A 72,089-nucleotide genomic window follows, 5' to 3' on the forward strand; every position below is an offset into this window, starting at 1 on the left:
AGAGAGTCCCCACATCCACAGGAGCAGGTTTTGAGGGTGATTGTGAGGGACTACAGGGGAGAGGAGGGGAGGCAGATGGCAGCAATATTGATTCTGCAGGTACAGTGCAGAAACTGGATCCAAGACCAAATCTAGAGAAAGCATTAATAAATCTTTCAGACCCAAACTAGATATGGCATTATTCACACAATTAGTAAAGGGCAAATGGATTAAAGAAAAAGAAGAATTTCATAACAGCAAATGGGCCCAAATTCAGATTGGGGCCATGGTGTTTGTCCTTTGTCCCTCCATGATCCCGGTTCAGATCAAGCCCCTACACAGCTGTTATTTGATCAGGAGGAAAATTCCAATTGGAGCTTTCTTCCAATGTGAATAGTAATGGCCGAGGGGTGGGGGGTGAGAGGTGGGAGTGAGGAGAGCGGGATCCAGGTTAGGATTGCAACAGAAACAAAGGGTTAAATCCACTTCCTCCCTGCCTCATTCCCATTCCAGTTTCCCAATCCCTATGGCTGCTGTTTATTTATTGATTGACATTATCCACCTTGTTTTAAAGTATCATTGCCTAAGCAACATATTGTTTTTGTTCTTCATAATGATGAATAGATTTGTGCTTTTTAAAGTTTTATATTTCAGCACATAGAAAAGGCTGCAATCTTTACAAACTTACCTGGGAGTAAGCCCCAGTAAACACAATGGCTTGCTTCTGAGTAGACATGCATAGGGTTGCACTGTAAGAAAAAAGAATTATAATATTCAGGAATATTCATAGAATATGTTTTCCATGAATATTTAATAGCCTTTTCCCATGGTTCCAAGTAAATGTGGTAGATGTTCCCTGTTAGCTGCTAAGCAATTAAAAGATCATTAAGAGCTTCCTACTATGAAATGTTACCCACTGAACAATGTGGCAAAATTATTATTTATGCATTAGGGAGTGTTGGTGTAATCTTTCCTGGTCTAAGCCCTATAACCATGAAACCTGTTCATGCCTCCAACATAAAAGAACACTAGAGCATGTGTTCTTTGGTGAAAATTCCTTTTTTTGTGTCATGTAGCCCATAATATTAGCCCTGTTTGCCCATTCAACATCCTAGTTAATACTTCATGAGAGTGGGGAGTGAGATTGCATTTGAAAAACAAAAACAAAAAATTATAGTAAACAAAATAAAGAAAATATCCAAAGTCTTTAAGTAGTTTGAAATGAGTGGGTCTTAATGTGAAATGTGTGACTAGAATAAAGGTGGAGATGCTATCTGCTCTTTCTGTGTATGTTACCGATAAAAGGAATTATGCATTTGTATATGCTACACCTGTGGCTAGAATAATGTTTATTAGTACTATTAGCATTACATATATAGTGCCATCAGCGTATCTTATTTGTGTAGTTCAAACAAATTTCCATTACTTCTGGAAAACCCAGAGGCCTAGATTGATGTTCTTTATAAGTAACCTCAAGTCATTTTCAAAGACTATATTTATTTGTATTGTACCAACTCATTCAGCCAACAATATATGGCATGCTTTTTATATGGGCCACCTTGCAGCCAGCGTGTTGAGACTTGGACAGCTGTCTGTTTCAGCCACATTGCATGCTTCAGGTTTGAAAGGGATATTATTTTGAAACTCTAAAGCGCATTTTTGCTCCAACGAGCACAACAGATAAAACAACAAGTAAAATGTGTCATGCCGCAGTATTGCTAGCTTTAATAGAGTCCTAGTCGTTTTGCACTTAGGGTTTTGTACAGGATTTGTCTCTCTCTCAGATGCACCAAACAATGCCAGTATAGCTACATTATTTAGGTGCAGTAGAGCCTGAATGGTTAAATTGGCTCAGAACTATAATGGGAGATAATACACTGTCACCCTGACGCTAATCATTTGTGTCAGCATAGCTGCCTGAAGGGACAGTGCCATTTGCAATGCTTTTACATCCCAAGAGCTAGCGCTCTGTGGGCCCTCGGAGGAACACATGGTCTCCTTAGTGAGAGAAGAGGACTTCCCTATCACTGCAGTGTTTGAGCCACTCCTTGTGCACATATTCACACGCGGAGGTGTTCCTAACAGCATAGTGAATACGTTGCGTAAAGCTGCGTGACAAGACTATTTCGAATTCCTGCTTTTCACCTGAAAATACATTTCAAAAATGTGTTTAGGAAATGCTACGTTTCACATTTTCCTGCAGGCTATGGAACATCGGTCTCCATTTTGGGCCAGTGATGAGCGGAACGCTGCATCTGACTGGGTTATTGCACCCACAGTGCCTGCCGGGGATGAGATGGATGAGGGCAATAAGAACACAGAGTGGCTTTTGGGGTGGAAAATGTCATTGGGCAAATTACGGCCATAATGAGCACAAATTGCAGCCATAAAGTGCTTAAAGCTCCATCCGACGAGCGTTTTATTGCGCACTCATTACTGGGCACTCATGGAGTTTGCTCAGGTCCCTCACATGACGTCATCTGCCTCCCACACCACTTCCGCCCCTTCTGGCCTTCCTTGCGTGACAAAAAAAAACCCCTCATTAAGTAAGATTTTTAAAAAAACTCGGAGTCGCTGCTCTCTCCTGCTCTATGCAGGAGAAGCAGCACCATTAGAACAGCGGATTCAATGGGTCTCGTGCTCGTTGTGTACTTCCTCTTTTGAAACAGGAAGTAACTGAGGAATGAAAACATGGGCGGAGAAGCGAAGATAGGGAGCATCTTAACCTCTTGTGTGATGGAGCTTTTAGTTATGCATAAACTGCAGCTGCAATTTACACATAACTAAGCATTGTGCATATCCTGCAGTTTTTAGAGAGAGAGAAATAGCCAAAATCCATAAGCCAAGCTAGTGTTTCCAGTGAAATCAGTCAAGCTCCAAGAGGGCTGAATTTCCCCATGACAGCCATCCCTCGAACTGGATATAGGTTGATTTGTACATCCCTAAGTACAACACAAAACAGATTTATGACACAGTCATAAACCATTCTATACTTAGAATAGGGATTGGATCCAACATTGTCTGTCTGCTGATGCCATGGAAACAGCTGGTGGAATACATTTACCCACCATCCTGCAGTCCACAAGTCACGCCACCCCACCCCCAAGTCTGCTCTGGAAGGTTGGGGAAGCCCCTAGAGCAGATTTGGGGCACAGGGGAGGAAGGAGAGCAAGGCTAAGTCTGCTCATGTAGTGTTGGATGTAACACAGTATGCATTTAGTCCAACACCTTTCCCATTCCTTTGGAAACCGTCCAAAGGAATGGAAAAGGGTTTGCCCCTCTTGATACTTGTAGACAGATAAATTGATGAAATATAAATTACATTAAGATATTTTACACCAGAGCAAAAAAGGAGGAGGAGGAGGAAATTAAATGCAGCATGTGCAAGTAAATATGGCACAGGTTATTTGGCATATTTTATGTGAAGTTGCTTTAGATATTGATGTTTCATCATTTCAAGTATAAGCTGCTTGAACTTGCTGTTAGGGTGTCAACTTTGCCATGAAGAGAGGAACTTAATCCAAGATGACATATGCAGCCAAGCAAGTTTAAAAGTGATGCTATGTATAGTATATACATTTACAGTCACTTTAATTTTTAATGTTTCAGTAAAAATAGCTTGTCAACCTGATTTTTGTTTTGAAGGTTTTATGGACTTTGGCTCATCTCAAATTCTATTGAGAAAACGACTTTTATTTTCATGCAGGGCAATCCTATGGATGTTTACTCAGAAGTCAGTAGTACTGAGCTCAGTGGAGTTTACACGCCTGGATGTGTGTTTTATTATTGCGTCCATAACCACTTTACTTGTTTTTGAATCGATCTTATCTAATAGCAAACTCAGGTGGTGAGTACCGCCGGGAATGTAGTGGAAAAGAGGCCACTGAGAAACAATGGGGAGTTATCAACATGCTCTAGAAAGCCAGGAAGTTTATAGAAATAAACAAAAATAAAAAATAAAAAATCTTTAAACAAAACTCTTAGAGATACCAACACACACACACACACACACACACACACACACACACACACACACACACACCATATCCCAGAAAGGGTTCAGTATCCGCAGAATGTAGAATGACAGTTGGAAAACAGAAACACTGAGGGGATGGGGGTGGAATAGAATGCCCTGCTTGGAGGAAATTACTGCTTGGGACCCTGAACAGAAACTCCTCTTTTTGCAGGCAGGATATACTGCAGCTTTTGGTTACAGGTCCGCTTATAAGCTAATAATTTGAGAGAGTGCTTTCTCCCTTGCCATCTCGCCCAGTCACGGAGGTCATCCTAGTGGTTCTGGATGGACCTGCTGTCCACTTGGAAACCACTCAGAGTAGAGCCTTCAGTGTAACGGCTCCGTCTCTGCAGAACTCCCTGCCTCTTGATGTCAGGCAGGCACCAACTTTGTTTCAGTGCCTGCTGAAGACATTTTTATTTAAGTAAGCCTTCCCTGACTGCCAGCTGCAGTTTTATTGGCACAATCTGATTTTAATGGTTTTAGTTCTGATGTTGTTGCTGCTGCTGCTGTTGTTTCAGTTCTCCCCTTTTATTGTTCATATGCAGTCATATATAAATCAAATAAATAAATAAAAGCAACCATGATGCATACGTTTACTTCAAATTAAGAAACTGTACTTGATAGTTGTGGTACATTAAGAAATGAGCGGGCCGTTGTGGGCTCTGCTGCCTGATATATCAGGTTGGTTCAAAACTTACATGGATCTTCCTGGAAAACAAGATTTCCCCCCTCTCTGACAGCAACAAAAGACATCTCCATTGCACTACCCAAGCAATGCTCAAATGCAAACAGTTGTAGTATATAACCACAGGCTATTAATGGGGAGGAGGGTTCTGTTTGAAATTTTGAAATGCCTGCATGACAAAGTTTTCCTCTAAATTTTGGAGGTCTCAGGGCTGTCCATTGGCATTGGGTTGGTCTCTGGACATCCCTGCTGTCCTTTACATGGTTCAACCTGGAAAGGACAGAAAAAGCAAAAGATCATTCCCCTTTTACTGCAGTTTGGCAGGAAGGGAAGGAGAAGCCACAAGAGCAGCTATTCCCATTGCTGTATCACTGTGGTTGAATGATGGTGGGGTGGGGATAGGGTGTGAATGAAATCTACAACCCTGATTGGGTTTTGGCAGGAAAGGAAGCAGGCTCTGTGAGTAACTGTGAGAGCTCCATCACACCAGTGATTTATCGCACACTCGCCATGCCTTGTATGTGGATTTGCAGCACAGTACTCACATGACGTCATCCCTGTCCTGCACTCATTTCACCCATCACCCCTTGTTGCATTTTATTTTGGTGCAGGGAAAGTCTGGATTATTTTCCCTTCTTGCTTCTTCCGTTGTTGGGGGCATGTGCTAGTGGAGTCTTGCTGATGAAAGGGGAGGGCAGGGCAGTTCTCCTCCTCCAGCACGTCATTGTAGGGACTTGTTAGTCAGTTGAATGGGCTTTTTAGTGCTCCAACCCCGCTAGATAACAAAGCCAGAGTGAGGGGGGAGGAAGAGCCCACACCCATCAGAGTACCACAACCAATGAACTGGAGGAGGAAGGAGAAGGGTCAGGGTCGAGTTGAAGAGCAAACAAGTGAAAACCCACGTGAAAGGGACCATATGTGAGGGAGCCCTTGAGGCACTTATGAAACGAAGGTAAAAAACTCAGAGGTAAACCGGGGGGGGGGGGAATAGGTGTGATAGAGCCCTGAGTATCCTGCGAGTTCAGCCCATGACTGGGGCACTTGCAAATATTTACCCTTTTTGCACCTAATGTTGGAATGGTTGTGCATCCTGTGGGAGCGTTATATTATGTATGGAAGATAGTGCTTGGTGGCCAAGAAGGGCTCATATGCATATGTGATAGGTCTATACACTATGGACAGAGCATCTTGCTGCCTGATATGTCTGATCCCCCAGGAACTGCTGACCCTATTGATTCCACCTCCTGACTTTTCATGCACAATTCTTGATTTATATGGAATGGCAGTACAAAATGGGGATGGTATATACTCCTAGTTCTCTGTCAGCAAATGGATGGAAGCTTCCATTTTATCAAGGCCACATGACTGAAATCATATTCCTAAGATGGGTGAGGGGGGAATCCATGTAATAACACCAAGCAAACCTGTAAAAGTTTCAGGACAGAATTCAGGAATGTAGCCAAGAGAGGCATGTTTGCTTCATAAAATTAAAGCACGCCTTCCTCTCATGACAGATTCAAGACAAAAGTTTATATATGACAGGTCATCCAATCTACATATGGTAAAGGATTTCTTATCTCTAGCCTCAATTATGTGTGCATGCTTTGTGTTTGTTCAGTCTATTTGTAAATCAGTTTTGGCTAGTGTTTCTATGTCTTTCTGTTAATACTGAAATGTTCAGATCTGGTGTTCATTAATATTAAAAGGAATTTTATGGCTAAACCTTCCAACTGTAAAGGCATCTTGAAGGTCTCAAGTGTATGTTGTACTAAGCTAAGCTTTTATTATTGCATTACATCTTCATAATGTACACAGGTTAAACATCATTTCTCAGTGGTCTGTTTCCAGTCTCTCTTTTTTAAATAAAGAAAATTACCATAAAGCACACATGCCTTTTCAGTATGATAAAATTACAAAATACGTTCCGACATACTCTACCAAATTCGGAAATTATTTGACTTGCCTCACCATGGACATTTCACCATAGATAACAGAAGTGAAATAACATATTTTTTTCTATAAAAATGGAAATAAATAATTAAATCCTCCCCTCCACGCACAGGAACAGAAAATGAATTTAGGGGAATCAGAGGGTGATTCAAAGGGATAATTAAGGGGCAATTCAAAGGGATAATTAAGGGGCAATTCATCACTAATCCTTCAGTCACAATCAATGGGAAGCAATAAAAGGGGCAGAAGAGGCAAAGAGGAGACCTTTAATTAACATTGAAAGAGACCTTTACTGAATGATACTCACTTGTGAATAAACCTTATGAAAGGAACTTGGCCATCTGTGAAGGCATTACTAGATACTATAGTGCAAACCCATAACAGCCTTCCCCAGCCTGGTGCCTTCCGACTGTGTTGGATTACAACTTCCAGCATTCATGACCACTGGCCATGCTGGGCTGATGGGAATTGATGTCCAAAACATCTGGAGGGCAGCAGATTGGGGAAGCCTGTTCTATAATATTACTGGTGATTTAAACAAAAATCAGAAGAGAGGAGTAAGCAATTACATATAACTGAAGGGATTATTGTGCATTCAGATATTGTATTTGAGGCAAGAATCATTTAAAGAATGTTTGCTTTAGTTGACAAAAGCTAGAGCAAAAAGGAACTAGGATAAAACTGCAATATTTGTATAGTCTTTTTTTATATCCTCTGTCAAAGCTGACCAAATCCAAAGGGATTTTCTTGGCAGAAACTCTATTGCAAATGGCAGATTTATTGGCATAGGGTAAAGCAACCTAAAACTATCTGTGCCTGCACATTATTTCTAGTGTGCACTGAACACTAAGATTTGATTGTGTCTGATTACTTGAAATGATTTATGAAACTGCACTCTGGTTAAAGCTTTAGTGGAAGATAAGCATTTTTGCTCTATGTTCCCTTTTTAAACTGCAAGAACAGAAAAGAAGGCATTGTTGAATAACTGTATTGTCTTATGCTGCTGTCTGTAGTTATATAGTTATATGGTTGGAGGTTTTAATTTTTATGTAGAATGATGTGTTTCTATTGTGTGGCCTACCACCCCAGGCTCCCTTGGGAGGAAGAATGGTAAATAAATAGAATAAATAAAATGAAATAAACAATATCAGAAAGAATGTAGAGCCGATCTGAACGTTCTGTCAGCAAAAATGCTGGTGGTTTCAGTGGGTGTGTTGGAGGATGGAACCTTTCAAGATTGCTTTTTGCAGTGAAACATGGCACATATAATTAATAAATAAATCATTCTGAAGCATATGTAAGGTCTAGCATGAGAGTTGTTCTAGGCATTATGCAGACTGCACACTGGTGGAATCCTAGACTGCACCACTTCAGACTAAAGACATACATGGAGATCATTCAGCCTAATGTAAAAAAAAAGCAGTGGCTTTGTAGTAAACTAAGAGAGCAATCCTATGGCCTATAGACAGTGTCTGAGGTGGCCATAGGATTCTGGGGCATTTCCTCTCCAAGGCCGTAGACAGTTCCGGCTCAGAGGGGGAAATTTTTTGATTTCCATCCCTACCAACCTACCAACCTGCCACCCTTCCCAGGTGCTGTGGAAAGCTGTGGTGGTTCCCCCTCTCCCAAAGTCAGTGTCACAACCTCAGCAGTGGATAGGGAGGGAGGAAAGAAGCGGCCTGCAGGTGGATGGGGGAGGAGGGGGGAGGGGAGGCTGTGGATCCATCAGATCCACACACTACTTGGCCTCCACCCCGGCCCCTCAGCCAAGAGGACAGAGAAGCTGTAAAAGCATTCAGCACTCCTCCTGCTCTGCCTGGCTCTTCCCAGCAGGGCTTGGCGCAGATGCAGGGCTCCATACATTAATCCTGCTGGATTGTACAATAACACATCAAGGAGACCCTTTCTCTTGTTGTCCAGTGCCACCGCAAGCAAACCAACAGCAGCTAGGTAAATGGGATAGGAGGGAAGGCAGGGAGGTTTTAGAGGATCAGAGGATGGGAAGGAAAGTCAAGATTTGGCAGCTTTCTGAATAGTGGGGGAGCAGCAGCAGGGGAATTCTTTTCCAGGCTAAACTAAAATTTGAGAGTCTCACCATTTGTGTGTCAACCGAATTAAAAATATGTTCCTAGTAAGGATAATTTCCATATTGCTCTTTACCTTCTAGAGATGAGGCAAGCATTGACAGACAGAAGAAATGGAAAATGCATAAGCAATAATTCACCATGTCCCATACTGCGAGCACACGCCGACAAGACAGAAAGCAAGACGTAAAGATCAAAGAGTTTGTCCCGCGCATCTCTCTAATCCTGTCAGTTGTGTGGCAATGGAGGGAAATCTTTTCAAGTATAGAAGGCTTTAGTTAAACAAGTTAGTGCTTGTTCTCTAGCTTGATATCTTTGGCATCAGTAATGGCATACAGACAGAACCAAACAAAAATCCTTCATAATTTGAGTTCCAAACAGCGTTTCCTCTGACTGTCCCCTGTCTCGTAATACCATCTTGAGAGGAACACAATACACAGTTTGATAGACAACTGGGCTGGATTTTCTTGCCATCTGAAATGTTGATAAGCATTTGAAATTTGAATTTAAATATTCAAATTTGCAAATTCAAGCAGATCTTGTTCCCCATGTTCCATTCTTTAGCAAGAGACCTTAAAGTGTTATCAGCTCAAAGCACTCCGCCATCACACGTTCCACTAACATTCGATGGCAGGGATAAGCAACCTTTTGGGGTCGTGGGCACATTTAGCAATATCCTGGGTACCACCACAAAATGGCTGCCATGGGGGCTGTGGCAAAGGACAAGTAACCTGTCTCAAAGACTAAGGGCAAGGCAGAGGTGGGGTCTGAGCCCCAACAACCCCTTTGAATCCACAGATTTCAACACCAACAGAAACCTAATTCACAGCAACCTCAGCTGCAAGTAAGAAAAAAATATCATCATCATCATCATCATCATCATCATCATCAAGGGGGGATAGGACACCTTGGCAGGCACCAAGAAAAGTGAATGGGGGCACATTGTTGCCCATGGCTGCCACATTGCCTATGCCTGGACTAAGGAGACACTTGCCCCCTCACTTTGAGCTTGGAATGCAGACTGTTGTAGTTGGTGCTGGTACACGTGTGTATTACTGCTGTTTTCAGAAGTACACAGAATGTACTTCAAAACTTTTCAAAGCCCCAGTTTGGATCTGTCCTGTAGTGTTGCACTCTCAGAGGGTGATATCTGTGAAAAACCTGTAGAATTATCTTTGAGTGCCCTAAGGAGCTATTGTCTCAAATCCTGCTCTACAAATTCATGAGGTGACATTGGGTGAAAGCCACCTTTGATGGAGCTACGGGACATATTTGTAGGTACAGAACAGGAAATCTAAGATGAACAAAACTGCTCACATCTGCAGGGTCATTTCCCTAGGGATCTTGAACATGTGGGATTTTGTGTTGACCTTGCTTCCCACAAAATGCAAAGGAAGATGAGGTCCTTGTTTCTTGTAAATAGTGCTTGCTAATAAATTTTTGTAGGGAGTAATTCTTTCTTGTCATTCGTCATTATTTTTTCTAGTGCAGGAGTGAGATAATGAACTATAACATTTTCTGTGAGGTAGTAAGGAGGCAAACTAATTTAAGAGCCCCTTCATCTTCAGAGTGAACCTTTGATTATGTCAGGTGGGGAGTTGCAACAGGCTCTGTGCAGCTAGGAATGCATGGGAAATATCAGTCAATAACCTTTGCTTCACCCTTTTGAAGGAAGTTAAGAGAATAACTCTCCCTTCCTCTGCTCTGACAAGAGGTTATTAGATAGAAAGGAAGGAAATGAGTTCAGATTGTCACCTGCTCTGCAGAGTGCCAGAATTTCAGTTAAAGCCATGTTGACAGGGGGTGTGGGGGTGGCTGATGGATCCTGGAAATGAATCAAAAGAAGAAAATTGAACACTGGTATGCTCTATCACCTTGTGACTCTCCAGCAACACCTGGAAAGTCTTAGTTTACTCTGAACCTTATTCTGCAACTTCATCCACCACAGGAATACTAATACAAGCCTTCTCAGTATCTTGCAAAAAAATCCCAGTAAGTAAAAAGAATAGATAGAATGCTTGTGCCACACCTTTTTATTATTATTTATTTATTTAAAAACATTTATATCCCACCCTATATCATTAAGATCTCAGAGCGGTGTACAGATAAAAGCATACAGTATAAAACAATAAATATGCACAGTTAAAAACAAATTAAACCATGAACCAAGTTAAAACAATATATAATTTAAAAGCAGTAAAAGCAGTTAAAACAATGTGCCAGTGAGTTTAACCATCAGAGGCTTTGTTAAAAAGCCATGTTTTTACTTGGCGTCGAAATGAAATCTGTGTTGGTGCCAATCAGGCCTCCAAGGGGAGGGCATTCCACAGTCTGGGTGCCACAACAGAGAAAGCCCTGTCCCATCATAGCGTATATGTTGTGTTGGTGGGATTCATAGTCCAATATCCTGCTTGGTGTAGATTAGGCCCTACAAGTAAGTCCCAATGAATTCAGTGGGTATAGGATTGCTGCCTTACAGTGCATTCCTATGGGTATCTATTCAGAAATAAGCCCATTGAATTCAATGGAGTTTACTTCTTGGTAAGTGTATATAGGATTATAGCCCTAGTGTTATGTGTGAAAACACCCTATATGCTAGTAACTATGTCTGACTTTATTTTCTTCTCTTAAGGTTTGCATAAAAAATGAGGGCATTCCACAGTCAGGGTGCCACAGCAGAGAAAGCTGATAGGAGCCCTCCATTTGGAAACGCCCTTCAAGGGTATCATGCCAGGCAGGCAGGCCTTCAAAAACAACAACAACAACAACAACGGCAGCTGCACTAGTTTGCCCATAAACACTTCTTTGCATATTCACATTTTGCATACAGGGATGATGTCACTGCACCACAAAGGGCTTAACAGATGAGGCAAAATGGCTCCACCCCATAAGGGTGGTTGTGCAATACAGGCGGAACAATATTATGGGCTGTAAGAGAAGTCTGGAAGTTACAGGCTTTGTGCTTTTCAACACATTTGCTAGCACTGGCCTCAAATAGATTCCCAGAGAAGAGCTGGGAAGATGGTATACTGGGCAGCGGCCCTGAATTGCGACACAATCCTGCTGATTCTTAGCCACTGTGGGAGGGATGGCATGGACCACTGGTGCAACAAGGCGAGTACTTTGTCTTGCCAGATCCCCAGAGTGAGCTGGGAAGAGGGCATGTACACTGGGCAGCAGCCTAGACTTGTGTATGTACATGTTGGGCAACGGCCCAGACTTGCATTGTGACAATGCACTTATTCGGGCAGCGGCCCAAAAAATTGTGTGGCAATCATGCTCAATTTAAGAAGGGTATGCACACACTGGGTGGGTGCCATGCACAATTTTACCTGGCACAAATGCAGCAATCACAGGGTAATGGCGAGCCCATAAGGAAGTTAACTTTGAAATCTTCTGGGTGTTGATTTAACACAATGACTGTAGTAGTCAAGATCCTGTGATTAATCTAAGCTGGAGGGAGCTATATAGGCAAGATGGGATCAATTTATCGGATCCAGGCACTAATATACAGGACGGCGTCCATTTGAACGACCTCAAAAACTATTTGTTTTTGCGTGATCTGTAGAGGGGTTGAAAAATATAATTTTAGATAGGTGGGGGGTAAGTGACTAATCAAGTGGCATGTCACTCCCACGGCAGGAAGGAATGGGCATCCAGAGGGATTTTCTAATGGCGAGCATTCATAGGCACTGTTGAGGTGACTGGTAATTCCTGAGGGCTCCCAGTTTTGAGCTTTGTGGTCTGGCTGGGAGATAAGGATTACCTCTGAGGCCAACCTTTCTCACCCACTCATAGCTTTGAGGCATGTGTCAGGGGTGACATCAGAAGGTCTCCCTACCCCAAAAGGGGTGGCCAGTGGGAGGGTGAAATCTACAGCGCCAACCCACGGGCCATGAATGGCTCGCCCTGTTCAGAAAGGTCTGAACCAGGCCAGACTGGATGCCCCTTTAGGTTCCCCCTTTACAGATCTTTAAATAAATGTGGCCCTGTTTAAACCCAAACTTCTGTGTGTCGTCTCTTTATTTACTGACCTCCGTCTTGCAACGGCAGCTGCACTAGTTTGCCCATAAAAGCTTCTTTGCATATTCACATTTTGCATACAGGGATGATGTCGCTGAACCACAGAGGGCTTCACAGATAAGGCAAAATGGAGCTGGAGTGAGAAGGAAAAGATCGCTATTCCAGAAGATTCTCCAATCCTCCAGCACAGATTTTCTGGGGTCACAATGGGTTGTGGGCAAAGATGGAATAATTAAAAATGGCCTTTTGAGACTGGGAATGTTCTGTGATCCAACTCAATATGTCACAAGCTCCCCTTGTGCGATCTTGGGGAAATAAGATGGAGGATCAAGTGGAGCCTTTTCCTCTCTTTCTCTTTCTTTCTCAGAAGTGGGAGACCTACTTCAGTCATCTTGGAGGTTTAGTTCTCAGAATTACTTCTTAACTTAAAAGATTTATTTTGCAAGATGAGAATGCTTTAAACACAAGCTGTCTTTAATTCCTTTACAATAGTTAGAAATATAGTTTGGGACTCTTAATCTCACCTCACTGTCTCCCCTCAGGCTTTAGCAGCTATGGCAGAGCATTGTAAATCACAACATTATCCCCTCATGCTATATATACGCACACACAAATATACACACAGAGTCACAAATATGCAGTCTAAAACTAAAAGTCCTTTGTAAGAATGCCAGACGCAGGTGGAGGGAGGCAGCCCAAGTGAGGGAATGCCAAAGCCTTTGAGCAGCCAGAGAAACTATCACCCTTAACAGGAAAATATTCCTTGCTTGCGTTCTGTGTGCCTACAGGAAGTTTCTGTACGATAAGGAGCCGAGAGAGAACCAAGGCAATATTTGTTTAAAATGCCTTCATATCTTATCAGTTTCAGCTATCTTTTGCTGCAGGATTCAACTTTTCAAGAGCTGTTAAGACAAAATGAGCTCAGATTTATATAAACGAAATGAAAGGGGTGTGAAAAGGAAAGCTTCTTTTCCTTTCTTGAGCTGAGGTGAGGGAAATAGGAAGCTGCCAGAATGGTTTCTTTGTATGCGTGTGGTACATCCGTAGATGGTGATTTGTGGATTGTCTACTTGGGCATTCTCAATATTTTTAGTAAGCTCTGTATTTCAGAGCATTAAATATTGTTTTATGGATGTATACATATATAGGCTCTTTGTCAATGTGCAAGCTCTTTGACAGTATTAACTGTATTTATTTATTTATTTTAAAATGTATATAAGGCTCTATATCTGGCAAGATTCCTGAGCAGTGAATAACAACAAGGGGAAAAGAGTCACAACACAGGGAAAAAAAACTATTTAAAATCACATCATGCCAATAAAACCAATAAAAGTTTGGCTGGGCATTCAGGGAAAACTTCTTTAAATGAAAACATTTTTAACAGGTGCCAAAAACAAAGCAGCTTTGGCACCTGCTTGACTTCAGCTGGAGGAGCCAATAAACTGAACTTGGTTTTCTGGAATGGCTCATGGGATGACCTCAGTGACTCGCAATTGATTTTATTCTCAGAGCAGATATAGGTTATGCTGAGAAGCTTGTTCCAGGCCACACAAAAAGCTGGATGGCTGATGAGCAAGGCCTGCCTGGCTCTCACACGTACAAAATGAATTAATGCGCTAACCCAGTTTTCCCCAAACTATTACCTCCAGGTGGTTTGGACTTCAACCTTCCACCAGCCCCAGCCAGCATGGGCAATGGTCAGGAATGCTGGGAGTTGTCATCCAAAACATCTGGAGGGCAGCAGACTGGGGGAGACTGCTCTAGATCCCTACAGATGTTCAAATGAATGCAGTGTGTGTGTTTATTTTATTTTATTTTATTTATTTATTTATTTATTACATTTTTATACTGCCCAATAGCCGAAGCTCTCTGGGCGGTTCACAAAAATTAAAACCATAATAAAACAATCAAGAGGTTAAAAGCACAATTACAAAATACAGTATAAAAAGCACAACCAGGATAAAACCACGCAGCAAAATTGATATAAGATTAAAATACAGAGTTAAAACAGTAAAATTTAAATTTAAGTTAAAATTAAGTGTTAAAATACTGAGAGAATAAAAAGATCTTCAGCTGGCGACGAAAGGAGTACAGTGTAGGCGCCAGGCGGACCTCTCTGGGGAGCTCATTCCACAACCGGGGTGCCACAGCGAAGAAAGTGTATGATCAGAATTGCTGCAGCAGGATCCACCCCACCCCACCCAGATCTATGTATATTTATTAGAAGATGTGAGAGGAAACTCTCATATGTACACCTATAAACAAGGAGGGTTTTCTTCATGTGACTGAAAACCCTGCATAAACAAGGGCCTTAGCTAGACCTAAGGTTTATCCCGGGGTCATCCCTATTCGTGTAAATGACACAAAGGATATCCCAGGAGCAGGCAGGGACGACCCCGAGATAAACCTTCAGTCTAGCTAAGGCCAGGGTTGCATTCGTGGGGACTGTCTTCATTGGGATCCACAAGCGTCCCATTGTTTGCCCTGAGAGGGACTCAGTCGTTTGCACATACTCCAAGTGAGTTCCCATTGCTGCCTTTGTTATGATTGCCTTCCCCTTTCTATGCTCCTCCAAGAGCCCATCACACCTAACTGGGCAAGAGATATAAGAGGAATAGTTGAGGTGTTCCAGTTTCTTGAAGAGGAGGGACACTAGGTCTCCAATTCCCAGCATTCCTGCCAGGAATCCGCCACTATTTGCATCAGTTTCTATGGAGAGTGGTCCTCCATCAGCAACAGAAACTGGAACAAAAAGCATCACATTCCCAGCATGAAATCTGAAACTTGAAAAACTAGTGTCCACTCCGTCCTCAGTGGAGGATGTTTCACTAAGGAGCTTGAGCACCCTCCTCTACCGCAGAGCCCCTGTTTCTCCGCCCCAAGTAATTGCAGTGGGTTATTAAGGGAGAACAGAAAGTGGAGGTAGCAGCTGTGGAAATGGTAGAAGGTACTGGAACTGTAGGTTGAACAAGGCCCTGCTGAAAGGGGAGGATACTTGACTGAACCTCCTCTTGAGCCTTCAAATAGAAGGCTCACTTTTGCAAACTCCCCGTTTTGGTTGCTCAAGACATGCCTTCTTTTTACACTTCTTAATGGACACGTCTAAGTCCATGGTTGACCCTGCTGCTGGGATCCTGAAGATTCATTTGAATGTATGCACTGGGCTTTTTGTCATTGCATTTCACAGCTCTTGCCCCTCTGGCATATTATTCTTGTTTTTACTGCAAGCCACCAGAAAAAAAATGGATTAAGGTTTAGAATACCAAATGATGATAAGTCATCAAGTTTAACATCTTGGATGATTCTTCCAAAATACCAGGAGGAGGGCCTTTGAGTTTCCTAGAGAGGCTTGCCTGGTGCCTAAATTGTGCTCTTTCTGGCACCAGGTGAAGACCTTTTATTTCCCAAAGCATTTTTAGCATTTTAGTGGGTTTGTTTTTAGCTCTGTTGCTTTAAATCTGCTGTTGTATTTTAAATCTCTGCATTTCTGCTAGGTTTTATTATGGTTGTACTTTTATACTGTAATTTTAAGCTTTTCTATATTGTATTTTATGCTGTATTTTGTGGTTTTAATTTTTGTGACCTGCTCAGAGAGCTTTAGCTACTGGGAGGTGTAGAAATATAATTAATTAATTAATTAATGCATAACTTACCATGCTAACCCCTGAGTACAACAACACAGGTAAGAAGTAGACTAGGACAGATATATCTGTCTATAATGTGACTAGACTCTTTGAGATTTGAAGCCAGGAAAATATGATTCTGAGCTTCTTCAGGAGTGGAGCACATCTTAATATTTCCTGGAACCCCAATGAAATCTATAGTCAGTTGTATGTCTGATCACTTATCATGAACCAGATCCATTGAAAAATATTGTGATTGGATTGTTATTAAGTGGTGATGGTGGAACCTCTTGATTCTTCACTAATCAGCCCTTAAATTGTACCAGGTTTATGGATATGTCTCTCTTCATTCTGTAAAGCACCATAAAGACCTATGTGGTGATGGGTGTTTGATTAGAAAGAGCAGTTGTACGGTCAGAGGAACACAAGACTCAGCAGGGGGAAAGGGTTGTCCCTACATACCAGAAAATAGAAAACAAGTTCCGGTTTAGACAACTAGTGGTCCTCCTCTGGAAGAAGAAGAAGGAGTCCCTCAAGCACATGTAATTTTGTTCTCTGCTTCAAACATCAGCAGGCAAAGGTTGCCTGCAACAAACAAAGTTGATGGTGATAAAGAAGAAGACCATCAAGTTCATTACCATCAGTGGCAGCTTGCATATTGTTTGTCAGAAAGCAATGGGTGGGGTACTGTCTTACCTGACTTTTACTTGATTGAAGCCCATTACTGAAAGTGGTGGTTTCTCTTATTAAAACATTTTAAAGAATGCAAAATCTCAGGGAGCAATTGCCTATGACCAACTTCTAAGTCCACCCAACTTCTAAGCTTTTGAGTTTAAGAATTGGAGCAAATCAATACATTAACTGAAGCATGGGCCTTATTGTGAGGCCTCTGAACTCTCTGTGCTACAGTGGAAAACCCATATAATCAGCTTCTTTGCTTTTACCTTATTGCTATTTCAAGGTTGAAGCATCTTTCCAAGAACTGCTGCCGTGAAACTTCACCTGCCATCAGACTGCAGGGTCACAAAGCTCTCTGTCTGACAGGTCCCATTACAAGTCTGTTCCTTCGTGGGTTGAGTCATCTGAGGCAGTTATTGAGTTCCCTGATTCCATGCAAAGTCTAAATCAGTTGCCATGGCCTCTAGGCCAAGGCCAAGTTATCTTTGCTAACATATTTTTATCCATTGATGGAGGCTCTTTTTTAAATAGCACCAAAGCACAAACAATCTTTTAATTAAAAGACAGGGTTGTTCGCTAGACACACATCTGAATTTTTTGTTTCAACTGCTGGTGGTGGCCAAATCAGTGCTCTTGCTTCTGTCAGTTAGAGATGTAAGAGAGAGAGATACTGACTCTGACTGGCATTGACAATGCTGTCTCAGCTGTTAGGAATTCTGAGCATGGGGTGAGCGCTACACACACAGTTCTTGAGTAAACCCCTTCTGGCTGTCTTTAGTCCACATAGGTTTTGAAACAATAACCCTGCTTTTCTTAATGCTATTATTTCTCAGCAATCAAGAGCCTCTCTCTCTGTATCCAGAAAATGTCTTCACTGCTGGTAACTGGCATAAGGCTCCTTTAAGCTTGAAAGTATCTAAGTTCTGGATGTACAGTAGGTAAATCTCCCTGAGCCCTCAACCAGAGTAGGGATGCTTATGCAATTTGATCTTTGTGAATTCTGATACCTATTGAACTGATCCATACCTTCTATCAGGACTGAAGTTGTCTGCTGGCTTTCACAGGGCATGTCTAGATGGGGCGATATCCTGGGGATCGTCCCAGTGCATCCACATGATGCACAGGGCATCCCAGGAGCAGGGAGGGATGATCCCTCTCTTGGCCCGGGATATCGCCCTACCCTTTCATTCCGATTTTTCCCATGGTCTCAGGATGATCACGAGACCATGGAACGTGTGGCCCACCATTGTGGTTTTATCCCAGCTCCTCATGAGTAAATGCGAGTAGCCAGGAACTGGGCATGGAGCTCCTCAGGAGCTCTGTGCCCATCGGGGGGGGGGGGGGAGTGCGAGGTGTGTGGTGGTGTTGTTTTTTTAAAAAATAGTTTCGTTCGAGCACTCACGTGGTCATTTTCTTTTTTAAAAAAAATCCAAAATGGCAGGCATGACATCCTCTTCCTCCTGGGATGTCATGCGCCATGTGTAGATGAGGGGGATGATCTCTCGATCATAAAATCATGAGATCATTCCCCTCCACCCCCCTCGTCTTGCCATAACCCCACTTCCCAATTGTTCTGATGCAGTTATTGGCTGAGAAAAGAGAGGATTAAAATACATTTTAAAATTGATATTTTGAGAGATTTAAAATGTGGATTTTGAGAATATATTAAAATACACATTGAAATATGTATTTAAATGTGAAGTTATGCACGTGTGTGTGTGTGTGTGTATGTGTGTGTGCATTTTTTAAAAAACAAACAAACCACACACTAATACAGAAAAAGGAAGGAATGGCCTTAAGGGTGAACACATGCAAAAGTGGCATGGAGTGGCACTTTTGCATGTGTTCACCCCCTCCTAATCCAGAGCTCCCCATATACTGAGAGGCTCAAGTGGACTTATTCCATGTGCAGTCTAGGGAAAAAGCATGCTGGAATTTGAGAGATCTTGGTCTGATCCAGCAGGGCTCTTCTTATGTTCTAAATCAGCAGACACATACCAAGATCTGCTTCTTCCTTTGAAATGAAAGGAACAACAAATCACTGGATTCAGGTGAGGAGGTTTCATTGTTAAACTTCCAAGGTAAGGATTCTGGAAAATTGCTAAGCAACACATATCTGCAGAGATCTCTGCAATCCATTATTTGTGCTATGCCATCAGTTTCTAGTTTATAAAAAACGGTCTGGGTGATCCAGGACTGATATCATATTGTGTGTGTGTTTGCCAAATACACAAACACCCATCAAACACACATGATGAGAGATTAGCTCCACATTCTGCTGACGTAAGTCCAATTTTAGCCATGTGAAAATACTCTTTTTATTGTAAAGATGTACAACATACAAAAGGCATTTTTCATTCTGGTGCTGATTATTCTTCCATAGTTCCATTAGCTTTTAGCAAGAAAGTTTCACAGGGTGAAGTGGCCGATCCATCTTTATCTCACCAGAAACTCCCTAGCACTTGGCTTCATCTCTCCTTTGAATTCTCTACTCTAGAGAATTAATATTTAAAGCCCTAAATGGCTTGGGGCCAGGCCTCCTCCCATATGTACCTGCCTGGACCCTAAGGTCATCCTCAGGGGTCCTTCTCCATGAGCCCCTGCCAAAGGAAGTGAGGCAGGTGGCTACCAGGAGGAGGGCCTTCTCTGCTGTGGCACCCTAGCTGTGGAATGAACTCTCTAGGGAGGTTCGCCTGGCACCTACACTATATTCTTTCAGATGCCAAGTGAAGACCTTTTTATTCTCTCAGCATTTTAACAGTCTATAAATTTAACTTTGCTGTTTTAAAATTGTATTTTAAATTTGTATTTCTGCACTGCTGCTGATTTTCATAGAATCATAGAATCATAGAATAGCAGAGTTGGAAGGGGCCTACAAGGCCATCGAGTCCAACCCCTTGCTCAATGCAGGAATCCACCCTAAAGCATCCCCGACAGATGCTTGTCCAGCTGCCTCTTGAAGGCCTCTAGTGTGGGAGAGCCCACAACCTCCCTAAGTAACTGATTCCATTATCGCACTGCTCTAACAGTCAGGAGGTTTTTCCTGATGTCCAGCTGGAATCTGGCTTTCTTTAACTTGAGCCCGTTATTCCGTGTCCTGCACTCTGGGAGGATTGAGAAAAGATCGTGGCCCTCCTCTGTGTGACAACCTTTTAAGTATTTGAAGAGTGCTATCATGTCTCCCCTCAATCTTCTCTTCTCCAGGCTAAACATGCCCAGTTCTTTCAGTCTCTCTTCATAGGGCTTTGTTTCCAGACCCCTGATCATCCTGGTTGCCCTCCTCTGAACACGCTCCAGCTGGTCTGCGTCCTTCTTGAATTGTGGAGCCCAGAACTGGACGCAATAGTCTAGATGAGGCCTAACCAGGGCCAAATAGAGAGGAACCAGTACCTCACATGATTTGGAAGCTATACTTCTATTAATGCAGCCCAAAATAGCATTTGCCTTTATCCTGGTTGTGCTTTCATATTGTATTTTATATCATGTTTTTATACTGTTTGTTTTATATTTTGATTGTTTTTAGTTTTTGTGAACCGCCCAGGGAGCTTCGGCTATTGGGAGGTATAGAAATGCAATGAATAAATAAATACTCTAGTCAAGGTCAGATAAACCCTATGATTGACTCCAACCTACATGGACATTACTTACATGACCACCCTGTGTGATAAGACAAAACAGTGGAGGGCCTTGGGCACATAAGGAACTGCTGTCCCACAAAAATTAACTAAAGCTTGAAGCCAAGCAGCTTTGAAGTGGCATAAAATGGTTCACCAGGAATGCCTTTTGGTCAAATGAAGTTGACATGAGAAATAGAGATGGTAGCATGTATTTATTAGTTTTGGTATTTCAATTCTATTTAAATGTTTTTAGCATAGAAAAAAGTGAGCAAGGGGGAACATGATAGAGGTGTATAAAATTGTGCATGGTGAATCCAAGGTCGTCCAATGAAGGTGAAGGGTGGGAGATTCAGGACAGAATTCTTTACACAGTGCATGATTAAATGGTGAGATTCACTACCTCATGATGTGGTGATGGCCACCAACATGGACAGCTTTAAAGGGGGATTTGACAAGTTATGGCTACTAATTATGATGGCTATGTATTACCTCCAGTATCAGAAGCACTGTGCCTCTGAATGCCAGTTGCTGGGGTACATGTATGGGAGAAGGTACCACAAAGAAGACTATTTGGCCTAATCTACACCAAGCGGGATATAGCACTATGAAAGTGGTATGAAAGCGGTATATGGTATGTGTCAATGGGCCCCAACAGTTGTCAGTGCACTTCAATACCGCCATAAAGCAGTAGTGTGGCTCTTGCCTTTTATATACTTCCTTCATACCATTTTCATAATGCAATATCCTGCTTGGTGTAGATTAGGCCATAGTCCAGCTTGTGAACTTTCCATAGACCTCTGGTTGGCCTCTGTGCAAACAGAATGCTGGACTAGATAGGACTTTGGACTGATCTATACACCTTCTTATATTCGTATACTTCTCCCCAAACATTGGGGTGAGGCAGGCCAGAAATGTAAACAGACAAACATACATACATACATAAATATATGTAGATATATCTGGCAGCCATTTTCTTAAAAGTGAGGGAACCCAGAAGCCTATGTATTTCAGGATGTTTTCTTTTCATAAATCATTTCATTCTCTTTTTTAAATACTGAAATGTACTAAAATGTATAGGTCAGAACAATCATGCATCAGTAGGACGATGATCTGTTGTTGTTGTTGTTATTAATATTATTATTATTATTATTATTATTATTATTATTATTATTATTTCATTTCTACACTTTAGTGATTGCTGGTTCTGCACTGATGATCCAGTATTTCACTTCTGTTTGTACTAACATCCATAAATATTATTCTTGGATTTGTGTGTGCATCAAGTGTTCTACAGCTACCTTTTGTGCAAATAGCCTACTATGACTTAATAGAAAACAAGATTTCCTTTACACAAGCTACCTATTGTTCATAAATCTACATACATCATATTCTTGTCTCTAAGTAGTTATTCATCATTCTGCACTGCTTTGCTCCCTCTATGATATTCTCACCCAGTTGTCCCTGGTTTCTGGATGCATGCTTAGCCTTATCTCACAATCTAGGTTCCACAAAAATTGTCCTGGTGGTCCGGAACTGGTAGATCAAATAGATGGCTCTCAGAAAACAATTAAACTTTATTACTAAATACATAAGGAATTACTGAACAGAGAGGTTTAGAGAGGAGATAACAAGTGGGTTATAACAATTTGTCTCTTGTGTATTTATACATTAAAACATGTTTTAAGGCTTTCAAGATAGTTTTGGTAGGACCACTGTCATTATAGCGCTATGCTGGCATTTCACACAGCCAGTAAGTCAGAATAACCTTCCTTTTTCACATTATCTCCATCTTTTTGAAAGTTAGTCTCTAGAATAAGCGCTGATCTTCTCAAGGAAATGACATTGTGTTGTCATCTGCTGCTTACCTACAATTCTTTGTTAAACTTGAAAATAAGCATATTTTTCATGGAACTCAAACAAGTTTAACGAAGAATGGTAGGTAAGCGGCAGATGGCAAGGCAGTATTATTCCCATGAGAAGATCAGTGCTTATACTAGAGACTAACTATACTCAACCTCTGCTGCCAGCGTCCAAGTTAGACAGTTCTGTACTTCTTATTTTTTGCCTCTTACTCCTAGGACTTCAATTTCAGGGCTTTTCTACATGAACAATTTATTGCACACTCAGGATTGTTAGCGGGTCCTTTACATGATGTCATCAGCCTCCCATGCCTTCCCCGGCATTATCCCACTTTCAAAAAGGGAAGTTATTCTGATCTACTGGCTGTGTGAAATGCCAGCATAGCACTATAATGACAGTGCCATCTAGTGTCTATAAATGGAAACACACAGAAACAATTCAAGGGAAGTGCTATAGCTCAGTGAGACCATATGCTTTGCCTGCAGAAGGTCCCAGGTTCAGTCCTGATATCTCCAGGTAAGGCTGCAGGGGGGAACCCTGTCTGAAACCTGAAAGCAGCGCTGCCAGTCAGTCTCAACAATACTGAACTAGGTGGAACCATGGTCTGACTCATAATAAGGTGGCTTCCTATGCAACACTAATTGCATTTTTTGTACATTTTGTGCTTTGAGGACAAAATGTACTCAAAGCATAGGTATGAAGCATACAGATTCCACAACTTTAGTAAAGTCACCAGGTGATACATTTAGGCTCCAATCCTATGTACACTTACCTGGGAGTAAGCCCCATTAAACTCCATGGGGCTTACTTATGAGTAGACATGCATCAGCATAGAGTTAATTGCTCCCATTAGTCAGTCCTTTCTGCCTTGAATTGCCTGTAGCTCCAAAGTCCTGGCAGTAATACGATTGTAACCATAGATATTGCTGTTGATGAGGTCACTGACTGTGCCTGGGCCTATTTGCATCTACACTGACTTGAAATATGTTAAAATATGCTAAGCCACATGCCATATGTGCTTAAATTGGTATGCACTGAAATTACTCTAATGTGCTATCCCATGTTCTGCACTGAAATTGGCTGTTACAATGAGTTAGTCAGCCCTGTTGCTTAACCTTACATTAATTATTGTTTGGTTCCGTGGTTCATTAGGACTTGCAATATGTCTTATTGCTGCTACTTCATTAAATTGCCACACAGATTTCTTTTAAAAAGCAACTCAAGTAGCTAATCTCCCTTGAACATAACAAATAGACCTAGGTGAACATGATTTCACGCCCCTTTATGAATATATAGCCCAAGTTACATAACGGTTTTAAGAAACAGGTGACGGAATCCAGCTGTTCAACAGAACTATGGGGGAAAAAGGATTGTTCTTTTGAATCAACCCAGTTTAGCTCTGATAATGTCTCAAATGTTCAGTTATTCAACAAGAACTTTAGTCCTTGAACTAGATTTGATACTTAAGGCTATGAGAAAGGAAGAGTGGAAGATTATATGCATCAGGATACAAAGCTTTGAGGGGAAATTAAGCAACGTTCAATGGAACGTCACTACTTTTTGCTCATCATGAATGTGAAGTTGAACATTTCTCACTGGATACAATGTCTTATGAAGTTGCCTGTTTCAATATGCTAAGTGTGAGTGGGGTGGGCAATGTGTGGCTTTCCAGATATTCTGGCCTACAATTCCCCTCACCCCTCACTATTGGCTATGATGACTAGAGATGATGGGAGTTGTAGGCCAAAACATCTGGAGAGCTACAAGCTGCCCACCCATGGCTAATAGTGTGGAAGTCCAGGGCTATGGTCTGAACATTCATGAGGCAGTGAGATTGCTGGAATTCAGCAAGTTGAGTCTAGTCCATGTCAACATGGGAGGCCACTTGGATATCCCAAGTATGCTGCCGTTGTGTTCATTTTCCCACAGTGCCCTGAGGCATCGCTATGTTGAGAACTTCGGGAACTGTGAAAAGTTTAACCCAGCAGATGTTTTACCAGACCCAGCTGCTGCTGCCAGGGCAAACAGGTAAGGGATAGAGAACTCATGGGTTGCTTGCCCTGTGGGCTGGCTGAGCACCGCTCGGATGACCTTGTCCCGAAAGCTGGCCCAGCCGAGCACTCAGCAAAGCACATTTTCTGGTGCCTTTGCAAATTGTGTAATTTCCCTGGCACACCACTGGCGGGGTCAGAGGAACTGTGCACTTCTTAGAGGGCCTGAAAAGCTCACTTTGCCTCCCTCTCCCATGTGTCAATTTTGGCTTTAACGGTTCTCTTAAAACCTTGGATTAAGAGGACCTTTAAGTCCACGACTGGTGCTGGGGGGGTGGGGAGAATGGAGGCAAAGCAAACATTCTGGGGCCTCTGCAAAGTGCACAATTCCCTCGTGTGCCATTAATGTGGCCTGGGAATTTGCACACTTTCCAGAGGACCCAGAAAGCTTGCTTTGCCTCTTCCCCAGCCTGTTCCTGCACCAATCAGGGCCTTAAAGGCCCTCTTAATCCAAGGATTAAAGAGGGCCTTTAAGGCCACAATCAGCACAGGGGTGTGTGTGAATGTGATATCCCCAAGGCTGGGGAAAATCACATATTTTTTGCCTCCACCCTAATGGCGGCCACCGCCATTAGAGTGGAGGGGGAAATATGTGGTTTCCCCAGCCTTGGGGATATCACATTCACCTCCGCACCACAGATGGGGGTTTAAAGACCCTGTTTATAGGGCCTTTAAAGACCCCACCATTGTGTGTGTGTGTGTGTGGGGAGAAACGCATTTTCCCCAGCCATTAACACAACTATGGGGAAAGGACAAAGGGTGCGTGCTGATCAGGGCAGAGCTGAGTTCTGCCCAGACCTGTGCCCCCTTTGTCCTTTGCCAGGGTTGGGCCAAAAATCCACTGGCACATCTGCCTGGGTCCGTGAGGCGGATTTTCACCCCATTACTACAAAGAGGAGCCAGAGTTAGCATCAGTGTGTCCTGTTGGGGTTCGTGAACCCCCACTAGCTGCCCAAGGTTGACTGGTGCTGATGTCAGCCTTGCTCAAAGTGTAGCCTTTATGGCAGGGGTAGGCAGCCAAAATAGGGTGGCTCTTGCGATTACTCAATGAGCTCACAGCCACCATTCCCTCATCCCTTTGTTACTCCTATGTGTGATCAGAGAATTCTATTGGAAGGGAGAGCAATGTGCAAGGGAATCCCTTTGTTATCTCCAGTTACAGATTCCTCTCCTTGCCTCCTCTCAAAATCCCCAGTAGCATCCAGGGGGCAGTGCTTGAAGAGGGGGAAGGACTTGGGGAGGGGAGTGGGAAGAGGCTGCGTAGAAGGCCCAAGTTTCCAGGAGCTGGTGGGGCAACCTCCGTGGGCTGGATGAGGCCCATGGGATGGAGGCTGCCAACCTATCTTTACAAGGTGTTAAAAAGCCATGAGCATGAGTGCTTGTGTATTTCAGTTTAAGGGATTTACCTACCCCCACCCCCACCCCCAGCACTCTTCACCTGTTTATTTATGTGAGTCCTACTGGTCTTTTTCTCCCTCCCTAAGGAAGCTGGGTCCACACAGTTCCTAATCTGAAAAGCACTACTAAGGAGAACTCCACAGTACGCTCAGATTATATAAGTGAGTGCAATCTTCTGTACATTAAGCATAAGTGAACAGAACAGAAGTATGCCACACTTTCCTGAACCAGCCCTAGAGGAATGCTCACACTGCTTGCCTTTGCTCAATGAAACGTTAGTGTTGATGCTTTTGGCGATGGCTAAGGTAAGGAGAATTTAAGGCATTCAAAAATGATAAGAGAACAGCAACACTTCTTTGCCCCCAGCTTCTCAGACTAGTAGGATGATCTTAAAAGTCTAGGAAATTGCAAGGTGCACATGCACAAAACCAGCTGCAAAGAGCAATAACAAGCACCATATAATCTACCATTCATGCAGGTTACTGGCGTCACTCCAGATGACATCTCGCTCCCTAAATTGTTTTCTGAACCTGGTTGTTACTTTAGCCTTTACTTCATCCACTGATACTATTTCCTGCCATTAATCCCTTTACTATTGTCTTTTTTCAGGCATGAGATTATTTCTTCCTTAAGCTTTGCACATGGTACACCGTCCTCTCCTCCTCCACTGCTCCCTCCTGACATAACTATAATGCTCTGTGAAGCTCTGTCAAGATGGGGACCCTAGAGCAATCTCTAAAGTGAAGCTTAACTTCCTTCCTCAGGATATCACCTCAGGCTCTGAGGGAAACTACCCTTCAATGTCCCCACCATTTCCCAAGGCATAGAACAGAAACATTATTTTCCTAACTGCAATACAATGACGTATTTATATTACTATAAGAGATATCGCTTTGTGGGAGACCTCTTAAGCAAACCTCCACATGTGGCTCAAAATATTAATTTACCAAAATAAAGGAATGTCTTAAAAACAAGGGCAGGGTGGCACATTATGATCAACTCAGGACTCCTGCAGAAAATGGTAGCCCCATGTTGAGTTCCCCCTTCTATACCATATAGTAAAACTGACTTTATGCATCACATCATAGCTGGGAAAATGTGCAACATGGCAATGGCAGGATATGAGTATATTAGTTTTAATGCACATAATGGAATGACAGAAATCAATAGGGGACTGCCATTTTTGGTGGCAACCTCATGTTGGCTTAGACTGAGTTAGGCCATTGGTAGGGTGACCATATGGAAAGGAGGACAGGGCACCTGTATCTTTAACAGTTGTATAGAAAAGGGAATTTCAGCAGGTGTCATTTGTATGCATTCAGCACCTGGTGAAATTCCCTCTTCATCACAACTGTTAAAGCTGCAGGAGCTATACTAGTGACCAGATACAAAAGACGGCAGGGCATGCATACAAATGACACCTGCTGAAATTCCCTTTTCTATTCAATTGTTAAAGATACAAGAGCCCTGTCCTCCTTTCCATATGGTCACTCTAGCCATTGGTCCATCTAGCTGTTCTCCAAACTTCCAGACAGGAGTCATGCCCTGCCCAATCTGAAAATACCAGAGATTGAACCTGGGACTTCCTGCATGCGTAGCATGTGCTCTACCACTCAGTTATGGCCCTGGCATTCATATTAGGCATGTGCTCCGCTCCGATTAGGAGCGTAGAAGCAGTAGCGGATTGGCCTGCTTCGCCTTACCCAGAGGCGGAGTAGAAGCGGACCGCGTACCCCTAGAAGCAAGGCGAAGAGAAGCGCCCATTTTTCGGAGCTCCTCTTTCAGGCGGAGCGCTCCGGTCGCCATCTTGAAACATTTCGCCCATAGGATTGCATTGCGGGAAATAATCGCGGATAACTAGGTTCTTTTTGAAGCTATCGTTCTGGAAATTCTTGTGCACAGAGAGTCGTGGATGGGGGTCATTTTGAGACTACTCTCAACTCTCTGCGTCGTGCGGGTCGCGTGCTAGAATTTTTAAAAAATCGGGTCAACAGCGCGGCTCAAACGGTGATTTTCGGCTTTTCGCCCATAGGATTGCATTGCGGAAAAGAATCGGGGATAACTAGGGGGAGTTTAAGCTATTGTTCTGAAAATTCTTGTGCACAGAGAGTCGTGGATGGGGGTCATTTTGAGACTACTCTCAGCTCTCTGCGTCATGCGGGTCGCGTGCTAGAATTTTTTAAAAAATCGGGTCAACAGCGCGGCTCAAACGGTGATTTTCGGCTTTTCGCCCATAGGATTGCATTGCGGAAAAGAATCAGGGATAACTGGGGGGGGGTTAAGCTATCGTTCTGAAAATTCTTGTGCACAGGGAGTCGTGGATGGGGGTCATTTTGAGACTACTCTCAACTTTCTGCGTCCTGTGGTTCACGTGCAATATTTTTTTAAAAAATCGGGTACATTTACAATACAAACGATAGAGTAAACCGGCTGCGGCGCGGCGGGGTTTATTTGAAGCGATGACAGGCACATTCAACTCCCAATCCTGATGAGAATTGACCGCATCCTTCAATCCCAGCGTTGGAGGGGGGGGGACTAAGGCAGAGTCATCCTGAGATCTTTTAGCTCTCAGCGTCTTGTGGGTTTAGCTTTCGTTGGGAGAGGTCTACTTAGCTAGCTGCTGGCTGCTGTATACTTGGAGATAGATTAGGATTTTAGCTTGGTGCGTGTGTTTGTTTGCTTCTTTCTGACTTTTAGCTTAGTTTGCCCTGTGTTTTTCCCTTACTTTGATTTAATATAAACTTTATTTTTAAATTTTGGAGTGTGTGTTTGGTTGGTTGGTTGTCCCCCCCCCCTTCTCTCTATTAAAGCCTGACTGCTTTTGTGAAAGCTTTCTTTTGAAAGCATACACACACTTCTTGTCCCATTTCCCTACATATAGTATATTCTTATACATATTATTATATTCTTATACATGGACACATGGATAAGCTATCATGGTGCCGAGTTTGAGGTTTCTAACTTGCAAATTGACGGAGCTATCAAAAGGGGTGTGACTTAGGGTTATGGGTGGTGCGTTAGAGGTTAGAGCCGCGCCAAAAATCAGGGGATGATGGGACTGCTTTGAGTCTGGGCGTCCATGTGGACACATGGATAAGCTGTCCTGGTGCCGAGTTTGAGGTTTCTAACATGCAAATTGACGCTATCCCAAAGGGTGTGAATGGGGTGCCCGATTTTCAAAAATTCGCCAAAAATCAGGGGATGATGGGATTGCCTTGAAACTTGGCGTGCATGTGTATACGTCCATGAGGTGTCATGGTGCCAAACGTGAGGTTTCTAACTTGAACAGAAAAAAAGTTGTATACTTTTTTAGCTTTCAATGCAACCCTATGGGGGGAAAAAACGGAGCTCCGATCCGGATCCGGAGCTCCGAGTGGAGCGGAGCGGAAGTGGGCGGAGCGTGGGCAGGGCGAAGTGGGCCACTCCAAAAATGGCGGATCTGTAAATGAAGCGGAGCGGGGGGGTCCGTGCACACCCCTAATTCATATATGCTGTTCTACCTTAAAGAAAAACTCTTGAGTTGCATTGGGTCTGTAAACATCTCTGAAGAAACAAACCTGGCCTGCACTCTGTGAAAAACATTACTCCAGTAAATATTTGTTACTTCTTTAGTCACTACTTTGCTTGAGGCCTTAATAATATGTTCCCCTATTACAAAATGGTGCAGGTTATATTACACTGGATAATTACAATGTGTGATGTTTACTGGGGAAATTGTCGCGCACATTATGGTATTTTCACCATTTCCTCCACTGTTTTGTTCATGTAAACCTATGCACATGCTGGCTTTATAATCAGCAGTTGACAATCACATGACCGTGTAGCTGCATTTACCTTTAACAGTTGTTTTTAACTAACTTGAAATGTTAACATGTGTGTCGCATGAATGACATCACTGTAGCTTTGAGTTGCATTTTAATTTTCCTTGATGGTTAAAGAAATCATGTAATTGGAACTTCCTTTATTTGTTGTTCACCTTAATGTCAAAATCCTACTTAAAATAGTCATAGTTAAGAATGGGCATGTGCAATGTTTGGTTGGTTTAAGTCTTTTGAATGCTCTGCACTACCCAGGCAAACCCATGTCTCAGCAGATTCAGCACACCTGCTTTTAGCAACGTGTCACCCTGCAAGTAGAGATAAGGGAGAAATTTATTCAGTTTTTTTATACAAACTTACGTAATTTCACACTTTAAACCACTTTGTTGTTGTTTATTCATTCAGTCGCTTCCGTCTCTTCATGACTTCATGGACCAGCCCACACCAGAGCTTTCTGTCAGCCGTTGCCACCCCTAGCTCCCCCATGGTCAAGTCTGTCACCTCCAGAATATCATCCATCCATCTTGCCCTTGGTCGGCCCCTCTTCCTTTTACCTTCCACTTTCCCTAGCATCAGCCTCTTCTCCAGGGTATCCTGTCTTCTCATTATGTGGCCAAAGTACTTCAGTTTTGCCTTTAATACCATTCCCTCAAGTGAGCAGTCTGGCTTTGTTTCCTGGAGTATGGACTGGTTTGATCTTCTTGCAGTCCATGGCACTCTCAGAATTTTCCTCCAACACCACAGTTCAAAAGCATCTATCTTCCTTCACTCAGCTTTCCTTATGGTCCAGCTCTCGCAGCCATAGGTTACTACGGGGAATACCAATGCTTTAACTATGCGGACCTTTGTTGTCAGTGTGGTGTCTCTGCTCTTAACTATTTTATCAAGATTTGTCATTGCTCTCCTTCCAAGAAGTAAACATCTTCTGATTTCCTGGCTGCAGTCAGCGTCTGCAGTAATCTTTGCCCCAGAAATACAAAGTCTGTCACTGCCTCCACGTTTTCTCCCTCTATTTGCCAGTTATCAATCAAGCTGGTTGCCATAATCTTGGTTTTTTTGAGGTTTAACTGCAACCCAGCTTTTGCACTTTCTTCTTTCACCTTCGTCATAAGGCTCCTCAGCTCCTCCTCGCTTTCAGCCATCAAAGTGGTGTCATCTGCATATCTGAGATTGTTAATGTTTCTACCTGCGATTTTAACTCCAGCCTTGGATTTGTCAAGCCCAGCACGTCTCATGATGTGTTCTGCATACAAGTTGAATAGGTAAGGTGAGAGTATACAACCCTGCCGTACTCCTTTCCCAATCTTAAACCAGTCCGCTATGAGAACTGAAATTCAGTGATCTTTTTAAATGCATACTTCTCAGAATTTTGTAATAGAGTTCTCCAATTTAAAAATGCAGACAAAAATGCATGTATTAAGGGATATAATATCAAAAATTATTTATATAAGAAAAATAGTGGCAAAAATGTATTCCGATTATATACAAAAATGCATGTATTAGGAGAAATGTGCACAAAAATGCTTATGAATCTTCATGTGTGTGTGTTTTTTAAATTTCAAAGTTTGGGATGAACAGAATGCAAGACTGAAGAAACTCTTAAAGTTCAAGACAAACAACTTAAGGTTGGAAAAATGAGAAACAGAGAGAAATTGAAATGGAAAGTTTTGTCTAACCCTTCCTGCAGCTGCTTTTCATTTTGGTTGTCATCAGAGGTACATTACCCATTTCATCCATTCAGATGGGTACCTGTTTTCAAAGTGAGGGAAACACACAATGTGATGTTAAGCATAGTTCAGGTGTTCAGAAAGGGTTTAAAATAAATGTATGAGGAGGAGGAGGAGAAGTGCTTCAGCCTTGCCCCTTTCCCTTGTCATGTTTGCCTCCCTCAACTCATGGGGGGCAACACTTCTGAAGGGAAGAGGCTTTCCACGTAAGCCAGAATGCTGAAAAAACCCATGAGTTGTGGGAGACAAAAACAAGGGAGAAGGATAGGGCTGAGAGACTCCTCCTCACACATTGATTTTAAACCCTTTCTGAAGGCATGTATAGGGCTCGTGTGATTGGCCTTTCTGAGCGTCTTCAGACGGGGAAATCGTGTTTCCTTACCGTCAAGTACCGTTGCTCCTGCTTCCTGCTTTCTTCCACATTGGGAACTAGTTGAAATTACACGGGGAAAGAAAGCAGAGACCGCATGGCCCATACAGATCAGTGGGAACAGCCCCCTCTAGTGGGCATTTTTAGTGCAAGTTTCCTGTCCACCCTGTTTCCCTGCCTACAAATAGGGTGTAGAATTTCAAAAGGCCATTTGCGCACAGCTCTAGTTAAACCTGGATCTACTCCTCAGGCAGCTGCTATTGAATAAACAAAAACAAAACCAACAGGAGTCTATCATGTGCTTGCCATCACATGTAGCTTGGCCATAAAATAAATCTCAATTGGTAGTTGGCAATCTACTCTTAGATATTTTTCTTTGTCATTGTTGTTGCTGCTGCTGAAGAACATAAATGGAGGCCAAAACTACTCATTTTGTGGAGGACCTGTAACTGGATCTCTTGACGAAATGTTTTCATCCTAAAAGTACCCATCAATGTCTCCATTTGGATCAGGACTATTACATGGAGAGAGGGATGTCTAATTGTTTCCCTTCTTGCTGTGGAGGTCACATTTCAATTTGGAGGGGGCACTGCTGCATTTAAGACAGAGAAAATTCCATCAGGAGATTCAAACATGAACATCCTGCACAATGTCTAGCTAGGCCTTCAGCTCACATTCAAAGTCTCTTATTACTTTACTTCACAGTATGCTTCTTACAGTACAAATTGTCCTGACAAGTAAAATTCTCTAGAACACCGCTCCACGCTTCATAGCACTTCAGTCACCCTTAATCAGAGGTTGGTTAAATTGTGGTGAAAGGGAAACCTGGTTTTGCTTTTCCTTTCAGTGTACATTCATAAGAAATAGTACATTTATAGATTATGAGAATAAGTCCAAATCGGGGTGCCCAGAAAGGCTGATATTTAAAAAGTTAGAAATTTTCCACCATATGTCTCCTCACTGTATACTTTACAGACTAAGTAAAGTATAACCAGTTGTTTTCAAGAGAATAAAAGGTCCATTATATTGAAGCACATCCTTCCTATTGGACCAGTGTTCTTATCAGTATGAACTTACAAATATGGAAATAATAATCAGATCACATAAATGACAAGAGAAAATCAATTGCCGTCTATTAAAGCTATTGTGTGTATTTGTGTTCATTTTATGTTTAGTAGGGTGTGCACTCCGCACTGAAAATCTGAGGGTCTGACAGTGCTCTGATGGAGGTCCAAACTTTCAGTGTGGTTAGCGGACTTTTTAAAAAACTGTCAGATACCCTCAGTGCATAGCAAAGGCCTTTTTTGGATAACTGCTTCATTATAAGCTATGGCAATTAATCAAAATGCTTACAGCTCTGTCATTTTTAAATATAAAGTGATGAAAATTGGCAGCATGATAGCTCTTAAGTAGGGCTTTAAGCATGCCAAGTTTGAAGCAGCTCCCTTCATCCCTTTAGTTTTAGGGATATTTTTTTTAAAAAAAATCTCCTCAAGCCCATTCACCCACACACACCTGATTCTGCGTTAATTTTCCCCTGCGCATTTATGGAGGGAGTTTTTATCCTTTACTTTGCTGATGCACAACTGTGCATCAGTGAAGAAAAGGATAAAAGCTCCCTCCATAAATGTGCAGGGACAAATTAATGCAGAATCAGGTGTGCGTGGGTTGAGGGGGGGAATTTTAAAAAATTCAAAAAATCAAGGGATGAAGGGAGCTGATTCAAACTTTGCTTGCCTAAAGCCCTACTTAAGAGCTATCATGCTGCCAAGTTTAATCTCTTTATCTTTAAAAATGACCATTTGCAACCATTTTGTTAATTGCCATAGGCTAATGGAACAGCTGGCTTGTCAAACTTTTGACAGCTGAGCTGTCAAACTTTTAAAAATTCCTAAAAAATAAAGGGTTGAAGGGATCTTAAGAAGTCTAAAGCACTCCTTAAGAGCTATCATTATGCCAAGTTTCACCTCTTTATCTTTAAAAAATAACAGAGATGTATGCATTTTTGTTTATTTCCATGGACTATAATAGCACAGTTCTCCGAAAATGGAGCTGTTTTCCAATGAGTAATCTGCGGTATGGTGAGACGGACCACCTCCCAAAATTGGAGCATGGAACCTGCTCAACGGAGCTCCACCCCAAATTTCAGGGCAGAGAAGACCCGCTCTGCACACCCATAATGTTTAGCTTTACAATCTATAATAATTTATAATAATAAAAGAGGATATCTGTCAGTGCCAAGGCTGTGAAACAGAGGCAACCTGAAACTTGGCATACATATTAAGGGGACCCCAGGGGTGTACACTATAGGCTTATTTGTTTTTTAAAATGCATTAATTAGTTTTAATTATCTCTGTGTTTGAAGTTTGAAGTAACCTCTCCAATCACTACATGGCAGACTTCTCTTACCAGTGCATAGCTTTGAAGTTGACACAGTTTGAAGCCAGGAGGGAGTGTTCATTATTATTATTATTATTATTATTATTATTATTATTATTATTATTTATTTATTTATTTATTTATTTATATAGCACCATCAATGTACATGGTGCTGTACAGAGTAAAACAGTAAATAGCAAGACCCTGCCGCATAGGCTTACAATCTAATAAAACCATAATAAAACAATAAGGAGGGGAAGAGAAAGCAAACAGGCACAGGGTAGGGTAAAACTAACAGTATAAAGTCAGAACAAAATCAAGTTTTAAAAGCTTTAGGAAAAAGAAAAGTTTTTAGCTGAGCTTTAAAAGCTGCGGTTGAACTTGTAGTTCTCAAATGTTCTGGAAGAGCATTCCAGGCATAAGGGGCAGCAGAAGAAAATGGACGAAGCCGGGCAAGGGAAGTAGAGACCCTTGGGCAGGCGAGAAACAAGGCATCAGAGGAGCGAAGAGCATGAGCGGGGCAATAGTGTGAGATGATGTGCAAAGCAAGTTCCATTTGCTGGTAGGAAATAAAAGAACAGCAAAGCTTTCCAAAACGGTTGCACATACATTGACTCCTTTCTGTTCTCCTTACAGAGTCAGTGAGCTTTGCATTACAGTAATTCTCTGAACTGTAGACAGTTGATCAGATAAACAGAGTACTTGGAGTTATGCCATTCATTTGCATATATCATTTTTAATGTAGTTTTTTTTAAAAAAAGAAAAAAATCCCCAAGGGAATCCCACAGGAAAGTCTATCCTTCATTTTATTGCATATTCCAACATCATTAAAATGATTGCTTAAAAAAGGGAGAGGGAGAATATCTCCTTTCTACGTTCTCATTTCAGTGTGTGAGAGAAAGTTAAAAGGGCTCCAGTCCTTTTAAGTACTCCTTAGCACTCTCATGCACTTATATTCATAAAATACATTAAAGAATTATAGTAAGTGCCACATGTATGTACCTCAAACTGCGCATATAAGCAGTAATGCTTTGTGTTTGAAGTATGTTTTTTCATTAAGACGTGTAAGTCATGGCTGTATATAGATATATAACTGCTCAGAGAGCTTCAGCTATTGGGTGGTATAGAAATGCAATAAATAAATAAATATCAGAATACAGCCCAAATAGACATTGACCCCATTCAGACAACATGCTAAACCATACTGCTTAACCACAAAATGGTTAACGGAATGCTCAACCATGGTTTACGGTGTTGTCTGACACGTTTTTCCTAACAATCTGCCCTGTTAACCACATTGGCCTGGTTCAGACAACATGCTAAACCATGCTGCTTAACCACAAAATGGTTATTCCCTTAACTATTTTGTGGTTAAACAGCATCGTTTAGTGTATTGTCTGAACCAGGCAATTGTGGTTAGGCTCACTAAGGAAAACGTAACCACAAAAGGGTTAAAAGTGTTGTCTGCAAGCATTCTGCATGTGGTTAGCATTAACCACAGCTGAACATGGTTAAGCTAATCACAAAGCCCAGAGTGTCATCTGAACCAGGCCAGTGGCTGTATTTGGACAATCATAGGGGTGAAAGACTGCTCATGTGACTGCAGTTTGTGTAATTACCTGTGATACAGTGCAGGTTGCTGTGTCATCTCAATCCTGCGCATGGCATGGGAGGGATGGCTTCTCGCCATGCCACAACCCCTACTGCAAGCTACGGGTTGTGGGGTGGGTAAGAAACCACCCAGCCACATATCCCCACAATGGCCGTTCTGCCACGCCTGGCCTAGCCTGGGCATGGGGAGGTGTTTGTGGGCAGGGTAGAGCAGAGACGTGCCCAGCCCGTATTGGCTGGGCTCCAGCATGGTGCCACGTGGGGGAGGAGACCGCGAGTCCATAAATAAACGCTTGATGTACCCTGTGGCACTAGGTACGGGCATCCAGAGTGGTAGTGGGAATGGTGAGCGTTTACATGGCACTGTTCACAGTGACTGGTAAGAGCTGAGGCTCCCAGCTTTGAGCCCTGCGGCCTGCCTGGGAGATAAGACTTACCTTTGGGGCCAACCCTACTCACCCACTCTGAGCTGGGTGGCCAGAGATAGGGTGTGACAAAGGAAGGTCCCCCTATCCCACAAGGGGCAGGCAAAAAGTTCAGCGCCTGGCCTAGGGCCACGAATGGCTCACCCAACATCAGGGGCCTGGTGTCAGGCCATACTGGATGCCTGATAGGTTTCACCCCCTTTGTAGATCATTTAATAAATGTGGCCCTGTTTAAATCCAGCTGTTGTTGTCTCGTCTCCTTATTTATCAACCTCCGCACCACAATAGCCCAACCCCAACCAAAATGTCAACGTCCAACAGGAAATATGAATAATTCTTCATAAATGGTATAAAACTAACTACATGATGTTCCGGTTGATTGTGTTCAGTAAATTTGCAGGGATTCATTTTATTGTTCACGGTTCTTTCCAAATGATTTCAACTGCATCTAATTTTCACACGTTAAACACTGACGGGAGAATCAGAAGGAAGGGGGCTGGAGTTTTTAAGCAGTACTGACAAAACTCAGCAGTGTCACAAACAAGGATGTGTCGGCACTCTTGGTTTCATTCACAGCTGAGGCGCTTCTCCATGAATTTTGTAAACTGTGGAGCAAAACTGAGCGTTTTACAGCAGCGCACACCTTGTATGAAAACAAACCTGTTGCCTCTAATTACTATCCTCCTCACGTACGGCATTTCTTTTTGTTTGTTTGTTTTGGGGCGGTGTTTCTTTGCCCTTCCAAAGAGGATTATCTTTTATAATGCTGTTTCTCTGTCCAGACGACCTTTAGGAGATCTGAGCCTTTCAGAACAAAGAGGCACCCAACTGCCCTCTTCCCTTCGAGACAAGACAAGCAAGTTCTTTTAACTCTCGACAACAGCATTTAAAACAATTTTGTGAAATGGTGGCTTTCAAAGCAAGAGTGCCACGGGCTCAGGAATATGAGAGTTAATTTTTAAACGCCTTCAGAAATGTGAAGCAATCTTCACTACCTGCTGCTGACGTTTGCGTCCTAAGATCGAGATGAAATAAATATTTGCAGGAGTTCAAATAATTCAGATGTTATTTTTCTGGTGCTGTGCTGTGCTGTCTCCCCACCCACCCACCCACGCACGGCACCCTCCTGCCCCCCAATTGCATTTGTCAGTGCCTTTGTGAAAGTTGTGAAAAGGCAGAATCTAAACATTATTAATTGCAAATAATTAACATGATTAATGAATAATATCACTACTAAATAAATGTGCATGCTTAAATTGAAGTCTGCAGCATCACTTTTAGGGGGAATATGCTCCTATTGATCCTAATTTAAAAGGTACAGTCGCAGGGCATGTCTACACCAGCCTTTTTCCCCGGGGTCATCCGTAGATGGTTCCCATGCATCCCAAAGGCAACCAGTGATGACCCCTCCATTTTCGCAGGATAAATCAGTTATTCTGATTTTCCCCATGATTCCGGGACCATCCCGAGGACCGTGGGAGGTGTGGCACATGATCCCACCTCCTCACGAGTAAGCGTGGCACTAGAAATGGGCACAGAGCTGCCGGGGGAGGCTCCGTGCCCTTCGGGGGCAGCAATTTCACCATCCCAGGGATGGGATGGGAGGTTGGGGTGCGTTTTTTTAAAAAAACTTAACTTTTTCACCATGCATGCATGCGGCTCCTCTTCTGAAAAAAAAAAGGTAGCTGTGGCATCTCTCTTTCCTTCTGGGATGGTCTCCAATCCAGGGCCAGCCTTAGGGGTAGGTGAGCTGGGTGGTCGCCCAGGCACTGAGCTGAGGGGGGCATCAGGCTAAGGTGATGGGAGGTGTAAACTGAGCTGAAGGGAGCAGGAAGCTGAGGTCAATGGCTGTGTTTTATTTAATGTTCGGTCTGCAATGAGCTAGTGGGGCAAAAAAACAAGGGCCTGTAACCCTTTTTTCCAAGGCTCTACAGGTTGTTTCACTACTAACTATAAAATGATCTTCCTTCAATGAGCTTTAAAGTACGTTTCTTTTTCAGTTTCCACTTTGATGTCATTTGTACTAGATAAAAAAACAGTGGAATTCAGCTCTACTTTAAGGCAAGGCTACTGAGTACTTAGCACTTCAAATACTGTAAACCCTATAAGCACTATATAAATAATAAAATAAAGCCATAAGCCATAAGAGGTGAGCTGGATACCTTTTCCATACAATTTCCTTGTATGTTTCCATTTCCTTTGACAGCTGAAGCAAACAAGAACATTGACAAGGCAAAGTTATATATTTTTGACAACCACCAGTGTGCCGTTGCACACCTGTGCAAGACTGACAATTTTCTGCGCAAATTCCTGGGGCCAACAATTTTTTTAAAAACGGGGTTGGCAAATGAGTGACAGCCCCTCCAAAGTGCTATTTCAGCATTGTTGGAGGGACAGTCACTGGACTGAGGTGGCAGGGGCAGTTGTGATCAGGAAGAATGGTGAATTATAAGCCTGCCATCGTTTCTGAGTAGCTCTGTACCCGATCCCTGTAAGCCATGATGGGTTGGCTCAACCAGGTTCGAATGACATGCTAACCCAATCCCTAGAACAAACCATGGGTTGTCAGGGTGGCTCGTTGCCCATAAATAAGCCACCATGCACAACAACAACAGATTGTGGCTTGTTATCCACAATGGGTTGTTGTGTCATAGCGAACCCAGTCAATGGGACCTCTCCCCAGACGTGATGAACTAACTATTTTATATAATTTTGTATGAAACTGAATAGATGCTAATTTGAAGCTTAAGCTAGCTGTAAAATATATCCTTGGGAGGCTGGAAGGGATTGGCCTGCTTATTAGCTAGGGCTGCTGTCCAACTATAAGGGAGTCTAACCCCATTGTGTTAAGAAAAAATCTTCCTTTATATCTGGGCAGCAATAGAGATAAGATTGGTCAGGCAGGCTTATAATTGGCCTAGGCCAAGTAGCCCTGCTTACAGATTTTGTTGTAAAGAGAGAAGGAACGGGAAAGGCTTTAAGGGGGGCAGAGCAGACAATCTATTCTTGTCACAGAAGGAACTCTAGGCCCACCAGGAAAAGAGTTCAAAGAATGAGTGAGTGAATGCCACCTAAGATTTCCAGGCAAGATTTTGCTGGAGAGTAATTTTCTGTGGTGGTTACCACAGGGAAAGCGTAGGAGTGATATGAGGCCAGGATTAAGGAAGAAGTCCTTCCTGAGTGAGTAGTGGAGAAGGCCAGCAGCAGATAACAACAAGAACAGCTGGGAGATTGAGCCCCATGAAGCAGAAAGAAGCTTTGCCAGAAGGGGGTTGGAATTTAGAGGAGACACTCAAGAGAAGCACAACCCAATCCCTACTCCCTTATTGCCAAAAATGAAGCACATCTAACATTCTACTTGATCTGAGGGCAAAGAGGAGCTGCAGGCAAGAATTCCCTGTGCCTGTTTGCATTCTCCTTCCCTCTTTATTGTTTACTACAACTTATTAGATTGTAAGCCTATGCGGCAGGGTCTTGCTATTTACTGTGTTATCTGTACAGCACCATGTACACTGATGGTGCTATATAAATAAATAAATAAATAAATAAATAAATAAATAATAATAATAATAATAATAATAATAATAGTCTGTGAGTGCAATAGTTCTCACTTGTGGCCCACAACTTTGTACACATATGCATGGGTCCTTGTATGGGGCAGAAGCAGGCCCCCAACATCACACTTGCACCAGGCCCCATAAAGCCTCTGGGTGGCCCTGTAAAACTGTCCACAGGTGGGGAGCACCAAAGGCATTCCTCACTCAGAGCATTATTTATCCTAGGGCTGGCCCTGCTCTAATCAGTTCTACACCAATCAGTTCTACAATACTGCATCAGTACTACGCAACAGACTCCCAACCCTGTCTTGATGCCCCTTCTCCAGGTGCACACACTCAAATCTTGAAGATTTTCCAGACAGAATACTTTAGTAGGGGGTGGCTTCACAACAGACCACTTCTGTGCCCATTGAATTTCAACTGCTGCTCCACCTGAAAACCTGGTGTGCATCATTGGATCAAGTTGACCAACTGGATCTTCACCCAAATGCTCTTGGATGGTAATATTCTTCCAAGTTACTGACTCCACATTAAGTGGAAGCATCTTATGACCTCATGAGCTTCCATAATATCAGTCAAGTTTGGATGGTAAACAAAATAGAGAAACAGCTACAAGATGTCTCCTCTCCTTCCTCTTCCTCCTCCTCCTCCTCCTCCTCCCCCTCCCGCTGTATAAACCCATGCCCTGGTGAGTTTAAATACAGAAGTATAGTGCCTGATACATAAAGGTATTTGGAATTATAGATTTAAGGAATGTACTCAAGGACATAGAAAAAGATTATTATCAAGCCTGAAATTGAAGCTAAGCATCCCCAGATACAACCAGTTGTCTTAGGGTGCAATGTTTAGACAGAAAAAGTCACACAACTCCCAACATCTCCCAGCCAGTCTAAACAAAGACAAATATTTCCACCTAGGGATGTATGAGAAATTTGTTTCAATTTTTATTTTTACACAATTTCACTAAGTTCATTCTCCAGAAACAGATTGTGGACCTCAATGTGATCTGTGGTCAAAGTCCATACATTTCTGACCTTACAGTGTGATCTGTGGAACCAAAAAAATGTGTACGTTTGAAAAAAGCACATGAAAAAATGTGTAGTTTTGAAAAACATGAATAAACACACTTTAATCAATGGGGGAAATGTGTACATTCAAAAATGTACACAACTGAAATGTACATTTGGGGAAATATGCACAAAAATATGCATGAATTTTCATTGGAAAACAACAGCAAAGTTCCCTATCTCATACGGATATGAGCTAGAAAGAGTTTCACGATGGAATTCAGGAAACCTCAATAAATTTGAGTTTTGCAGATTTGCTCATCTCCATTCCTATACCATCTTAAAATATAAAATAGATCAATATGGCACCTGTGTGAACTAAGTGGGTAAATAATATTGGCCCAGTTTCACATATGCAATAGAGTATGCTAGAGAAGGGTAGAAAAAAGAACAGAGTTGGTTACCAGGCATTTCCCCCCCCCCCCCTATATAATTGGAGGTGAAAATGGATAAACTAGTGAAATTTTTAGCAAAATTAGAAATGCTTCCCATATGCTTTGTGTCAGTGGTATCATAAATCTCATTCCATTGTCACTGTTCAATTTAACTTTATTAGATAGCCTGCCTAATTATTCCTTAGTGTGAGGGTAGGTTTTTGAACTCTCACGAGAGAATCAAAGCATCAAATGAAATCTGGCAGGCCATCCCAGCTGTACACATTACTAATTCCAGATGTGGTAATAAAAGGAGGGTTGACAAGAGTGTGCTGCCCAAGATAAGGGGGGGGGAGAGAATGACATATACAGCCTGTTTCCCGTTCCTAAATCCTGCACATTGTTTTCAATCAGTCAAGCATGAAAATATAAAAATCAATATTTGCATTTTAATATGCAGTTAACTTTAAATATTATGGGATTGGAAGAATAGATAATGAAATACATTCTGGGAGTTCTTTGAAGCTGTGCTTTAAAAAAGAAAAGAAAAAGGGAGAATATTTTAAAAATTGAGGGCATAAACTTGACAAAGCAAAACATTTCTACCTCCCATTGATTTCCATGGGATATTTGAGCATGCACATAATTATATTCCATTGAAAGTAATAAACTGAGGCTTCGGTCTTGTACAAATGTACCCAAGAGTAAGTCCCATGGAATATAGTGGGACTTACTTCTGAGTAAACATGCACAGGATTGCATGGTTAAGGCCACTCAATTTTTCACTGCCTGGATCATAACTACTTATTTTTTTAGAATTGCTGTGCCTGCATGTTGCTGAGATTATTTCTAAACATCAAGCATCACTACTCATTGACTCAGTCTCTTTAAAATCATATCTCCTAAAATATTGGGTTGAATCTAGTGTTAGTCCCATTCATTTATTTATTTATTTATTTATTTATTTATTTATTACATTTTTATACCGCCCAATAGCCGAAGCTCTCTGGGCGGTTCACAAAAATTAAAATCATCATAAAACAACCAACAAGTTAAAAATACAAATACAAAATACAATATAAAAAGCACAACCAGGATAAAACCACGCAGCAAAATTGATATAAGGTTAAAATACAGAGTTAAAACAGTATAATTTAAATTTAAGTTAAAATTAAGTGTTAAAATACTGAGTGAATAAAAAGGTCTTCAGCTGGCGACGAAAGGAGTACAGTGTAGGCGCCAGGCGGACCTCTCTGGGGAGCTCATTCCACAACCGGGGTGCCACAGCGGAGAAAGCCCTCCTCCTAGTAGCCACCTGCCTCACTTCCTTTGGCAGGGGCTCACGGAGAAGGGCCCCTGTAGATGATCTTAAGGTCCGGGTAGGTACATATGGGAGGAGGCGTTCCTTCAAATAACCTGGCCCCAAACCGTTTAGGGCTTTAAATGTCAATACCAGCACTTTGAATCGGGCCCGGACCTGGACTGGCAGCCAATGAAGTTGTAAAAGGACTGGCGTAATGTGATCTCGCCAGCCAGTCCCTGTTAGTAAACGGGCTGCCCTGTTTTGTACCAGCTGAAGCTTCCGGACCGTTTTCAAAGGCAGCCCCACGTATAACGCATTGCAGTAATCCAAACGAGAGGTTATCAGAGCATGGATAACTGTAGCTAGGCTATCACTGTCCAGATAAGGGCGCAGTTGGTATATCAGCCTAAGCTGATAAAAGGTGCTCTTTGCCACTGAGTTCACCTGTGCCTCAAGTGACAGTTCTGGATCGAAGAGCACCCCCAAACTACGGACCCGATCCTTTAGAGAGAGTGCAACCCCGTCCAGGACAGGGCAAACATCACCTCGCCGGACAAATGAACCACCCGCTAACAGTACCTCCGTCTTGTATGGATTGAGTCTCAGTTTGTTAGCCCTCATCCAGTCCATTACCGTGCCCAGGCACTGGTTCAGAACAGCCACTGCCTCACCTGGGTTTGATGAAAAGGAAAGGTAGAGCTGGGTGTCATCCGCATATTGATGACACCTCAGTCCACATCTCCGGATAACCTCCCCCAGCGGCTTCATGTATATGTTAAACAGCATAGGGGATAAAATAGAGCCCTGCGGAACCCCATGGCTTAGGAGCCACGGCACAGAGCAATAATCCCCCAGCACCACCTTCTGGAATCGGCCATCCAAGTAGGAGCGGAACCACTGCAACGCAGTACCTCCAACTCCCAGCTCAGACAACCTATCCAGAAGGATACCATGGTCGATGGTATCGAAGGCCGCTGAGAGGTCCAGGAGAACCAACAGGGTCGCACTCCCCCTGTCTCTCTCCCGACAGAGGTCATCCCACAGGGCGACCAAGGCAGTTTCTGTTCCAAAACCAGGCCTGAAACCCGATTGAAATGGATCTAGATAATCCGTTTCATTCAAGAGTGCCTGGAGTTGTCCTGCAACCACCCGCTCAAGCACCTTGCCCAGGAAAGGGATATTAGCCACCGGCCTGTAGTTGTTAACCTCCTCCAGGTCCAGATTAGGCTTCTTCAGGAGTGGTCTAATTACCGCCTCTTTTAAAGAGGCCGGCACCACTCCCTCTCTCAAGGAGGCATTTACAACCTCCTGGACCCAGCCAGCGATCCCCTCCTTATTTGATGTAATGAGCCACGAGGGGCAAGGGTCAAGCACACAGGTGGTCGACCGGACTTGGCCAAGCACCTTGTCCACATCCTCGGGCCTCAATAACTGAAACTCATCCAATAAAACTGAGCCGGACGGCGCTCTGAACGCCTCTACTAGTGGTGCTGCATTAAGTGTGGTGTCCAATTCATGACGAATCTGAGCGACTTTATCTTCAAAGTGCCGTGCAAACTCGTCACAGCGTGCTACCGAGGGTTCAACTATCTCACGCCCTGGCCCAGAGTGTAACAGGCCACGAACCACTCGGAAAAGCTCCGCCGGACGACACCGAGAAGACGCAATGCTGGTGGAAAAGAACTGCCTCTTTGCCACCCTCACCGCCACAGAGTAGGCTCGATAGTGAGCTCTAGCCCGTGTTCGATCAGACCCAGCACGAGTTTTCCTCCACCTGCGTTCTAGCCGTCTCCCCTCTTGCTTCATCACCCTCAGCTCAGATGTATACCAAGGAGCTGACCGGGCTCTGCTCAGAGGGAGAGGACGCTTGGGCGCGATCGTGTCAACCGCCCGAGTCATCTCTGCATTCCACAGAGCGACCTGGGCTTCGACAGGAGCACCGGCCATATCAGCAGGAAAATCCCCCAGAGCCCTCTGGAATCCATCGGAGTCCATTAGCCTCCGGGGGCGGACCATTTTAATAGGCCCCCCACCCTTGCAGAGGGGAAAGGCCGCCGAGAGTCTAAACCTCAGTAGGAAGTGATCCGACCATGACAAGGGGGTAGATGTTAGTTCCCCCACTTCCAGATCACCATCCTCCTGTCCAGTCGAGAAAACCAGATCAAGTGTGTGTCCCTTTGCATGTGTTGGGCCGATGACATGTTGAGACAGCCCCATGGTTGTCATGGCAGCCATGAAGTCCTGAGCCGCTCCGGATACAGCAGCCTCGGCATGGAAGTTGAGATCCCCCAGAACCACCATCCTGGGGGTCCTCAACACCAGGTCCGAGACAACCTCCGTCAGCTCAGGCAGGGAGACTGTTGGGCAGCGGGGTGGACGGTACACCAGCAGAATCCCTAATCTGTCTCGAGTACCCAACACACAGTACAAACACTCCAGACCAGCACTCGACTGAACAGGAAGCCTAGAGAGGGAGATTGTATTCCTATAGACCACGGCAACCCCCCCTCCCCGGCCCTCGAGTCTGTGCTGGTGCTGCACCGAGTACCCAGGAGGGCAGAGCTGGGTGAGAGCAACCCCACCCAGTTCACCCACCCAGGTCTCAGTGATGCATACCAGGTCAGCCCCCTCATCCACAATCAAATCATGGATGAGGGAGATTTTATTCTGGACTGACCTGGCGTTCAGCAGCAGCACCACCAGACCCGAGAGCAAGCTGATATGGCCACCAGGAACTATCCGGTTGGGGTAGGAACCAGAAGAGGGAATAGCTGTAAGGAATCTATCCCCTCTTCTCCTCATCTGGCCTGTTCCTCCCCTAGCACCATACCTCCCCCTACCCGTGACCACAGTTATGTGGGCATCCCCGTATCCCCCAGAGCTCCCCAGGCACATATTAAAAAGTAATTAAAATGTATTTTACAATTTGCTGCTGGTTGGCTGGTTGGAGATCTTGCAGGTACAGTAGTATGGTATCTCCTATATGCGCCGCAAAGTGCGGCGCCAAGTGCGCACTCGGCGTCGCCGAGGCGCGCGCCGAGGCGCAGCCTCTGGCAGGCTTCAGATGTACCTGTTAGGGAGAGGTGGAGCACTCAGTCAGCTGACGCCCAGCAGGTGAGGGGAGAGACTGCAGAGGGAAGCCCCAGCAGTCCCTGTTCTTCTTTCCCCCCCACCAGCCAAACACACCCCACCTTCCCAGCCTCTGGCAGGCTGCAGATGTACCTGTTAGGGAGAGGTGGAGCACTCAGTCAGCTGACGCCCAGCAGGTGAGGGGAGAGACTGCAGAGGGAAGCCCCAGCAGTCCCTGTTCTTCTTTCCCCCCCACCAGCCAAACACAATGGATCTACACTAAATAGGAGTAACATTGGATGCAACCTATTGTGAATGACTTTTCTACTAAGAAAGCTTATTGGTAGTAGTCAGAAATTCTAGTTAGTCTAGCATTTCACATTTACATTTGGGCAATTGGACATTATAGTTAGTCTAGCTTTTCACATTTACATTTGGGCAATTTTGGCTCCATGTGATGATCCCACCACATAGGGAGGCATAATTGTATTGGCTTGGCTCTGTAAAAAAGGAAGTGTGCCAGTTGTTGTTTTAAAGCTAGTTATTGGTTTAAAGGCACAATATTCTGCTCTGCCTATGCACTTCTTTATATGATACAAAGTGTCATGCATAAAAAAGAAGCCATAAAGGAAATGTTCTTCTGCTGTGATGAGGACTTAGTGTTGTTAGGCACTGGTGAGATCTGGATTGCAGGGTTCACCTATGGATTCAGGTTTCATGAACAGGAATAAAATATCACCATGGAAAAGCTCCAAGTGTTGCCAGGACCGGAAGCCATGCAGGCTTGTCTGTATGTTGCTCCAAATAAGAGCAGACCAAGGGCCTTGCTAGACCTACCTGATAATCCGGTGGGGAGTCGGGGCGAGGCCGCGCTGCAGCTAGCATGGGCCGTTGCCCCTAGCTAGACGTAACACGTGATGGGGTAAGGGAAAGCCCCGTCCTGTCAGCCATTTTTTAAAAATTAAAGGGGCCATGTGTGCAGGAGCGCACCAACGGAAAGGTAAGGCTTTTTTTTTTTAAAAAAAAATAAAGGGTTCTCCACTCCCCCTGCCCCCAATTTCCCCCCCCACAATGTCTGATGCCCCCCTCCCCCCGCTCACCATGTCCGCCCCCCACTCACTCGCCCGTCCCCGATCTCCTTGCCCTGGCCCCCGCTCACTCACCCATCCCCGATCTCCTTGCCCTGGCCCCGTTCTTCTTCCCCCCCGTCCACCATGTGTGATGCCCCCCTGCCCACTCGCCATGCCCGCCCGATCACCCACCCGCCATGTCTGATGCCCCTCCGCGCGCGCCCCATCCGTGATCTCCCCCCCTGGCTTTGCTCTTCCCCCCATCTCTCCTGCCAGCTCCACTCTTCCCCCCCGGCCCCCATCTCCCCCCTGTGATTTCCCCCCCCCGGCCTGATGGGCACAGCATTCCTATGGAGTGCTGTGCCCAGTGCATGGGTTCTCCCAGCTACTCACGAGTAAGCAAGCAGCTGGGAAAAGCCACAGAAGTAGCTAGACCTTCTGCAGCTCCGGGCTCAGCCTGGGGCTGCGGAAAAACCGAGCCACAAGCAGATCCAGTTATCCCGGGTCAAGGAAGGTTTTAGCCCGGCCTGACCCCGTGATCCCCTGTGCATCATCTGCATGCACAGCAGGGAGCCTGGGCCTTGCACCAGGCTAAATCGTCGTCTAGCAACGGCCCAAGACTGAGCCTGAAATAAGAGTGCAGTCACATGTAGCTGATTAGTCCCACTTCCATATTGACTGAGGATTTAACTTTTAAAGGGACCTGGCCTGTTTTAGCAATTTCAGGCTTCAACATTGGCTTTGGCATATTGGTATTATGTGCAGAAACATGCACATTTTTAAAAAAATATTCTTAAAATGTACATTTAAATACACATTTTAATGTGTATTTTAAATACACATTCTCTCAAAATTTATATTCAAATACATATTTTCTCTCAAACTACTTTTTAGAATGCATATTGTGATACATTTAAACTGCATCATAACATTTGGGGAAGTGCGAAATTTGTTGAATAACCAAATACCTATCCACACACATTACCTCGCAAAGTGCAGGTCCAGACGTTTCATATACGAATGTTTACAGGTCAAATTCCTCAAGCATATGCAAACCTGATTTTATTATCCTTCAGACTAATCTCTCCCTCTTCCTGGAGAAAGACCAGAGCAGCTGACAGGACGTCACTGCCCAGGCTGAAAGTCCTGCTTACGTGCACCATTGTAACAGCATCAATTTTGTTGACACACTGATTCTAATTATAGCCTTAATAAATGGTCTGAGGACTGATGAACACAAAAATTGTATCCATTGACTATTTATGCCTCTTGCAACTATGGTTCCCTGCCATTAAACTTTAATGGCCACCACGCCAACCCAAATTTGCAAGGGGATCCCTTTAATGGCATCCTCTTGTCAATTTGAGCTTCGGCTACTGGGCGGTAAAATAAATACATGATGGTGTGCAATAAAAGCAGATTCTGCTTGTGGCAGTGGAGTCATATGACTCCTTTTGCAACATCACTAAACAAAAGGAGAAAAGTGATCAACGCAAGTGAAGTGCTTGTGCGTGGCAACCACAATCAGAAGTAGTTCTATGCCCCTGCTGCAAAGGGAACAAAAAGAAAGAGGCGTAATGAAAATGGACGCCTTTCTGGACCTGGGTTCCCAACACAATGCCCGTGGGAGCCACTGCACCTGCACGGCCAGTCTGAGGTACCTGCCAAGCTTTATTCCCTCTCTGCAAATGAAAGGACTGATTTCTCCATTCACTTGTACAGGAGGTGGGAGGGGTAAGGTCCCTTTCCTGATCAAGTGAATGGCGAGACTCCTTCATTCACTTGTATTGGAGGGGGGAGGAGTCCTTGTTGAAAAATTACTAGACATGGCAAAGCCCAGGATCCTTGTGGGGGTGGGCTTCCCCCCCCCTCAAGTTGGTTTTGTCAGGCAGTTTTCTCCCTCTCTATTCAAGTGAATGAAGACCACCCTCCACCATGGACTCTTAGGACAGAAGGGTCCTTAGTGGGGGGAGGGCTTATGCCCCCCCATCAATTTTTGGCAGGAGGCTTTTTTCCTTCCTTATTCAAGTGAATGGTGTGATTCCTCCATTAACTTGAACAAGTGGTAGAGAAGACTCCCTATCAAAAAAAAGAAAAAAGGACTTGCTTAATGCAATCATGGGGCTGAATTTTATAAGAAAGTCTTTGCAGCCCTCTGTGAAGAAACTGGAATAATTAAAGAAAACTGGTTATTGAGGCAGGAATCACTGAAGAAAATAAAATTATTTATCTGCTCAAAAATAATTAAAATTATGCTTTGCCATAATGTGTGAAGAGATAAGAATAAATGCAATACTTTTTATCTGCCCAAGTGGGGGTTGAAGAAAACAAATCAATGATTGATTAGCCTTTGAGCTCCTTTCCAATTTCCTCTACTTCCACAAAAAGGGGGCTTTTAGCCTCCTTAACTGGGGATGTGTCAACACAGATATGTTGGAAAGGGTCAGATAGATCCATAGCACAGTGTGGTCATGGCCCCAGGCAGATGGCAGGATACCGTTATCATCTGACTCCTTGTCTGCCATTGATTTTGTTGTTTCTGGTGCCTATTAAATATTAAAGGGCACTCCTGAGTTTTATTCAGTTACAAATAAGGAAGTTTTCGCTGTCTCCAGACAGATTGTTGTCTTTTGGGTCGCAGAGTACCTGCAATCATGCTCTATTTAGCATTAGCTGAGTGAGTATGTTTAAAAAACGAGGCCTGCGCATGAGATGCCTTTAGCAGAATGTGTTGACACGAGATGACCTGTCTGTGTGCAATTTAGCTGTGTGGCCATATACTGTAAGTGTCCCCGCTAACATGTGGCTGAGGTTGCTATGGTTATCTCTGAGAAATTATTGGTGAGGAGGGTAATTGTAAGACCGCCGTATATTGCGTCGCCATTGCCAATTTGAACACAGGGTCACCATGATTCCTAGATGTTTATTTTTGTTCTTATTGTAGTTAATCGTATATACTAGTGCTAAATGAATATAGCTCAGCGCTTATCAAAACCAAAAAAAACCCCAAAAACAGGTTTGTATGCAAATATAGATGTAAACACTCACAACAACGTAGGCCTTGCATTAAAATATGTCAAGAAGAAATGTCATGAGCAACGTAATCATTTCCCCACATGTCTGTTCTGAGTGGGACACAAAACAGCACAATATACCATGCAGCACACGGTCCAATGGCTAGTTACTGTGGACTGCTGTGGACCTGGCCATTTCCAACAATTTTGCAGCTCTTTGTAAGCAAGAAAAACAGGAGGATTCTCAAACCCCTAATAGGTTTGTTTATTGATTTCTTTTGTATATTTAATGCATTTTGTTAGCTGGCTTTAAAGATGGCGATGCAATATTTTAAAAGAAAAGAAAAAGAACATTCCACATCAATATAAAAAGTTCATAAATTTCATTCTATAATTTGATTAAAAGTTAATTGTAATCAAATTATAGAACAAATGATTAACAAAAGCAGAATATATTTCAAAACACTTTCACTTAAAACCCAAATAAAACAAATTCATGATAAAAACCATCTTACAAAGAACAGATTGTGCCAGCCATATATAACATATCAACCAAAGTCACTTCAAAATAATGAACAAATTTGATCTTACACTTAGGTCATGGCTAGACAAGGGGGGTTGAGGGTGACGATCTTGCGATTTTATGATCGCAAGACCATCACCCTCCTCTACACGTTGCGTGTGACATCACAGCCACCATTTTTTTTTTGTTTTTTAAAGGAGAAGGAGCGCACGAGCACTCGTCCGAAAATCGTAAGTTTTTTTAAAAAAAAACCTCGCCCTCACCCCACGCCACCCCCGATGGGCACAGAGCTCCTGCAGCTCTGTGCCCCATGCCCAGGTCCAGGGTCCTCACGGTTACTTGCAAGGAGCCGGGGCAACCCGCGATGCCCGGCCACACGTTCCACGGTCTCAGAATCATCCTGAGACCGTGGAAAAACCATGATTAAAGGGTAGGGCGATATCCCAGGCCAAGGGAGGGATCATCCCTCCCTGCTCCTGGGATGTCCTGAACATCATGTGGATGCACAGGGGCGATCCCGGGACAATCACCCCATCTAGTTATGCCCTTAGACCTAGGCAGGATCTACCCTGCTGCTTTAAAACAGTTTATAATAGTACTGACAACTGTTGTAGCCCAGGACACACTCCGTGTACAGTTTTCAAACCATTTTCAACGTGTCATATCCTGCTTGGTGTAGATCTGGCACTGGCTAAAATTTGACTTTGGTAATTAACATTGGGCCCAACCACTTTCTTCAGCTAAGGATTTAGTTGAATAACCTACAGTAAGTCTACAGTAAATCTAATGTAAACCATTCTTATTTAAAAAAGAAAGAAAGAAAGAAAGAAAGAAAGAAAGAAAGACCACTTTAATCATATATTTCCAAACTAAAACCTGATATATATCAGACACGCCTAGAATATACTACTCTGCTACTATTATGCTGATTTTTTTCAAATATATTTCACTCTTAGTCTCAACAAGCCTCAGAATATAAAGGGCACTTCAGATTTTGTTTTGAATAAATTGCAAATGGTTAGGTGACAGATGCTGCAATGAAGTTGCTTGTAATTAAATGATACCCAAAGTCAGTCATACATAAAATGTCGATATTACCAGCAGGACAGATATGATCTCCTTTCATCATTCTGGATGAGATCACTGGCTAAATGCCAGCTTTTAATTGCTGCACATTAGCTTAAATATTCAGGACAACTGAAGAACACTTTACCAGCTCACAAAGAAAAGTAGAGACAATTAAAGCAAGTTCGTTATGCTTCCAAGTACGGGACTAAGTGTATAAGCAAAAAGACAGTTTCCAGTTTCTACACACTTTGGGTTACTGATCTGAGGCATTAAAAGCATCTGATAATGTTGGCACGAGAACCCCAAACGCTGGTGCTGTTTGCTGAAGTTCTCATTACAGCAGCACTGCAGGAAATATTCACAAACCACCTGTAATTCTAGGAAATCTGCCCCAGTGGTTCCAGAGTGATTGGCACAGGGATAGCGGAAAGAGTCTGGATCAAAGCTCAGCTGAAAACGTGCACAATGAGGATTCTGAAGAGTACTTTGATTTCCAAACTGTAGCACCAGTAGATGGTTGTGGGGCTGTGTTCACCAGTGTGTAGGCCCAAGCAGAGGCCGAAACCCCCTGTTTCGAAGGGAATAATCCAGCCACTCATATCCATCAATATCTCCTCATATCCATCAAAGCCATAGATATGATTGAAATCAGACACAGTTACTCTTTAGGCATTATTTCAGTAAGATGAGCAGGCCCAGTAATAGAAGTCAGGGGGCCCTTGAGCATGGTGCTGCTAATGCCCCCCTCCTTCTCCCCCACCCACTTACTGCCTTTGCCACCTGCTCCTCCTTCTCACCTGCAGCCACCACAGCCACCTCCTCTTCCTTGGCTATCTCTGCCATTTTCCCCTGCCTGCCTGCTGCCACTGCTGTTCTAAGTCAGAGCAACTGATCTTAATAACTTTGCTATTCCAGCTTTCCTGAGTGAGTTTTGTAAGAAGAGCAGTTCATTCATTTCTGGTAAATAGCTCCTTAACCTCATCTTCAGGTAAAGCTATAGCAAGTTTTCGTACTGTTATTAATGCAAGGCTATCTAATACTGAAACTACATTCTGTTGAGTGCATCAAATGGTACTAAACAGTTGTTCCATTAGAGCAATCTTTCGTGGTGTCTCACACTTGTTCAAAATGGAAGTTTGGGCCCAATCTACACAGGGAATTTACTATGGTACTACTGCATCCCACACATAGGTGTGGCTTCAGCATCAGCTGGGGGGAGTGGTGCAGCAAGCAGGAATGGAAACTTATGCCAGCGAAAGGTGGACCTGATACAAATGGCTTAACTCCTCTCATGGAGAGGAGGGCTGAGTTCGGACGACCTGTTAATCAATGGTTGTTTCCCATTCTGTTCCTATTACCACCACCCCAGTTGATTAGCATGTAGTCCAAACTCAGCCAAGGACTTAACCCATTTCTGTCAAGTCCAACCTATGCTGGCCAAGTGTTTGCTAATGCGCACCTGCAGAGGTGTGAATCTGTGAATAACACACACACACACACACACTCCTGCGGGCTTACTCCTGAGAAAGTGAGTATGTTGCTTTGGGGATAACTTTTTTAAAAAAAACAACCCAACAACAACTCTGCTCCTTCACACCATTGCACCTGTGCATAAATAATGGATGTTTTTAAAAAATAGGAAGAAAGGAAGGAAACTTGTTGATACCCTGAGATTCTGTCTACATAGACAAATTAATGTGGTTTAAGATTATGTTTGCCTCACAAAAGTGAAGGTTATGGCAAGTCTATATTACATTAATTGGCTACATATGCCACAGGAGGAGTAGATGTGAATTCAAGAAAATGCATTTTTAAACTGCACCAATATCCTGAGATCCCTCTGTGTGGATTGGGCCTTGGTGTATCAGCTTTCAAGGAGTTAAGAACATACATACAGTTTTAGCAGGTCTTTTTAAATGCTTGGCGTAAAGTGTTTGAAACAGATCACAAGGACAAAAGAAAGAGAATTCATATATTCACAGTTTCATGTCCTGCCTAAGAGAATAGGAGAGAATATCTTTTAAAAACATCACTTCATTGTAATTTTAATGAGCATTGCAAGTGAATTCTTTCTTCTGCCTTTGGGCCTTCTACACTACATTTCATATACAATGAAATATTCAGACTTGCTAACTTGTATTGAATTTTTGTGTGTGGAACTCCATAGGTTTCTATTAAAGAGGGGGTTTATTGACTAAAGTTCAGCATTAGTTGCATCTAGAATTTCAAATATGCCTAAAAATCACTTTCAAAACTTTATGGCTCATTTTCCACTTTAACATTTGCAATGCAGCCAGTGGTTTCAAAGAAGAAGATTGGATGGAATTCTATATGCAGCTCTTTTGGCAGAACTGCCGTCTGTTTTCTCACAACAGCATTTCACTCCAAAAACGGAACACATGGTGTATGCAAAATTAAAAAGAAAACACTTTCCAACATTTCACAGACAAAAACAGGCACTCTTTTGTACTTGTCATACCCCTCTCCCCACACCAAGGAACATCGCCTAAGTACCCTTCCCTTTAATGGAGGCTCTGCTGTACATTGGACTCATTGACTCAGCCAGAGGTGTGCTGGTAAATTTTGAAGTGTAGGAACTAATCATGAGAGCTTTCTGCCAAGGAAAATCCATAGATATGTCCCCAGGAGAGAGAGAAAGAGAGGAGGGTGGAAAGAGATCCTACTTTATTTTATTATTATTTGTTCTCAAAGCAACTAACACAGGGCCTTGCTAGACCTACCGGATAATCCGGTCGGGAGTCGGGGTGATGGCGCACTACAGCTAGCGCGCGCCGTCGCCCTTTTCCAGACGTAACACGCGACAGGGCAAGGGAAAGCCCTGTCGCGTCCACCATTTTTTTTATCTTAAAGGGCCATGTGCACAGGAGTGCACCGCCGGAAAAGGTAGGTTTTTTTAAAATAAATATAAGGTCCCCCACCTCCCCTGCCCCTGATGCCCCCCCTGCCCGCTCGCTCGCCCGTCCTCCCCCCATCCGCCATGCCTTGTCCCCGCTCATCATGCCTTGTCCCTCGTCCTTCTTTCCCACTGTCCCCGATGCCCTGTCCCCCGTCCTTCTTCCCCTCATCCCCGATGCCCTGTCCCCCATCCTTCTTTCCCCCCCGTCCCCGATGCCCTGTCCTCCGTCCTTCTTTCCCCCCTCTCTCCTGCCGGGTCCAGTCTTTCCCCCAGCCCCCATCTCCCCCCCCCATGATTCTCCCCCCCGGCCCGATGGGCACAGCACTCCTATGAGCACTGTGCCCAGTCTGTGGCTTCTCCCGGCTACTCGCGAGTAAGCGAGCAGCCGGGGAAAGCCACGGACCCTGCTAGACTTTCCGCAGCCCCGGCCTCAGGCCAGGGCTGCGGAAAAGCCGGGCCATAAGTGAATCTGCTTATCCCGGGTTAAGGGAGGCGTTAGCCTGGCCTGACCCCGGGATCCCCTGTGCGTCATCTGGATGCACAGGAGGGAGACCGGGCCTCACACTGGGCTAATGCCTCGTCTAGCGACGGCCACAGTCTGGTTAAAGACTCCATCATAAAACACAACACTCCTCTACACAACTAGACCCAGATTGTCCTGCCTTGATTTTAGAACTGAGGTCTGTTAGTGTGCATTTTTGCCCCCCCCCCCCGCAATAAATGTGTAAAAACGTTCCTGGAGTTTGGTCAAAAGCCTGCAGCTTGGCTGACAGATGCAAAACACACCATAGAACTCCATTGAGCCAAAATAGAAATAGGTTTCCCAGAGACAGACAGACATCCCTGAGCTTTACAGTTTAAAACGATGGGATTTTCTGTCTGTCTGTCTGTCTGTCTTTCTTTCTTTCATAGGATTTTTTATTGGTTTCAAATATCTAATGAATAACGCATAAAAATAGTTTCAGGTATCATATACGTAGTGAATAATACATTATTTAGCATGTAATCATAGTATTAAACCTTTAAAAGCCATAATTAAATAACAAACAAAACCATTAGTTTAATCTTTAAATCTAACGCCATTTCTAAGCCTGTGTTTTTCTCACAATAAGGCCAATTGGGGAATGAGTTATCAATAAATATATAAGTAGAAATATTTCAGGAGTCTTTAATTTTTTTAAAATTAAAACATTCTAAGGGTTGTATCCAATTAAAATGCATTATGTATGATCTGATTCGTGTCCAACTGAATGCAATGATGATTTCTCCTTCAGATCTTCTACCCTAGAGCTGGGGTAGGGTGAGGAGGGGCATTTTTTGAATGTGTAACGGAAAATTTCTGAAGGGGTTACTGTTGGAAAAATTTCAGCTCTCCTGCCGAAAATATTCAGTGAAATGCCTCCTCAAGTTCTCCTGCAAATAGGGTGGAGAATATCTGGTGATGTTAAAAGAAGCAGTAGTAGGGTGACCGTATTTTGGAAACCAAAAAGGGGGACAACGTGGCTGCCCCCCCAAGGTGGCATGACCACCAACATGTCCAGCCTCAGGGGGCATGTCCAGCACCAAGGGTGATGCCCTCCCAAACATAGCCTTGGTCACTTATCTGATTTTACAGCACACAATTAAGAAAAAACTGTTCTTCAGCTATTGGGCGGTATAAAAATGCAATCAATCAATCAATCAATAAAATACATAACATCTTAATGTTAAAATCACTGAATAAAGAACAAGTGAGACATTCAATGTATCTGAAATTAACTTCACTCTCTCCTACTTTTGTAGCTTTTGCTGTACTTTGAAGCTTTTTCTATCCTCTGTGTGATACATTCTCCCCTTCCCTCAAATATATTTCCTGACTGTATCCTCACTAGTTGCAAGCTGATGCTGCTGTTAATAGGGTTTGCTGATGGATGGACGGACGGCTGGCTGGCTTTTTTATTTTAAAATTTCAACTTGTGTACGATTGTCACAAGTTTCTCTACTCTAACATTAGGGTGGGTGTTGTGGGCAGTGGACACTACTTGGCCCATTCACACTTCTCACTTATATACATTAGCTTCACAAGGCTTGTGCGTTGGCACCACTTTGCACATCCAGACTTCGAACTCTTGTCTACTTTCTGCACAAACACACGACTCTGAGACCCTTTTTCTAATGCACTGTGTTGCATGCCAGCACCGTGGGGCTAAGTTACAACAAGAGTCTCTGGGTTGTCTGTGCAGCCTCTGTTGTCTGTCTGTCTGTCTGTCTGTCTGTCTGTCTGTCTCTCTCTCTCTCTCTCTCTAAGTCATTGCAGCCAAACCAAAGCCTCCAGCCTCAAACAATCTCCTCTCTCTCTCTCTGCCAAAGTCTCCCAATGGTCCAGCTCGGCTGCGCACTTGTGGCTGGAGATATTGCTTATTGCAGGTTATCGCTTGGTCATGTCCAGTGACTCTTACTTTAAAAACCTCCACCACCAGCCGCCTACATCCCCTCTCCTCTCACGCAACTGCTCAACTCTGATGCACTTTTAAAACACTCTGGGTGGAAAGCCAGCCTCTCAGGGCCAAGCTACAGGTGCATCTGGGTTGCCTTCAGCGTCTCTCTGCCTTATGACAGCCAGCCAACATCTTCAGGCTCAAAAAATCCCCCACCCCTCTCTCTTCCAAAGTCTCCCAATAGTCCAGCCAGGCTGTGCAATTATACCCTGTGGCCGGCGGTAAGGTGCCAGCTTATAGCTTGGTCGCATCCGGTGACTCTCGTTTTTTAAAAACTCCAACACCAGCCACCTCTGCCTGCACCAACACTGGACTCTGAGACACTCTTAAAAAGGCTCTGTGTGGCACACCAGCCTCTCAGGGCTCAGCTACAGACATCTCTGAGTTGTGTGTTCAGTCTAACTCTGTCTCTAAGAGATATGCCAGCCAGCCAAAGCTGCAAATCTATTTTTCTCTGACACGCACTTCAAATGTTCTGCATTGTATGCCAGCAGTGCAGACAGAGCCTAGCTCACAAGTAAACAAAGTGAAGTGGAAGGGAAGGGGTACTGAAGCAAAGCAATGACATGCCAGGTTCCAGCATCCACAACAACAGGACATCCACAAAGATGAGAGCCTCTCTCTTGACTGGCACCTCATCGATGGTCATGAGAGTTTTTCTCTAAGGATGATCCTAAATCGCCCATTATGTGGAACTTTGAGAAAAAGGTCTCTGACCCATTCTGTTTTGCCCTGTGGAATGCTTTGACTGATGTCTCCTTTCCCACATTTTGATCTGTGGACGCCTGGACGCTGAGCTCCAGGTGCCCAACTGCCCACCAAATCTGCAACAGAAAATGTGCCCTGCTTGCCCAGAACATCTTAGCTAAAAACTGGGGATCCCCTTGATGCCAAGGGCTGAAACTGCTCAAGGTGCAAGACTCCAAAGAGGAGATTTGACAACCTGAGTTTGAAGGATATGGCTCCAGCGGTTTTTTAAAACAATTTTAAAACCTCAAACTTTTTTAAAAAATCCTAAAAATCAAGGGATGAATATATCTGCTTCAAACTTGGCATGATTAAAATCCTCCTTAAGAGCTATCATGGTGCCAAATTTCATGTCTTTATCTTTAAAAATGATGGTTTAAAAAAAATTAAGTTTAAAACCTCAATTTTTAAGAAATTCCTAAAAATCAATAGGTGAATGTATCTGCTTCAAAGTTGGCATGACTAAAGCCCTACCTGAGAGCTATCATTGTGCCAAGTTTAATGTCTTTGTCTTTAAAATTGACAGAGATATAAGTATTTTTGTTAATTCACATTAAAGTACAGCTGCCGTTTGGCTGGGGAGGAAGGGAAAAATCCGGATTTGTCTTCAAATTTCATAATCCCACCCTTCCCAGATTTGTTACCAAAAATCCTGACAAACCTGAGTTTTTCCTGTCATGTAGTCACCCTAAGCAGTAGGCTTGCCTTGTACTCTTTCCAGTCCTCTTCACTTAGCCTATTGTTTCCTTTTACTAACCAGTATGAACACTATAATTTCATCCAGTATTAAATGACTCAAATTTTCTCAGGACAGAGTTGTCTGAGAAATTTTCTCTCTCTTTTTTAAGAACTGTCTAAGGATTCTGTGTCTCTCCACCCCTACCCCAAGAATATTCAGCAATATGCTCCCCCACCCCAATTTTGCCACCTACAAATAGGCCGAAGAATTTTCAGTGGCCATTTTTACTCAGCCCTAGACAGCAGACTAAATTATATCTGCTGAACCAGTGTGGTGTAGTGGCTAAGGTATTGGACTGGGAATTGGGAGATCCGGTTTTTAGTCGCCACTTGACCATGGAAACCCACTTGGTGACTTTGGGCCAGTCACATACTCTCAGCCCAACCTACCTCGCAGGGTTGTTGTTGTGAGGATAACATGGAGAAGAGGAGAATTATGTACGCCACCTTGGGTTCCTTGGGGGCGAAAGGTGGTATATAAATGTAATAAATAATGTTTTAAAGATGTTTGAATGTTTTAAAGACGTTTTAATCATGTATGGTATGTTTTAATCAATTTTAATGTGTATTTTATATCATGTTTTTATACTGTTTGTTTTATATTTTGAATGGTTTTAATTTTTGTGAACCACCCAGGGAGCTTCGGCTGTTGGGTGGTATAAAAATGCAAATAATAATAATAATAATAATAATAATAATAATAATATACACTGAACAAATATAGCAGGGATTGTATAGCATACAATCTGTATGCACATAGGATCTGGTCAAAAGTTAGGCCACATGCATGTAGAAGGCGAACCGGGTCTGTGTCCTGCTCTCCCATCTGCACATTTGCATTGTCTCCGGGTGTCCTTAAGATGGCTACTAAGTGTGGGGAGAAATGATTCAGCTTGCGGGAGTCAAATCTTTTTTAGAAAGAAGAAAATGGGGAACTTCAACGGAGGATAACGATTTAGAAAAGCAGCTCTTAAGCTGCTATTTCTGATCCTAGTTACTAATTCATGAGTCTAAAGGAGCCTACTCATGCATAACTGATGGCCGGGTTATTATAAATGACTCCCTAAGTGTTTGTTTGTGTGACATATTTTTTAAAATCACAGCTATTATTGTACTCCAGATGGGTTATTTTACCAGGGGTTAACAGCCTCCCTCATTGCATCATCCAGAAGAATGTTCCAATGGATTGCTTCATATTGTCCACAAAGCAATAGGCTCTGTACTGTGACCTTTTCCCCTCCTCGTTTCCATCCTCTCAGCATCACTTCCTTTGCGCTTATTAATAGAGATCCTGAATTCTCCCCCCACCCCCCGCATTGGTCCTGCTTGATATAGCTGCCGGAACATGAGTTTGTCATTGACATGCCATCTGCATGTCTCTGTGGCAAAGGTGAAGCAGACACTGTAGCATCAAGCCTTTGCACAAGTGCCCAGTCACAACAGCCTCCCACGCACGTTTAATCCAACAATGGAAGCTTTCTAGAGCTGCCTTTATAGGTCTTAATAAAGGAATTTACAGGGACAGTGGCTTTTTTTTCTTCAGTAAACAGAGTGCAATTAATTATAATTCTTTATTCTGTTTTGAGTTGTGTTGTCTAGTGTTTTTTTCTGGCACACACACACAAATGTTTTCCAATCGATTCCATCTACAAAAATGTCAGGATGACATAGCACCTGATAGTTTTTTGCACTTGGACTTCTAGAGAGACCTGGGTTTCAATCTCCACTCAGCTACAAAGTTCACTAGGTGAATTTGGGCTTGCCTAAAGTATCTCACAGGGCTGTTGTGAAGATAATACGGGAGAGGAATAATCTGTGTTTCTCTGACCTCCTGGAAGGATGGCCAAGATAAAAGGCTGAAAATCATTTTGCCCAACCATTATCAATCTACGCAAACGTAAATTAGCATAGCTATAGCTCCTCCAGCTTACCTCACTGGAGTGATATAACTTGGCCTTTTGGTTTGTCCTTTCCCATTGGAGAAATGCCTAGAGAGCTAATGTGGCACAGTGGTCCGAGCAGGGGTGGTGAACCTTCTTCAGCCTAAGGGCTGAATTCAGTTTTGGAGAAGTTCTTGGGGGCCACATTCCAGTGGTGGGTGTGGTCAAAGGCAAAAGGAGTGGGGCCAAAAATACAGCACATGCCAGCATAATGTAACTTAAAGCTCTTACAGCCAGTAACTAAGCATTAGGCGAGGCATTTCAGCCTTCAAGAATGCGGGAAAAGCCAGGGAACCACTAAATGATTGGTGGTTGGGAAAAAGGTGGTGGAACTAGTGGAAAGGGGGTATGACCATCTGGGGAAACCTGAAGGGCTGGATTTGGCCTCCAGGCCTGAGGTTCTCAACCCCTGGGTTAGACAGTCTGTCTCCACATGAGACATTTATTGTGCAATCGTGATTGTTCACTCCCAGTGAACAATTGTTCACTCCCAGTCTTTTTCATGACATCGTCAACGCCGATGCCTCTCCCATCGTTTTCAAGCGGGAATCTGCCATTTTACACATCACTGAAAATGCGGCAATAAATGTAAATCATGCAATACAGCAGCGCCATCTGTTGGCAGCATAATGAAACATATGGGAAGAATCTGGCAAAAATGGGGGGGGAGGGTGTGAGCACGTGTGTTGTGCAATCTTAAACCTGTCAAGATTCCAAAAGGCAAAGCCTTGTAAGGCTGCGGGGGTTTTGTTTAATGTAGAGAAGTCCTCAGAGTACAACTGGTGAGATTCAGGTTCAAATGCCACTCAGCCATGAAGCTCTTGCTTCGTGAGTGACCTTGGGCCAGCCAGTCACTGTTTCTTAGCCTAATCGATCTCACAGGACTGTTGTAAGCATGAAATGGAAGGAGAACCCTGTGCAGTGCCTCACATTCTTTGGGGGAAAAAGATGTGATAATAAGTTTTAAAAGATCCCTTCTCAAAAATGCTGCAAATTGTTGTAGTTTACAGACGTTATCAAGATGTTTCAGGATCATTATAATGATTTGCTCAGGGGTCAAAGCAGTAAATAAAAGCTCTTTTTATCAGCAGGTTTCAAGATCTTCTTTCTTCTTTTTTAATCAGTGACGTTTCAGTCGATGTTATGGATGTGCTGTTTTTTTAAAAAAGGCTTTCGGTTAAGCCTTGTAATCAGCCTGGCTTGCAGGTACATCATCTTGTAATTGTTTCTTGCTTCCCGTTATCTCAGCACTCATGCTGAATTACGGTCAGGGGCATCAGGTTTGCTAAGCACCCCATGTGTGTGTGTGACGTGTGCTACTTCAATGTGAAATGATTAGAAAAGCTGCTGTAGCAAGAACTCAAAAATTACAGCACCTCATGCATATTACCAAGGGATATTTTTTCCGAAAACAATAAAAGTACCAGTTTATTTTGTTAAGAGATGTGCTTGCATTAGGCCTATTACAGTGCCGGTAGCACCATATCATAAGACCATAAAAATGTAAGAGGAGTCATGCATAAGATGAGCCCCTCAGTGTGCCTTCCTATACAATTGCCGCTCCATAGACAGAAGGCTCTGATTTCAGAACCCTCTGCCTATTCAAAGCTCTGTCAGCAAGAGCCAGCCAGGACAGGGAGAGGATAGGAATGTAGGAACAGAGGAAGCTGCCTTATACTGAGTCAGACCCTCGGTCCATCCAGCCCAGTATTGTTGACACTGACTGGCAGCAGCTCTCCAGGGTTTCAGGCAGGATTTTTTCCTCGCCCTACCTGGAGAAACTGGGACTTTCTGCAAGCAAAGCATGTACTCTGTCACACTAAGCTACAGCTTTTACAGGTTCCTGTTCATCTGTTTCAAACATTTTTGGCTAGACAGGCTCTTTCAGTGTGTCTAGTTCACTCACCCAGCAGTGGGTGGGGATGGCAATGGGGATGTTCTTAGTCTGAGTGGATTTAGGCTTCTCCTCCTCCTTCCCAGCCCATCCTCCCTCCTTTTCTCCCTCTCTGCCTGTCTTCTGCGATGGCGGTTGCATTTGGATCTCCATGGTTCGAGCTCTGTTCATATCCATGGAAGAAGGGATCCATATTGTCTAGGGGGCCATAGGAGTTCTCTCTCAGAGAACTAACAAAACAAAGAAGCAAAATAGGGCCAATAATGACCAGGCATTACTGTGGGCAATGCTGTTAGCTGCACGGGGAAGTTAGTTAAAGGAGTTGATGCAATGGTAGTACATCAGGGGAGCGTTCAGTGGTTTTCTAAAAATTAACTGAAAGGAAAAGCACAAAATAGTACAGGCTGTCCAGGGTCGGGTGGTGGTAAGGAACATTAGTCATGCACAGCCAGGAGTTTTAGTTGTTGTTATTTTATTTTATTTTAATATTTCCCCCTCAAGCTTGGTGTGTGTGTGTGTGTGGTATTATGAGGTGAAAAAAGCAGTGTCTTTACAACTTGAGAGACGGAGCTTTTCTGTGTAAGTAGTCCAGAGCAGAACGCTCTTCATGATATTTTGGTGGCTGAAGTGAAGGACAAGATGCTGTTGCTGGGGGACCATCTGGAGCAGATTTCGGTGCGCATGTGGAGCTGCAGGGGGAGGAGAGGATGGAGACATCTCATCATACAAGTGGAATTGGGTCCAACCTGCAGCCCTGTCCTCCAATACCACACTGCCACTTCCTGTTCCCCAGCATCTGCTGTCTGAGGCACCTACCTCACTCTGCCTAATGGTAGGGCCAGGCCCGAGCTCAGTTCATAAATAAATCTGTACCAAGGTTGACAGGAATCTAAAACAAGTAAGTCAGAAGAAAAGCTTGCTTCTGCTTTTTCATTTTTCCGCAACAACAACAAAATGATAGTCACATGGGAAACAGGTTGGGCATCAGCTGTGTGGGATCCAAAGGTTCCCTCTCTCTGACAGAAAAAAGCATCATCAGCCAGGGCAGGAAGAGGAGTCCTTCCACTAGAGGTAGGGGAACCTGTCAGAGGAACCTCCTTCTGTTGGAGGAAAGGATCCAACCCAATAGTTCCTCCAACTGATGGTTTCTTACCCTTGTGTCATTTTAAATCAGAAAGGTTGAATTGCAGTCCTGAGTGACTAGACTGAGCCTCGTGGTATAATCTGCACGCCACCAACTAGAGTAATCAGATGTAATTATCTAATCCTTGGCTTTATTGACTGATTTGACCTTTAAGTGCACCTGCAAGAAACTCGCCTAGCCATCCCCCAATAAGTTCTGGAATGTGAGTGAATCACCCTCTACTTTCCAGTTGTGATTTGGTGTCATAGGCCACAACTAGTGCAGGGCCTATGTAAACCTCCATGGAAGGGTTACGACCACAGTCAACATTCAGGGAGATTTTAGTGCACAATCTGCAACATTTTATATAAGAGGGAAAAGAGTTGTTAAAATATGCAGCTTACAAGATGTTATACAATTACTTTAGGTATGATTAGTACTAATTGGAATGTAATGTAGCTTCCAAAGCAAAACCTCCTTGCAATTAGATATAAAATATGTATCTTGGCAATGCTGCATTTAAATGACATTTTCAAATGTTTACTGATTGGTTATTATTATGGGAAAACATGAGCTACCATATATAAATCTTTTGACAGAGGCTGTCCTTCAAAAATAATGACCCTTTTAAGACTCATGAATAAATAATGATGCACATCTATTTTACATAAAATGCACATTGGTTTACATTACGTCCGCAAAAACAAAATATAGTTATTTAACATAATGATTTGATAATGCTTAGCTAATGAGGCAAGATGCATTTGATACCCGTAATATTTTGTACTTGTATTTGGACTGTCCAGATTAAAAGATTACATTTCTGTGTCGACTCCTGCTTTTCCATCGCCTCCCATATTAAATTGTATGCCAAATGTATTATTGTGAATAAGTATTCAGTCGCATTAGCCTTATTACAGAGCAAACAGTGACAATGTTGGAAATGTGAAATAGCTGATGATTTCATGTATGTGTGTATGTTCTGTATTTATTAGGATGGCACACTCTCAATTTGCTTCAATTGGGATGCAATTATCCATTAATTTTTATGTGCTTTCTCTAAGTGTGTGAAAGTTGTTTTGCACATGACTAAATTGGCCCCCAATTAGTCCAGAACAGATGCTCTCCTGGGTGACTTTGTGCTGCAGCTCAGATGTGGCCAGTCACACCAGTCCAGCTGTTCTGTGGGAGTTAGCAAGAATGCCAATGTGAGGGTTGCATGCTCAGAAGTTTCCCCTTCACTGTCATAAATGGGGAGGCCCGCTCACATAGGTTGTCTTTCTGCAACAGAGCCAAGAAAATGAATTAGGAATTCCGCCTCATTTCAATTCTAATCAGGAAAAAAAATGCTCTATAAGAAGTTGGTATGACAAGAAATTCACAATGACGTATTTATTTATTTAGTACATTTCTATAGTGCCCAATGTTTAAATCTCTCATCATAAGCCAATGTGCTGGTGTGGGGAGTGTTAGGGCGTTACTAGACGAGGCTCTAGCGCGCGTTACCTTCCGCAGTCACGTCGAGGCTTCCAGATGACGTTCACGAGGATCCGCCGTTATCCCGCGGTGAAGCCTCTTTCTCCCGACTTTAAAAAAGTGAGTTTTAGGGCGCCTTTTCCTGCTGTCCCGCGGTAATTCGGAGTACGTGTGGGAGGATGTGAGGTCACTGCGGTCGGCACTGGTCAGGAAAAGGCGTGCTAAGGGGGAGTGGTCAGCGGCTTCGGTCAAGCCGCCTCCGCCATTTGCGCGCAGTCCGCCAGCTGGGGCAGCGCGGCGGAGCGGCTTTTTTTTTTTATTTCCCCAGTGACAGTTTGCGCAGGACCAGAGGACCGGAAAAGTGGCTGGTGACTCCTTGCGGTGGGCAGCTACCGTGGCCGCATAATGGCGGTGCTGTACGCTGCCTGTTAGTGTGGGTACCAGGCTGGCAGAGGGCAGAGCTGTTTGTGGGCTGCTGCCATGGCTACGGCCAGATGTGGGTTGGCTCCTTGGGATGGGGCACAGGGCACAGAGGCGGTCATCGCCGCCGACACCTCAGAGGCATGATGGGAGATGTAGGCACAGAGTGGCCATGCAGACGATTGACCTCGGGTCATATGACACCCGCCACGACCCCCATCAGGAAGTGAGCGCATCAATGTTGACCCTCAACAGCACCAGCAGCACTTCAGCTGGCACTGGCACTGCCGCCGCTGCCGCCGCCAGGGCCGGCGGCGGCATCGCTGACGGCTGCGCAAGTTTGCGGTCTTTCGGACGTGCGCAAACCGTGCAGCGAGCGAAAAAAAAAGCCGCGGCAATCAGGCCGGTGTGGCTGCGCAACCGTTCTCGCGGCGGCAGCAGCACAACCGGCGCAAACTTCCGCCACAAATTGAAGGCAGGTGTGGAGCATGAGGCGTCACGGCTGAACGGGAAAAGCCGCTTTCACCGCTCCTCAACGACGGAACACCCGGTAGGTCTAGCAACGCCCTTGGACTGAGGCCTAATCTACACCAAGCAGGATATTGCAGCATGAAATTTATTTATTTATTTATTTATTACATTTATATGGATATCGATTTTTTTATACTGTTGTTTTTATGTCTCTGATGTTTTTTAAATTTTGTATACTTTTTAATGTTTACTGTTTTAACTTTTGTGAACTGCCCAGAGAGCTTCGGCTGTGGGGCGGTATATAAACATAATAAATAAATAAATAAATAAATATACCGCCCCATAGCCGAAGCTCTCTGGGCGGTTTACAAAAGTTAAAAACAGTAAAATATACTGTTTAAATGTTTAAAACATTTAAAATATACAAAATTTAAAACCATCAAAAACATAAAAACAACAGTATAAAAAAACAGTATCCATTTAAAAATGACCGTTCTGGGGTCCATTAAAAAACAAACTTAGTGTTGTTAAATGCCTGTAAGCAGAGAAAAGTCTTGACCTGGCGCCTGAAAGGTAACAGTGGTATGAAAGCCATATATAAAAGGCGGAAGCCACTCTACTGCTTTATTACGATATTGAAGTGCACTGACAACTGTTGGGTCGATTAAGACACATACCATATACTGCTTTCCTGCTTGGTGTGGCTCCTGTCTTTTATATACCGCTTTCATACTGCTTTCACAGTGCAATATCCTACTTGGTGTAGATTAGGCCTGAGATGGAGGAGACTCAGGTTCATATTCCACCTCAGCCATGAAGCCTGGCAACCTTGGATTAATCATTATATCTGTCAGGCAGATATAATGGTTTATAACAGTAGTGACAACTGTTGAGGACCAGCACACAGTCCACATACAGTTTTCAAACCATTTTCAAAGTGTTATATCCTGCTTTGTGTAGATCTGGCCTGTCTTACATACCTCTCAGGGTTGTGGTGAGAATAAAACAGGCATGTTTTACTGCCCTGACTTCCTTGGAAGAAAGGTAGAATACAAATCATTGTGCTTCGCAAATGATATCATACTTTCTCATCCAATTAGAGCAGACACTCACAAAGTTGTTATTACACTAAAGCAGTTTTCTCCCAGAGTTGTTCCTAGGCATTCTTCTCTATTGATTCCCCCCTACTTCATGTCGTTGCGCTCCTTTCTACAGGTGTGTTTAATCTTGTCAAGGTCTCTTGCATGAGCCATCTGAATTTTAATGAGCTTGTATACCTCAGAAGAATTTCTCCACCACCACCCCTCTCCCACCAACCATATTGTTCCAAATAAAAATTCTGATTATGTCACTGATGAATGCTCAGACCCTTTCTTTCAAGGACACAGCTGAATTATAGCCTTTTATTATTATTTTTTAATGTATACAAAGTTCCAAATGACAGCAGCTGTGGATAGTGCCCAAATAATAAGGAATCAGAATTTGGAGGTAGGGGGCTCTCCTCAGCAATGACTATGCTAAATTAAGCACATAAACACACAGAGAGAGAGACAGACAGATAGACAGATAGATTTTGGGAGGATATGCACTGCATTAGATGTAGTTGCAGGATATTTTCAGACATAATTTGCATTTCCCAAAGCAACAAACACTTCCACACAATAAGAATTTAGAATGAGCAATGCTGAATCAGAGCAAGGGTCCATCTAATCTAGTATCCTGTTTTCCACAGTGGCCAGCTGGGTGCTTCCAAGGAGCAGAGCAGGAAGGTAATACCTCCCCCCACCCAACACACACACACATACACACACACACACACACACACACACACCACACCACAATTGGTATTCAGAGGTGCACTGCAGGGCATTCCATTCAGCTTGCAGGGCCAGCCCTTCCATGAGGTAGAGTGAGGCAGCCGTCTCAGGCAGCAGATGCTGGGGGATGGGAATGGTGGTGAGATGTTAGAGAACGGAGCTGTGTTTGCCATACAACCTGCCCTGCACCTCCCTAAACTAGTCTGTTGCCCTTGGGTGTGGTGGAGGAAGCCAGTGTTGAAGTAAGACTCAGCTGCCACTCTGATTGATTTGTGTATGTGGAATTTGGGGGCGGGGTCATCTTATCCTTTGTTTCAGGCAGCAAAATGTCTTCGGCCTGCTTTGCATCTTGTGTATTAATATTTCTATACCACTTGATATATCTTAGGAAGAAAAATCCTATGATCCCTTGTGAGTGTCCCAGGGATTATAGAATGGCTTGGAATCCCCCCTCTAGGGTCAAAGACAGCACTCTAACCTCAGAACGGGGAGCTGGAGATTCAACCCACACCCCATTGCAACTCGTGCAAAGAGAATCATGCTGGTTGCCTCTCCAAGGTAAAATTTTTGACCTCAGACAGGGGGAAAAGGGGGCATTCCAGTGGGCAGGGAAGGGATGAGACCGGAGAGGCCAGGATACAATTTATCCTGAGCCCCTTTCTGCCTCCTTCTCTCCCACTCTGAAGCACCCTTCCTACCCTATGATTTTTGTATGATTCTTAATTGGTTGTACCCACTTGCAACACAACCAATGGAACAAGTTATTCTGTATCACAGTAAGAAGAACCAGTTGGGATCATAATTTCAGGCGTGACTAGCAAACAAGATGCAGAGAAGCAAATAACATCTTTCAGAGGGAGCCAAGACTATAGGAAAATGGCAGATTTGCTCAAAACCTCTTCCCACTTTAAACATAACTTCCCAAGCATGGTTGCCTCAGACTTTATGGTTGTTCCCAAGCCAATTCAGAACCAGATGCATGTAAAGACCACATGGCTTGGCTTACTAGCATGTTTACAAACCACACAAGCAATGGCTGGAAGGAACTGTATGTTTATGTCTCTTGTTCATTCACCTCTTGAAAATGCTCTTTTCAGTTGCATGAAGGTTTGTGGGGGATTTGTTTAGAAGACACTTGACAAAATACACTTTGGCTCGATTGAACTGATGTTAAGCAGTGTAACAGATTATGCATGTAAAATATGTTTATTTTAATGGGATGGAAAAGGCAGTTTAAACTGAATTTAGTAAGCATTACTGCAGTTTCCTAGTACTGCCCTGATGCCAAAAATGATGTAAAAACTTAATAGCATTAGAGATTCCATCAATGAGTGGATGATGGAACAAAAGATGCCTGACAGTCTGCAAAATATAGGTGGAATGGGTTTAACAAAATCTATACATCCCTAGATGGAACCAGTTTTCCTTAATAGTATTCTCTGGGCCAAAACAGACGTTACTTTAAACCTGTATCTAGCAGATACATCTATTTTTTCCCTATTTTTACTCTAGAATAGGTTCAGGGTCCCCAATCTGGATCTTAAAACCCCTCCTAACCCCTCCATGCTAGGATCCCAATCCAAATTAGCCCCCCACCCAAGTCAACTCTAGAGTAAAAATAAAATAAAAATAAAAGTAGCTGCTAGATATAGGTTTAAAGTAATGTCTGTTTTGGACCTCTGTTAACCTGGAGATACAAATTCAACATGTACGCAGAGGGGGATTGGCTATTAGCACTTGTCAACAACCCAGCTAGGTAAGGCAAAAGTTGTGCATAAGAAACATTTCCTCTTTCCAGCTGTCAGACTGGATTCATCGGGGAAGGAGGAACTCTGTCCTGTTATGGGAGTGGTGTTAGATACAGGAAGAGTCTGGAGTGGAGGAGTGGAGATAAAGAGCCTGGACTTGAGATCCCAAGTCTTTGGGGCCAGAAATAGAATTTTTTTTAAGGAATGAGGAGCTGCATGATCAGTTTGTCTTCATGATATCCAAATATACATCCGAGTGTGGGTGAGCTATACGCATTACATTGCTTTCAGTGGATATGTGCCATTGGATATACACCTGGATGCACGTAGGTGTACATTCCATTGAAAGCAAATTTAAGTATAGATGAGCAATCAACACTGGCATGTATATTTGGAAGTGCAAACTGTTCACTCTGAGCCCAGTTCTATGTGGAAAATACAACCTGGAGAATGCACACTGAAGAGCTTGTATTTTTCTTGGCCAATAATCAACCCCCTGATGCCTTTTAAACTGCAAGCTCCCCTCCCTACTTGCAACTTTTTTAAAAAAAAAAAAGTGGCTGATACTTGGCAGACTTTCCTTTTGCCCTGGAGCTCCCTGGAGCTGAAAAGCAGAAGACGCAAGTGATACAGTGCCCCAGGAGCTCCGAATGTGGCTGCCACCTGACAGGGAGGGACCCCTCTTGCTGGCAGCTCTGTGGAGCAGGTGGCCAGGAGACCAGGAGGCAGCTGTGCCTTGGGAGCTTGGGAGGCAGCTGCTACCCAGAAGAAACTCCTTTTGCCTGATGGTTCTCAGGCAACACAGTTTCCTGCCTTTCAACTGCAAAGGGGCTGTCTGCCTTGTAGTGAAAGGAGTCCTATCATGGACTTACTCGGACCCAGGAGCTGCCTGCCTAAGGATACATGTCCTCTCTGTGGCCAATTCCCCTTTCCCTCTGGGCTGGAGGCTGAAGGGAAGTCGGTGACACGTCGCAGCCTCTTGCATCCTTTCAACCTCACTACAAGCTGCACCAGCTGTGGCTTTGCTTGCACACGCTGCTTTTCACTGCCACGTCCTTTGTCCCTGTGAATGCTAGGGTGGGAGCCATGTTTCGTTTTGCTTTTTAAAAGAAAAAAAAACCATGTTCCTGAATACCATGTGGCTTTCCCTCCACCCCCAGGGCCAGCGCTCCCATTAGGCCAACTAGGCAGCCGCCTAGGGCGCAGACCTCAGAGGGGCGCAGTACTGACCTTTAAGGGTCACAGTTTTATACAAATTAGCTGTTTTAAGAAAAAAACATAATAAAGGAAAAATACAATAGTTCAGAAACTCTTCTTGAACAACTGAATCGAAGTTGGCAATTTGTGGGGGGGGGTTGGGGGGTGCAAGTAGCTTGCCTTGCCTAGGGTGCAAAATAGTCTGGCACCAGCTCTGCCCCCTGAAGGATTGCCCCTCCTGGCTTATCATTCCCTCTCTTTTTCTGCCCACTGCTGCATCTGCGTCCATCTGTGGCACACGCTCTACTCGGAAAGACATTCCGAACTCTGCTTGCTTCAATAAACAAACAGCTACACTTTAAACTGAAAGGAAAAGGAATGCAAAGGGGGGTAGGGTTTTTTTTAGTGAGTTTTGGGAACAGGCATCCAGGTTACTAGGGCTCCTGGGATTTACACATTCCTTTCAGCCTTTAGTGCTGTTTTCTCAAGTAAACATCTCTAGAAGTGGAGTCATGTGCTGCCGCCACCAGCCGCATACACACGCACACAAAGTCCTCTCAACATGTTTTGAACCAAAAGAAAATCACGGCTCAGCACAAAGTTTCATGGAAGGAGAAGAGTCAGTCATTCTTTAGAAAGATAAATTCCGACCTTACTTTATAAAGTAAACAGCTATGTTCTTCTCCTACTGCAACCATCAGTGCCTAGAATATTGTTAACACTAAATTAATATGAAATACGAGTAGCCATAATATTTATGGTAATATTTGTTTCGGATACATGGAGGATGTGCATTAGTGGTGACAGCATCATGTTTTTGATCCTTGGGCAAACTGTTGCATAGCAAGACGGGAAGATCTGAGAACTGGAAGCGGTACTAAATACATGAGGACAAATGGCAAAACCAATCTGGAGAAAATTATATTGTACTGAAATCAATCAGATTTGTGCTCTAATCCTATGCATACTTACGTGGGAGTAAGTTTCATTGAACTCAGTGGGAGTTACTTCTGTGTTGACATGCATAGGATTGTACTCTTAGAGCATCATCAGACAGGTGGATTTTCACATTTCCCTACCGTTGCTATGGCCGCCTGCTGCTGTCCCACAAAAGCAATTATCTCTTCACAAGGGGAGAGAAAGAGGAAGCAGCAACGAACATTTATATTGTGCTGCTTTTCCTGCACACAGCAGGAGATCGTGGCACATTCCGTTTAACAAAAAATGATGGATTAAAAGGGTCTGTTTTGTGATAGAAAAATTAGCAGAAGGAGCAGGAGGTCCATGGGAGGCAGATGACATCGTCTAAAGGACGCATGAAGATCTGTAAGTGGGCAGTAGCGAGCATGCGATAAAATGCTCATCTGAAGATGCTCTGGGTTCATCTAAACCAAACAGGATATTCCACTACAAAAGTGGTATATAAAAGGCAGGAGCCACACTACTGCTTTATAGCAGTATTGAAGTGCACTGCAGGATCTACACTACTGCTTTATAGTGGTACTGAAGTGCACTGGCCACTGTTGGGGCCCATGACACATCTACACCAAGCAGGATATAGCACTATGAAAGTGGTACATGGTATGTGTCCATGGGCCCCAACAGTTGTCAGTGCACTTCAATTTAGGGTGGCCATATTTTGGGAACCAAAAAGGAGGACAATATGGCCACCCTCAAGGAGGTGTGCCCACCTCAACTGGTCAAATTCCCGCTTCATCACAACAGTTAAAGCTGCAGGAGACCTACCCTCTTTTGTATCTGGTCAAGAGGGCAGGGCTTCTGC

The sequence above is a fragment of the Elgaria multicarinata genome, chromosome 2 (assembly GCF_023053635.1).
Source record: "Elgaria multicarinata webbii isolate HBS135686 ecotype San Diego chromosome 2, rElgMul1.1.pri, whole genome shotgun sequence".
In the NCBI taxonomy this organism is placed as follows: domain Eukaryota; kingdom Metazoa; phylum Chordata; class Lepidosauria; order Squamata; family Anguidae; genus Elgaria; species Elgaria multicarinata.